The following is a 72,089-nucleotide window of genomic DNA, read 5'->3' as shown; positions in this document are numbered from 1 at the left end:
ATTATTATTTTTTATAAATTGACATAATTGAGATAAGAGTTTTCTAAATTTGTGTTTCTAAATTCTTTTCACATGAAGCCCAACATGTAATGCTAATTTGTGGTTAGTCAGAGAAATACTCCTCTATCGCCATTGATCTGGTTTGAAATCATTTTAATGCTGAGCTAATGACTTCTGTATCATCATTACCGGTTTTTATGATACTAATAAGTGTGATTCTACAGGAGATTATTTGTTTGACCGTATTAATCAAATTGAGATACATACATCGTTTCAATGAGCTGCTATTGATTCTTTATGCTTATCATCTGTGTTTGAGAGTTATCTTCGTGACCTTAGCATTGTTAATATAGGGAAATAAACGTATGTATTCTTATTACTAAACTGGTGTAATTATTGACTGAAGCTTTTTAATATTGAATATTGTTGAATTGTTATTGGATTATTGGTACTCACAATTCCCATTGGTGACATCCCCTCAAACCTGTGTCACTTCGATCCATCTTCCTTTAGCGCAGGATCCTTTATATGATATTAATACAATTTGGATCTCGTTACCCGCTCGCACTACTGTATTTCAATTCACAGAAGGCTATCCTGAGATTAAAAGATGTTTGATTTGGACAACTTGGCTATGTGTGTTTGATATTTGTGAGGGCAGTGTCAGTCTGCAAAGTAATGGGTTGCAATGTGATCCCGTTGCCGCTACCATCCCCAGGCTGTCATAGTGGTGGCTCCTGCTCCTCGTTCTCAGAATCAATGTCATTTATGTTGAGATGTAGCCCACGCCTTATGCAATGTTATGTAGGATGGCACATGTAGCCACGAGTTTTCATGCAATCTCAGGGGCATACTGGAGTGCACCTCCACTTTTGTGAAGGCATCAAAAACGTGATTTTAACATGCCAAAGGTCCTTCCAATGACAGCTCTGGTGTGCTGATGTGCTATGTTGTAGGGCCTCTCATTCTGATTTGCGGGGATAGGTATGGGGTGAGTATCCATGACCTCAACACATATGCACTGTCGTCTATGTAACAAAAATGTGATTGTGAGCATGGCATTACCTGGTTTTGCGCTGACACATATCTGTGATTGAGGTTTGCAACTACACATTACCTAGTAAATATCCATCATCAAACTCCCCATGTTCTACGCGTTGGTGTATTCCACTATGCCTGAACATATATGCGTCATGTGTGCTCACTGGATATTTTGCTACTATATCTGTGATGACATTGTGGACATCGATTACTACCTGGATGTTCAGTGAATGAGTACTTTTTTCTATTGAGGAACACATACTCAAGATGTGCAGGAGGACAGATGGGTATGTGTCCAATCCACACACCCTAATATGTGGGGGAAGTTTGCAATTCTGTAAAAGTTCAGTTTGGTGTTGTGTATTTACTCCACATTCCTGGGAAGGTAACTGTATTTGGGCATGTGTGCAAGGATGGCATCTTAGAACCGTCTGACGAAACGTGACAGGGCACTTTGGGACACCCCACCACCGGCAGAAATCACCCCCTGGTAGCTACCAGAGGCCAAGAGGTGCCAATAGCACAGCACTTGCACATGTGTGGGGGGATGAATCAGCTGTGCAGGGTATGGCTTTCAGACTGAGATTTTAGCAGTTCTATCAGCTCAAGGATCACTCTGCTGCTCAGCCTATATTTTTCATATATTTCTTCTTCTGTCTGTAGAAACATGGTCTGCCTGGTTCTGTATATACTCTCCTGTCTCTACCTCCTCCTCATCTGCTGAGCAGCCTGGACTCGCCTCCTCATTGCAATCACATAGAGTGCAGCCATTGTGGAAAACCCAGATGCCTTCTGGGTCTTCTTTTACACTTTCAATTTGATTACCACCTGTTTAAAATCAGTGTTAATCCTGATGTGCAAAATGGCCTATTTGGAAGTAGTCGCAAATTGCGACTTCCTTGAACATTAGGTTTGCGAGTCACAAATTGCGATTTCTCATTTGAGACTCACAAATCCAGTCACTAATATTTGCGATTCGGCAATTGGTCGCATCGCTATTTGGGATTCAGAAATGGCGTTAGTGCATACCATTTTGCCATTTGCACAGATGCAATCAATATGCGATTCGCTAAACATACGTGCATGTGGCCCTCAATCATGTGTAGAAATAATGGGTGAGAATCAAAGTTGTGCAAAGTATGACATAAAAAGGGTCAGGAGACTATATGAAAGGTCATTGCAGCATTGATAAAGATTATCCCCTTGCAGTGGTCAATATATAAAAATAGCTGTGTCACCTTTGTAAGGGCAGTTTTATCTTGCAACAATAACTATATTAGTTTCTTTACACAAAGGAAGAAGACAATAATCTTCATTCGGAGAATTAAACAGAGACAGAGAAGATCTGGGTGGTGTGAAGTGCTTTTGTGATAGAAGGAATGTCAATGATCCCCCCCACCACCCAGCATTCTGGATATTTCATTATAAAGCGTTTTGAAAAAACCTCCTATAAAGTGCAACTTTAGCTTTGCCCTCGCATATCTTCACACGGATGTTTGGTCTTACTGTTTGGAGCCATGATCAAGCCTTTTCCTGAGTGCTTACTTTTGCAGCTCCTGATCTGGGATTGTAGCCTTCCTCTTGGCTAACATCGGAGAGTGCTGTTAAACATGGCTGTTCAGGGAGTATGGGCCACTGAGCTCTATGGAGTACGAAGCCACGTGATATTTGAGGGGAGAGGAGCTGCTGTGCCCCCCAGCATGCTCAACAGCAACCTACTGCAGCGGTAGTGACTGCTCTGCTCTCCAAGAACCCCACCCGCCAACATCCTCCAGGGTTGTCTTGCTCCAAGGAGTGGGCCTTGGAACATTTCCAGGGTAACTCTTCGACCCGGGATTCATCTTCCTAGCCACAAAAAGTACAAGAGAAATGCAACAAAGGAAAAATTAAAGGCAAACAGCCAGATGCAGCCCCAGGATTCTCTGCCCTCCACTGATATGGCAACCCAGCAGGATAAAGCTGTAGATACTTTGGCCCGTATTTATACTTTTTGACGCTAAACTGCGCTAACGCAGTTTAGTGTCAAAAAGTTTTGCGCCGGCTAACGCCATTCTGAAGCGCCATGCGGGCGCCGTATTTATTGAATGGCGTTAGCCGGCGCAAGCAGACCGGCGCTGCCTGGTGTGCGTGGAAAAAAACCACGTACACCAGGCAGCGCCGGCGTTGGGAAAAATGGCGCTAGGGCGTCTTAAAAATGGTGCAAGTCAGGTTGACGCAAAAAATCGCCTCCACCCGATTTGCGCCATTTTTAACGACGCCCAGACGCCATTTACATGACTCCTGTCTTAGTAAAGACAGGAGTCATGCCCCCTTGCCCAATGGCCATGCCCAGGGGACTTATGTCCCCTGGGCATGGTCATTGGGCATTGAGGCATGTAGGGTGGCACAAATCAGGCCCCCCTATGCCCAAAAAAAATATTTAAAAAAAAAACATTATACTTACCTGAACTTACCTGAATGTCCCTGGGGTGGGTCCCTCCATCCTTGGGTGTCCTCCTGGGGTGGGCAAGGGTGGCAGGGGGGGTCCCTGGGGGCATGGGAGGGCAGCTGTGGGCTCATTTTGAGCCCACAGGTCCCTTAACGCCTGCCCTGACCCAGGCGCTAAAATCCGGCGCAAATGCGGGGTTTTTTGCCCTGCCCACTCCCGGGCGTCATTTTTGCCCAGGGGTATAAATACGACGCATTTGCGGCGCAGTCATTTTTTTAGACGGGAACGCCTACCTTGCATCTCATTAACGCAAGGAAGGCGTTCACGCAAAAAAATGACGCTCTTTCCTCATACTTTGGCGCTAGACGCGTCTAACGCCAAAGTATAAATATGGCGTTAGTTTAGCGCCGAATTTGCGTCGAAAAAAACGACGCTAATTCGGCGCAAACGGAGTATAAATATGCCCCTCTATGTTTGCAGGTAACCACACAATTCCAAGCATCTATACCTGCAAACAATCGTATGGCTGAAAAGGTGTTATCCGAGATCGTGGGCATGAATGCAAACACTTTACCTGCTCTATGGAGGGCTTTACTTAGTGGGGTGATGCTGATGTTACAAGGGGATACTGGCTCAGACTCTGTTCATGGCTTAAACATCACAGTTGATAATGACGCTATCCAAGGAGATGAGAAAGGATATTTAAGGCTTCGGGTTTTGCAAAAACCTTGTTTTAAAGGACCCCCTCTGCCTACCCACCCAGCTCTCCCCCCACAGAGATTACACTTACCCTCAGGAGACAGACAATACTCTGAAACTATTTTTGATACTCAGGTGTTTCAAAACTGGATTTACTGCACTTAGGGTCTATTACAGATGTGAACTTTGATGATGAAGGGTTACCCATACTGAGAAGGCTACTAACATTGAATCTGCTATTCCTAACAATATATAGCAAATGCATTCCTTAACTTGGATGACCTCAGATGCAAACTCAGAGCACCGACAACATCCATATTTGAACTGTTCAGCTCTTATCAGGAGGAGTATAGAAAAGGCCATGCAGCTCATTACAAAACCCAAGCAGCAGTATGTAAAGTTTCTGAGCAAGTGACTGGGCTTGGTATTTGAACCCAAAAAGGGAAAGATTGTAGTGGCAGACTGAAATATATCACTCATCATAAGCAACAATAACTAAACAGAAAACAATCTGGAGATTTAGCAAGATTTAAGTTGTTGAAAAACGTGTGCGGCGCAATAATCTTCACATACCCGTGGAAAAGAGGGGCACAGAAAGGGAATATCCCAATCAATTAATTGCCCATCTATTTCAGAAAGTTTTCCCCCAGATGGGCATCTGGTATGTAGACTGCAAAGTGCAACAGACACATCATTTCCTTTTTTCATAAACCAAAAACGAATACAGCGCAACCCACACAAACACACTTTATTAATTTACAATGGAAAGTATATTTTTCATCAGTTCATCTACCAGGCTGAACAACCCACTAAGCCGATCAATGAGGGTGAACGTATATTATTTGTTAGATCAGACTTCTGCTATGACACTGTTGAGTACTGCTGGAGACTGCTGAAGCTGATGCCTGCTTTTCAAGCAACTGGGGCACGGGTGTTTCTAAAAGAGCCTGCAAAACCAAAATCATATGTAATTCATGTACCTATATTGGTAACTCAGACACAAGGGTCCAACTACTTTAGATAAACAGACATGGGGAGAAAAACAAGTGTTTTTTTGTTTGTTTTTTGTTGAGATCCAAACACCAAAATACACTATTCATATACAGTAAATTAATATCTATAAAACAAATTAATTGCACAATATCACTGCATATTAATAAAAACATAAAAATGACGCAATATCCTATTTCATCACCTCCTAGCATCGCTTAACAATGGAGACATGGGCGTTTCGTAGTTCAAATAATAATATCTATCAGAGCCTAAGCCCACCAGCCCTATGAGCTATTTCATTGTCCTCTGGTGTCTTTATAAACTTTCCACACATTTTAGAGAATCTTTTAATCTCTCCACATCTCAGCGCATACAACCGCTCTTGCTCCCTTACTTGTTTCATTTTAGCTATCCGTTCGTCTAGAGTAGGGGCATAAGAAATATGCCAGTTTTGTAGTAGGAGGGATCGAGCTACTGCCGTAGCAATGTATAATATATTTATAAATCTGGTAGCAAGCTTCCCCCCGGTTCATAGACCAAAACTAATAGCCAGGTACTGAGAGCTATTTTTATCTGTAAAACTATTTCTAGGTACCTAAATACCTTGCCCCAGAGTTCTTGAATAAGAACACAGCCGCCTATACCATGTGTCCAATTTGCTGTAACCCCCTTGTGACATCCAAAGCCGTAACTGGGCCATTTAGAATTAACCTGGGAATTGTGGAGTGCGGTAATGTAGCCATTTACTAAAATAGAGCATTCTGCGCCAGTTGGTTCCTCTCAAAACATGATATGGGCCCTTTAATTCCATGAGAAGCCTTTTCCATTCTCTCGCTCGTTTATTGCCCGCGGGATCTACCAGATCTTTAACTATATTTTGGCAATCCCAAAACTGACCGCTATCAAGGCCAGAAAGGATCTTCAATATTGCTCTATAGGATCCTGTAAGAAAAAAATCCCCTTGCACCGCTGCCCCTATTTCCGATGAGCTTTTCCATTTATCACCAGTTTGAAAATCCCCAACTTTATGAAATCCGGCCCTTTCCCACTTACTAATTACATTCCGATCAAGCTGAGTGCTGGATTCCGCTATCAATTCAGGTAAGAGGGTACAGATATTAATATAAGATAAGACATAGCTCTGATACATATCTGATCTCTTTCTTAAAAACCACCTCACCATTTTATAACGCACTTTCTTTGGGGATTTCACTAGTCTTGCGGCATCAGTATCCCTTGTTTCTTAAAAATCAATTCACGGAAGTCCTGCTGAAATAAGCCGCCTTGTTGCAGTGTTACATTAAATCTAGCCATGTATTGTGCAAAGAATGCAAAAAAATAATCTTTGATATTGGGAAGTGCCAGGCTTCTCTTCTCCAAATCCACCTACAAAGTGCGTAGGCCCATATTTATACTTCTTTAGCACTGCGTTTGCCTCATTTTTTTATGCAAAAGCGGCGCACACTTGCAAAATACAATTGTATTTTGTACATTTGTGCAGTTTTTACGTCAAAAAGCGGTGCAAATGCGGCACTAAAAAAGTATATATATTGCGATTCAAGCAGTTTTATTGCACCAAATAAAAGATATAAAGAAGGATTCACATTTTCTAGAAAATGGGGAGGCAGAAAGAAAAATTTGAATAGTGGCAGAATTGACATTTTAATAAGGGCAACCCTCCCTAAAATAGTTAGAGGGAGTGATCCCCATCATGCTAAGTTTTGGAAAGCGAAGGAGCAAAATTAAGCTCATATAGATCTTCAATTTTTGAAGAGAATGTAACACCTAAGTACCTTTTAGGCTGAGAGCTCAGACAGGGAATCAATTCCGGAAGTAATCTACCCGAGCTCCAGCCACAAAGAATCTTTTTTTTTTTTCCTATTGACCTTATATCCCCTATTTGCTCAAACAGGGAGACTATGTCAAAAGCTTTTTCATGAGAGCTTCTATTATTATCAAGAAACAAAATGATGTAATCTGCATATAATTTATTCTTCCCCATCTGCTTAATGGGAGGACAGATCTCTAGATTCTGTCTAGGTGCAACAAAAACAGGGCTACATGTAGATCCGGGCTACAGCGCAGAACATCTCCTCCGACAGTGTGCCATTCTTCTCGCGCCATCAGCGATCAGCCGCAGAGCATGACCGGAGCTCCTACATGGCCGGGACCTGGAAAATCAAATGTTGACTGATTTTTTTAACATATTCAGGACAATTGAGATTGATGCTCCACTTTTCTATTTTGTTTTCATGTATGGGGGTGACCTTTCCCCTTTATCCACTCTTAGGGCTAATAAGGAAGCTAATCTCACGTATGAGAAAGCCCCTGTAGACATGAGTAGAGAGGGGACATGAGATGGGTTGGACAATGAGAGTGGGTTTGCATTAATAACAATTGAAAGATGATGCATAGCAGCAAGAACCTGAAGTCACATTGCTTAAAGTTCAATGCTCGGATGTTTATGAATTTTGACCTGGAATGAAAATGGGTTATGATCGACAATTAAAATAGACAATATCCTAGAAGGGCTGCTGCATATTTCCCCCAGGATATTTGCTTTCTGGAAACACATCTGATAAAATTTGATTGGGGCAAACTGTGACAATTAGGATTCAATATTCTTGGTGCTAATAAACAAGAAGTTCCAAATCGGGGGGTTGCTTTGCTGGTTAAAGATCGAACTTGGCAGGTTCCTCAGTACTAATCTGAAATTCAGGCTAGATAGATAATTGTTAGACTTTTTAAGTATGCCTGCTCCTTTACAAAATGTAGCATATATGCCCTTGAAAACTATGATCCCATAACATTTCAGCAATTACTGCTTGAACTCCTTACCTGGGACGGTTCTTTGGTCATTTGTGGTCGATTCAAGCAGACAACTGCATTACAAGACCTGACGACTCTTTTTACTCCTGTGCACTCTTCAACAAATTATCTCTTTTGGGCTTTTTACTGTGCCACTGCTATCCGAAAAAATCTGGCTTTACATTTTATTCATCAGAATATAAAACATATCCAAGAATGTTTTCCAGATTGCAAAAAACCCAAGCTTCAATTCAGTTATATGTTCTAATGGAGTCCGATCATATCCCTCTGCTTTTTAGTATAGCTGGTTGCCTCTTCAGTGTATCGAAAATGGCTTGTAGATGAGCATTTGCCAGAAACATTCTGTTAAATATGAATTATTGAGCTATAGGTCTAGATCTATCACAGCATATTGGTCTTATAACCTTGATTCAGCTACTCTCAAAATGGTGTGAGGGTGCCTAAAGGCAGTTATTTAAGGATCAACTCTCATGTTTTAAATTAATAGAGAGAAAAAAATTTAAACAAGAGCATTTAAGATGACCACTAATTACTCTTGGAGTAGAACATGCATAGTTAATACAAAAAAAATTCCCAGCTTCAAGTCAGAAGAATATATATAGTAGCTTATCACTGTCAAGATGCTTCTTAAGAAAAAGATTTGGTGCAAAGCTACTCATGTTCCAAAACCGTCTCAAATGTTTTGAGAATAATGAAACATGGGAAGAATTTTAGACCTCAAACTTAAAGACCACTGCAACAACAAGTATATCAAAGCAGTTATAGATTCACAAGGGCAACTCTGGATTATCCTACTATTACATCATTTTATAGACTATTACACTACCTATCAAGACAATACTTTATCTACCTTAGATCAGATATCATCTTACATACGCATTATTAGTAACCCCTGTGTAACAAAGGGTCCTACAAACATTATTGGAAGCACCCATCACTAAAAAAGAATTAGAAAAAGCTAATTCTATCCTACCCACTGCCACAGCTTCAGGTTCATATTGTTTTCCTTCAGATTTCTATAAAGTTTTTAATATCTTATCACCCTTTCCATTCTTGATGTTTAACTCTTTCAGTAGAGATAGCTGTTGATGTAAATGCCATTATAGTCACAGGGTCAGTAATAGTAATAGCACAGAAATGGAAACGTTGAGCTGGGAGATTACATTGTGTGCTCTGCTGCTTCATCTTTGTTGTTAATGGTTGTTTCTCCTATCAGTAGGTGTGGCAAGTTACGACAACTAGTCATAGATTAGTGCCCAAGTCAGGTAACAGTCTGTGCAGTCCTGTCACAAATCTGTGCATATGATCAACTTTTGAGTGCTAGTTACTGAGCATCAAAACGTGAAACTTGCACTGCTCCACAACCCTTTTGCATCATGAAAGTTGAGCCACTCCTAATGCATGAAAAGATGACGTATTCGGAGCAAACCCCACTTGGGTTTTGGCGCAATACCAGATTAAGGGTATTGGGCTGACCTGGTCTTGTTGTCATCTAAGAGACCAAATCCAGGGGGTCATCTTTATGCCATAATGCAAAGTTTGGCGTGGGACAAAGCAAGCCTTTTTAGCGACACCAACAACATTATCATCCGTTGACACACTTTAAATCTGGCTTTGCACAGTTTTCTCCACAGTTTCTCTGTAGTTTTTCATATTGTGTTCTGTAGCATGAAGGGTATTGAATCTAGGCCGAGGTTTCTGCTGGGGATGCAGAGGGGCGTAGCTTCGGAGGGGGGTTGTTTGGGGTGTTACACCACCCTAATGTATTTTCTAGTAAATAGTTGGGTACAGGTGCTTTCAGTAGTGAGTGGTGAGGTGTCTGTCGGATTTCACCACAAATTGTTCCTTACACACAGACAAAAACATGCATACTCTCACCCTTCCTCTATTTTGAAAGTCTTCAAAAATATTGGCTAGTTTATCTTATAATGTTAATGCGCATTAGCAAGTAGGCTTTTAGTGAGTTAGCTTTATGAGTATTCCATCAGTTACCATTGTTTAGTAAGTGCACACACTTTATGCTATTTTGGAACCTACTAGTTCTAAGTGAATAGGTAACAGCAGTTGAGAAGTAGATGTCGTGGAGTAACAACATGTCTTGGGCTGCTTAATAAAGTGCCTAACAACCTACCTTTGGAGTCGTGAACTGATTTGCTACAAAATTGGTGACGAATGGTCGCAGCCCTGTGGAAACTTGATGGAGATTGGCCTTGCGTTGTGATGGTGTGGCTACCAGGATTATGTTGCCACGGATAGGGAAGTGAGCTGCAGAAATGTACCTGAGTTGAGGTGTAATCCATCTTGACTGTGGCTTATTGTGGAGCCGCAGTCAAAATGTAAGGTTGGAGGACGCCGTGAATTAGCAACTGCAAGGATTGTTTGGTGAGATCATCTTCATCTAGTATGCATTTCAGGGGCTTTGAAAATGTTGTCCAATGATGTACTAGCCCTTGTGCGAGAGTGAGGCTTGGATGTGCGTGTCTATGCAGTGTTCTGCCACATCAGTAGCAGCGTGCGTCAGCGTTCCTCAGCGTTGTTGTGCTGTGCTATAATTTAGGTGTTCCACAGTGCATCTAGAGAGGTTCTTGACAGCAATTGTTACAAATTTGCCTCCAGGCTAGGAGGTTTGTGGTGCGCATTCTTTCCAGGGATAAATCATGAATTCCTTGATTGTCATTAGCTGCTGATATACAGGGGCATTGCCAAATGTGTACTGTTTTGCCGGTGAAGCTATTTAGCACCTAAACAGGAGAATTCAGGACCTGTTTTGTTGCCTAGGCCATTGTCTTTGATGTGGCTGTGGGCAGGGACAATATATGGTTCTGGTGTGTCCACTCATGGGAAACAACTGGTACGTGGTTAGTTTATAAAACCATAAAGACAGCATATGTACTGAAACAGTAGCATTCATATTTTTAATGTATATACAGTTGCATTATCATATTAGTACATAGTACACACTCAATAGCTGTGCAATTTCTATACACTGGACCCAGTAAGCATATTATCTTAACAGTTTGCATTGCATTTGTTATGTGTGCTTTAAATTCCTTGAACTTAACAGCCCACCGCCTTTCCTACCAGCTAAGGGGGAGCCCTCTACGCCATGGAAAGAATGGAAGGGATATTTTTACTATTATACTGATACATTTGACAACGAGGAGTTCTCCCTGGAAAATAAAAATAAAGTTTTACTCTATTTTCTGGATCCAGAAGGGCTGCTTAAACCTCACAACCAGATAGAGATTAAACTGTGAGAAAGTGGAAATGTATTCATGCACACATTGAAGGGCCTGGACTCACATTTTAATCCCATTGAATGTGTGGCAGAAGATAGATATCAATTCTTCCAGAGGAAGCAAGGTAAAACCAAGAGTGAAGATGACTATGGCCCTCATTACAACATTGGCAGTAAATGCTGCTTACCGCTGTGCAGAAGACCGCCAACACACTGCCGCGGCCGCGGAATTCCTACACAGGTATTACGACCCACTGTCGGAATCCGCCAAAATCTAGACACCCACACAAGTCTGCCACACCAAAGGTCAGTGATAAACTGGCGATAACGAAACCTCCACCGTCACGCAACAGGAATACGCCCACACTATCACTACCCACGAATCCACGCGGCAGTCTTTCAACTGCGGTATTCCATTGGCGGTACACACCGCCGCCCTTAAAATACACACACATCTACAAAACACAACCACATTGGACAATTCCAAATACACACACCTGATACACCTACACACACCACTCCCACACACCCAATACAATATAAAACACACACCCACATTACCCACAAACCCTTACTACCAAATATTCTGATGAAGGCCACAGAGACAGCACAGCAAAGACAACAACAGCATACAGAGGCACACAATACCATCACACATACACATCCACGCACAAAACACCACACACCCCTAAACATCACCCCACACATCACAACACACACCACCTCACACATCACCCACACCACCCAAAGGCACCGCAAAGACACTCCAGGTTTTCTGAGGAGGAGCTCAGGGTCATGGTGGAGGAAATCATCTGGGTAGAGCCACAGCTATTCGGATCACAGGTGCAGCACACCACCATAGCTAGGAAGATGGAGCTATGGCGCAGAATCGTGGACAGGGTCAACGCAGTGGGACAGCACCCAAGAACACGGGATGACATCAGGAAGAGGTTGAATGACCTACGGGGGAAGGTGCGTTCCGTGGTCTCAAGACACCATATCGCGGTTCAGAGAACTGGTGGCGGACCCCCACCTCCTCTCCCACAACTAACAACATGGGAGGAGCAGGTCTTGGCTATACTGCATCCTGAGGGCCTCGCAGGAGTAGCAGGAGGAATGGACTCTGGTAAGTCAAATCTTAACTATTACATCCCCCACCCTACCTGTATGCTATCACATACACCCACCCTCGCCCTCACCCCCATCACTCCAACTCCTCACAGATATCCCACTATCACAAACCACACATCCCAACACCAGGCCCTGCATGCAACAACAAAGCATGGACACCCATCACCAATGCATGGCTACTACACATACCCACACTGACCCCTAAACAATCGGTTTCCCTCACACTGGCACAGGCCACCACAGAGCCTCCCCCCTCAGGAAACACCAGCACAGCACCCACTCAGCGGGCCCATACCTCTGTCCCCAGGACACGTCAAACAGCAGTGTGTCCACCACTACAAGGAACTCAGGCAAACCCACCACCCCAAGAACAGCAGGGACCTGGGGGCAGTGGTAGTGGGCACACGGTTCAGGGGACAGAGGCTCAGGAACACAGGGGAACTGGGAGGGCTGCTGTGCGACGGGGAGGACAGGCCCAGGGAACCCACTCTCCACGAGGCCCTCTCCTCCATCATGGGAGCCTACCATCATTCCCAGGAGACGATGGCAACGGTACTGGTCAAGTTTCAGGAGACCCAGCGGCTGCAGGAGGGACAGTATTTGGGGTTCAGGGTGGAACTCAAATCCATCAATACCACCCTGGGCACCATTGTAGGGGTGCTGAAGGAACTCGTGAACACCAGGAGGGACACTGTGGCACAACAAGGGGCCCCTGACACTAGCCTGGACGATGAACACCTCCGCCGGCGCAGGTGGACAGGAGGCACCGCCACAGGACCACGACACCAGCACCCCACCCCCTGCAGATGGAGAACCACCCAGCAAGTGGTCCCTGAGATCCAGGACAAAGACAGAGAACAATGCCAAGACCCCCGCCAAGAAATGAGACCACCCTGATTGTCATCCTTCTGTCCCACTTTGTCACCCTGTCCATCCTTAAACTGCCCCAGCTCCACTCCCTATGCCCCTTTGGACAATGCACCTGTGAGACTAATAGACTGGACTCTGCCATGGGCATTCCTCCACCATCACCCCTGACCATTTTACAACACCCTCCACTATTTAGCACTTAAATAAACACTCTTAAATCACAAAACAATCTGGAGTTAATCTGTGCTTTCACCAATGTGTATTTGCAATAACTGAGGGAAATAGCAATGTCAATTGTATTGTCAACATACCTATGTCAAACAGCTCTAGTCCATGAGGAAACTTAGCAGAGGTAACACAGTGGGACCCACATCTGTGAAATCGAAAGGGAAACTGGCAAATCAGGGTCCATACACTGGGTGAAAGTGACAGACAGATAAGAGGTAGAACAAGTGTATCAGATGTAGGAGGCTGTGATGTCTTCTTACCTGTGTCTCACTGGAAGTATTGATGGATCACAGTGTTTCTGTTGTCTATGTCCTCTTCTTCTGCCTCCTCTTCTTCACTGTCCACAGGCTCCACAGCTGCCACAACACCTCCTTCAGGACCGTCTTCCTGCAGAAAAGGCACCTGTTGTCGCAAAGCCAAGTTGTGCAGCATACAGCAGGCCACGATGATCTGGCACACCTTCTTTGGTGAGTAGTAGAGGGAACCACCTGTCATATGGAGGCACCTGAACCTGGCCTTCAGGAGGCCGAACGTCATCTCTATAACCCTCCTAGTTCGCCCATGTGCCTCATTTTAGCATTCCTCTGCCCTTGTCCTGGGATTCCTCACTGGGGTCAGTAGCCATGACAGGTTGGGGTAGCCAGAGTCACCTGCAAATGTCGAGGGACAACTGTTAGACACACACTAACCCTTAGAGACAACCCCAGACAACTATTCACACTGTATAGGGTCCATGTCCTCACCTAATAACCACACACGGTGCCTCTGGAGTTGCCCCATCACATAAGGGATGCTGCTATTCCTCAGAATGTAAGCGTCATGCAATAAGCCAGGAAACTTGGCGTTCACATGGGAGATGTACTGGTCGGCCAAACACACCATCTGCACATTCATTGAATGGTAACTCTTCCGGTTTCTGTACACCTATTCACTCCTGCGGGGGGGACCAAGGCCACATGTGTCCCATCAATGGCACCTATGATGTTGGGGATATGTCCCAGGGCATAGAAGTCACCTTTCACTGTAGGCAAATCCTCCTCCTGAGGGAAAACGATGTAGCTGCGCATGTGTTTCAGGAGGGCAGACAACACTCTGGACAACACGTTAGAGAACATTGCCTGGGACATGCCTGATGCAATGGCCACTGTTGTTTGAAAGGACTCACTTGCCAGGAAATGGAGTACTGACAGGACCTGCACTAGAGGGGGGATTCCTGTGGGATGGCAGATAGCTGACATCAGGTCTGGCTCCAACTGGGCACACAGTTCCTGGATTGTGGCACGATCAAGTCTGTAGGTCACAATTACATGTCGCTCTTCCATTGTTGACAGGTCCACCAGCGGTCTGTACACCTGAGGATGCCGCCATCTCCTCACCTGCCCCAGCGGACGTGCTCCATGGATGAGAACAGCGAGCAGAGGGTCAGCCAACACTGAGGTACGAAAACACAACTTTATTGCACACATTTGTCAATCCACTATGTGCCTTTCTTAGTGTGTATGCAAGGCCTCGATATGTGTGACGCATTTAAAAATGCCATGTGGCCCCCTGAAATGGCAGCTGTCTGACCTGTAAGGTGGGACAATGGGATATGAGGTAACTGCGCTGGCGTTGTACACCGTCGCGGTAGGCGGTCGAAGACCGCGGCGCAATCCTGCATTGGTTAACATTGGACCCTATGGGTCCCAGGAGCCAATGACGATGTACGCCGGCGGTGACGGTACGCACCGCCGCGGACGTGACCGCCATTTTCTCTCTGTTCACTCACTTGATACCTGATCTTCGACAGGCGAGGACCTACACTGCAAGTGCTGCTGTGACCTCAGTCTGGAAGCGACAATGGCTACAGTATCTGGGGAAAGTGCCCCTGCCTTCACATCGGAGGAGTTGGACAAACTAGTGGATGGGGTCCTCCCCCAATACACACTACTCTACGGTCCTCCAGACAAACAGGTGAGTACACTGTGAGCATGCTGTATGGGCAATGCCTGTTTGGAGTGGTGTGGATGGGAGATAAGGGGGTTGGGGGGGGAATGAGGCGTGCATGAAACAACGGTGGGTGTATGTGCGTCAGGGCAAGGGTGGGAACGTGGGCCAATGACTGGCGGTCCAGACAGTTATATTTTCTCCTTTTCCCCTGTACTATTCCTGTAGGTCAGCGCCCACCAGAAGAAGGATATTTGGCGTGCCATCGCCAAGGAAATCCGGACCCTGGGGGTCCACCACAGACGGAGCACCCACCGCCGTAAAAGATGGGAGGACATTCGCCACTGGAGCAAGAAGACGGCGGAGGCCCAGCTGGGGATGGCCTCCCAACATGGGAGGGGTGCCCGTCGCACATCAGGGGGGTCCCTGATGTTCCGGATCCTGGCAGTGGCGTATCCGGATTTGGATGGGCGCTTGAGGGCATCACAGCAGCCACAAGGGGGTGAGTACACTCTCGTTCAGCTGATTTCGCCCGCATGGGAGGTGGCTGGGTGATGGAGGTGGGCAGTGGGTTACCCTAGGCCAGGGCGACTTTTGCAGGCAAGGTCCCTTCGTGAGGCAGGCTATGTGGCACCCCACCCCACCAGTGTTAAGAGCCATTTACCCTTTGTCAGGCTCCTGTGACTTCCATGTGTGCAGCAATCGGGCATAGGCCTTGTACCCCATGTCCCTGTGATTAATTAGGGAACTCTAAGCGCATGGTGTAGTGCAGAGGGCCGCTGTGTCTGTAGTGTCCGCCGACGGTAGTGGTATTGCATGTACTGAACTTTCTACTTTCTTTCCCCCCCTTTTTGTGGTCTCCCTGTTCTTGTGTGCATTAGCATCATCAGGGGGAGGAGCTGTGCCACGGAGCAGGAGGGAGCTGCATCCCACATGGCCCTGGAGGGTGAGACTACGGACTCCGAATTCACCAGTGGGACGGAGGGCGAGGGGAGCTCCACGGCGGGGACAGGAGCTGAGGACAGCGACAGCGACTCCTCCTCTGATGGGAGCTCCCTTGCGGTGGCGGGCCCCTCTTTGCCCACCGCATCTACAGGTACAGCCGCCACCCCCCCCTACTAGCACCGCCCTCCCAGCAGCCCCTCAGCGTGTGTCCAGTGGCCGCTCACCCAGGAGGGTGGGCATCTCCTTTGCCCCAGGCACCTCAGCCCCTGCCCCTGTCAGCCCTGCTGCCCTCAGTGAGGAGGCCATTGACTTCCTCAGATCCCTCACTGTTGGGCAGTCTACCATTCTGAATGCCATCCAGGGTGTAGAGAGGCATTTGCAACAGACAAATGCATACCTGGAGGGCATTCATTCTGGTCAGGCAGCCCAACAGCGAGCTTTTCAGACTCTGGCCTCAGCACTGATGGCAGCCATTGTCCCTGTGTCCAGCCTCCCCACTCCAACTTCCTACACCCAGACCCAATCCCCAGTACCTCAACCTATCCCAAGCACACCATCAGTCCAGCATGCACACACCTCAACACACAAGGGTAGCTCTGGCAAACATAAGCACCACACATCCCACAGGCACTCACACAAGCATCATACCCATGCAGACATACCAACAGCCACTGCCTCCACTGTGTCCCCCTCCTCCACGTCTCCCTCCTCTCTCCCTGTCACGTCTCCACTCCCACCTGCATGCACTACATCTTCAGCCACTATGTCTATCACCAGCACGCCCATCACCACACACCGCTCACGTGCACTCACCACCCCCACTACCATTCACACATCTCCTGTGTCCTCTCCCAGTGTGTCTGTGAGCCCACCTCCCAAACTACACAAACGCAGTCACACACCCACCCAACAGCCATCCACCTCACAACAGCCTCCAGCCCCTGCACCTTCACCCAAAGTCAGCAAACGAACACCTCCTCCAACCACTACCTCTTCCTCCACTATCAAACCCCCTCCATCTACCCGTCCCAGTGTTTCTAAAAATCTTTTCCTGTCAAACCTTGACCTCTTCCCTACACCTCCCCCACCCCTTTCGTCCCCTAGGGCCCACCTTTCCAGGTCCCACCCAGCACCTCAGCCACCACATCACCGGGAACAGTGGTGCCAGCAGTAACCGGCTTCTGGTGTGCGCCAAGCAGCAGGGCAGCCAGTGTGCCAAGGAGCCAGCCCAAGGACATTCCCCCACCTCAAAAACTAAAGAAGTTGGCCACAGCCCGGAGGGAGAAGGCCAAAACACCTGCCACCAAGGGCTATCCCAGGACTACAGTTGTGAGTGGCAAGACAGCTGTGCCACCATCCAAGGTGGGGAAGGGCCAGAGGAAGAAAGGGAAGTCGCCGCCAACCTGCATGGCGGACAAGACCGCCACCGCCACATGCACCGCTGCCACAGTCACAGCCGCCAGCAGCACGCTCACTGAGCCACCCACCAGTACCGCTGCCCAATGAGCGCCACAAGCACAGCCACTACTGAGGCCACCGCCAGCACTGCCAGCGGCCATGTCACATCCTGTGCCAGTGGCACCACCGCAGACATGGCTTCCATCCCCAGTGGTAATTCGTACGTGGCTGGTGGTAAGTTCCAGGGGCGTGGACAGCTTCCATGTTGGCCCACCGTCAGTGGAGTATCACATCAACTACCTCAGTCCTTGGCAGGATGAAGCACTCTGGGCACAAAACCCCCTCCAGAACCAGTGGAGAAAGGCATCCACTACCTCAGTCCTTGGCAGGATGAAGCACTCTGGGCACAAAGCCCCCTCCAGAACCAGTGGAGACTGTTATCCACTTGAAAGACTGTGGCTTTGCACTCCCCAGGATAAAGCAGTGGGCAACCCACCCACTGGAGAGACTTGAGAGACTGTGGCTTTGCACTCCCCAGGATGCAGCAGTGGGCAAACCACCCACTGGAGAGACTTGAGAGACTGTGGTTTTGCACTCCCCAGGATAAAGCAGTGGGCAACCCACCCACTGGAGAGACTTGAGAGACTGTGGCTTTGCACTCCCCAGGATAAATCAGTGGGCAAACCACCCACTGGAGAGACTTGAGAGACTGTGGCTTTGCACTCCCCAGGATAAAGCAGTGGGCAACCCACCCACTGGCGAGACTTGAGAGACTGTGGCTTTGCACTCCCCAGGATAAAGCAGTGGGCAAACAACCCATTGGAGAGACTTGAGAGACTCTGGCTTTGCACTCCCCAGGATGCAGCAGTGGGCAACCCACCCACTGGAGAGACTTGAGAGACTGTGGCTTTGCACTCCCCAGGATAAAGCAGTGGGCAACCCACCCACTGGAGAGACTTGAGAGACTGTGGCTTTGCACTCCCCAGGATAAAGCAGTGGGCAACCCACCCACTGGAGAGACTTGAGAGACTGTGGCTTTGCACTCCCCAGGATAAATCAGTGGGCAAACCACCCACTGGAGAGACTTGATAGACTGTGGCTTTGCACTCCCCAGGATAAAGCAATGGGTAACCCACCCACTGGAGAAACTTGAGAGACTGTGGCTTTGTTTCCCCAGGATAAAGCAGTGGGCAAACCACCCATTGGAGAGACTTGAGAGACTGTGGCTTTGCACTCCTCAGGATACATCAATGGGCATGGAGCCCCCTCGTGGAGCTGGTCTTGTGCACTCATCCGGCTGAGGTGCCCCCCCCTCCACTTCCCCCTGAGGTGCCTGTTTTATTTCGAAATGATGCCCCTGCAGTGTTCTCTCCGTTTAGATCGGGTATTGAGTGTGGGCCTCGCCCATGCATTTTGGGCCCAGTGGTCCACGGACTATGTAGGTGCAGTACATGGACTTGAAATCTTGGTGTACATATTTGTTAATAGTGTATATATATATTTGACTAATGGATTTTTCCTGATTACAATCGTTCAAATCATTTCCTTTTGTCCTTGCGTTCTTCCTGGGGGGTAGGGGGGTGTAAATGTAATGTTGCTGCATGTATTTGTGTGTATGTTGTTGTGTGTGAGGGTGGGGGTGTTGCGTGTGTGTGTGTCACTCTCTTTTCCCTACCCCCTCCCCTGTGTCGTAGGTGCAGTACTCACCGTGGGGGTCGCTGCCATCGGTCGTGCTCCTGGTAGAGGAGCAGGAAGAGAATGGCAAGTAGAATTTGGAGTTCAGGCTCCATGGCGTCCTGGTTCCTCGTGGGGTGTGTAGAGGTGAGCGTTTTCCATTTCAAGTCCTGTTTCCGCCGTGTTTTTGTTCGTGTTGAATCCGCCCCAGAAAAGGTGGCGGATTGGCCTCTCATAATGGTGTGGGCGGTACATTGTCTTCCACCTGTCTGTTGTCGGTGACCTATATGCCGCTTGTTTGTACCGCCGTGGCGGTCGGAGTGTTAAAGTGGCTGTCTATGTTGGCGGTTTCCGCCATGGTCCTGATTCCATTTTTTTTTCTGCCGGCCTGTTGGCAGTCTTACAGCCGCTTTACCACCAACCGCCAGGGTTGTACTGAGGGCCTATGTGTCTGCCTTGCGTGCTTTGGCGTTAACATGTTTGTTTGGGGCCCTTCAAGAAGAACTTGTTTGGGATCGAATTATAATGCATACGAGTAACTCAAATATTCAGAAAAAATTGATGTAGTTGCATTGGTAAGGAAAACTGGAAGATTTGCTAAAGCAGTTATGGCTGAAGCACAAGAAGTTAAAGTTGTGAATACAATTTCAGTATCTAAAAATAAGAAAGGTGAAGAATATAATGAAGGGTCACAGAAACCTAATGATGGAAAACAAAAGGGTGTTACTGAGAATAAATCTGTAAACTCAAGCTCAGGTTCCAGGAAATGTTTCTGATGTGGAAGTGCAGACCATTTGGCAATTTATTTAAAAAAAGTACTACTTCAAATAAAAGTGCTCATCATGTGGAACAGTTGGACATTATCCAAGAGTATGCAGGAATAAAACTGCTGCTACTAAAATGAATGTTAAATGCATAAGAGATGATAGTGAAGATAATTCTGAGGATTCTGATAAGACAAATGTAAACCATGCGTTTTGTATTGAATATGAAATTTTTTATGAGAATCAGATAAAACAAACTCATGTGTGAAGTAAGTATGGGTGGGGTGATTGTTGATGAGATTGCAGATTCGGGGTCACCTTTTACCATTGTGAGTGAAGAAATTTGGAAAGATCAATTCAGGAGAAAATTGGGGACACATCTTAACAAGTCACATATAATAGCTAAAAGTTATCCTGGTGACAGAATTAAATTTTTAGGTTACCAGGAGATAGAACTTCTATTTAAGGAAAGAAAAGCAAATTGTATGTATGTAAAAAAGGACCTTCAGTTTTACCTTGGGCAGATCAGGGTGAATTGGGAATTATTTTAAACCCCAATAGTTTTGAGCCTGTCTTGACAGTAAGTGCTAACTTGAATGTAAACACTGAATGATTAGATTCCTTTTCTGAGATATTTTCAGGTAAGGTAGGATTGCTGAATGATTTTTTACACAAAATAGAGTTTAAATTGTCTGCTGTTCCATGTGTTCACAAGGTTAGACACATACTTATTTCTATAAGAGAAGAAGTGCATTAGGAACTGAAAAAGTTGATTGATGATGGTATAATTGAGCAGGAGGAATCAGCGGAATGGGTATTTCCATTAGTGGTGGTAATGCTACCAAATGGAAAAGTTAGGTTTTGTGTGGACCTTAGAGAACTTAATGAGAATCTATTAGTTGGTCAGTATCCTCTACCTAGGATAAATGAGACGTTTGCACCAACCAAAGATGTATGTTGGTTTTTTACATTAGATCTCAAGTTAACCTACCATCAAGTTCCATTGCACCAAGATAGTGAAAAGTGACTGCTTTTATTACACATTTGGTTGTTTTCAGTTTACCAGAGTGTCATTTGGTTTGGCATCTGCTGTAGCTTTATTCCACAGAATTATTAGTAACATTTTTAACGGAGTCGCTGGAGTGATGTTTTTCCAGGATGGCATCCTGACTATGGGCAAAGACAGAGCTGAACATGACAACAGGCGAAGAAAGCACTAGAAATGTTCAAAGAAAAGCACTTGACAATTGAGTTTAGTAAAATAAAATTTGCACAGGAAGAAGTTGTATATTTAGGAAACGGCATTAGTAAAAGTGGTCTTAACCCAAACAAGAGTTAGTATAAGCAATTAAAAAAGCTTCAAGTCCAATAGGAAAGGATGATGTTAGTTTTCTTTTTTTTAGGCCTTATTGAATTTTACTCTAAATTTGTAAAAATATTTGCAGAGAAAATATATCCCATACGGCAATCACTCAAAAACAAAGTCAGATTTGTGCGGTCAGAGGATTGTAAAGAAGATTTAGCAATTCAGAAAAACAATATTTGCAGTGCAATGTTTTTTAAAGGTTTTGACCCAAAATGTAAAATCATTATGACCACAGATGCGAGTAATAAAGGTTTAAAGGTGGTGTTTTTGCAGTGTGATGATGAATACAATGAATTTGTAGTTGCATTTGCTTCATGTTCTTTGTTGTCAGCTGAGGAAAGATATTTAGTAACTGAACGGGAGACATTGGCTTGTGTGTGGGCCTTAAGCCATTTTCATCTATATGTGTGGGGATTTTATGTTTTGTTAAGATCAGACAAGATATTGACAACTTCTCAGATGCAAAATGCATCATCAAGATAGAGCAGAATGTTAGTAAAATTGTTGAACTTTACGTATGATGTATAGTACTGGTCAGGCGTTAACAACAGGGTAGCAGATTTTCTCAGTAGAATGCCCCTACCTATGCAAAAAGAGAATGATTTAATTGGTGAAGAAGGTTGTGTTGCTGGATTATGTGATAGTGGAATGGAAGAGAATTGGAATAAAGATTACATTTTAAAAAGAATTGCAGTATATCTCAATAAAGGATGGCCTAGCAAAGGAAATTGGAAAAAGGAAAAAAGAGTGTTTTGGTAGGTGAGAAACGAACTGGGAATTGAAGATAAGATGACATTCAGATGTGGGAGAGTCTATGCTGCCTGAGTGGTTAAAAGTAGTGTTCAATTGTCTTTGAGTAATAATTTAAATTGGTAAAATGAAATTGTTAAATTAATATGGCCATATACGATCGCTCCCACCTGTGTAACTGGAAGGAGCCCATTTGCTTTGATGAGGGGTTGGGAACCAATTAGCAAGGACTTAGGTTTGATTGAAGCAGCCAAATATGTGGAGTGGTCACCAGAGCAAGTGAGAATGAAATTTGCCAAGGCACAACAAGCTAATAAGACATGATATGGCAAAAAGAATGATACTAAGGAATGCACTGAATTGTGGAGATGGGGGTTACAGTGAGGAAAGAAAGAAAGAAAGGTTCAGAAAGGGGAAAATAGGTTTTCTCAACCCATTCAAATTTGTGAATTGTTTCGCAATTCAGTCAAACTGAGTGATGGGAAAGTGTGGCATATGGGCAGAATGGTAAAGTGTAGAAATTATAGACAAGCTGAAAGTGAGAGTGTCAAAAAATATGACTGGATAGATAAGGATGATAATCTAAGTTCTAACAGTAGTCAGAGAGTGCAGGAAGGTGTACAAACAAAATAATTTTATGATGTGCCTGATAAATATGGCACGACAAATCTAAATCACAATGCAAACAGTAGCAATCGGATCAAAACTGGAAGATTTGGAAGAATTATTACCAAACCAAATCAATATGAAGATTGTGGTAATGTCTTTTTGGTATTTTTTTTCCAGAAATATATTGTATTTATTTAAATCTCTTATGACTCATTATAGTATATGATTGTTTGTATTATTAAATTTTAGTTATATGTTGTAATATAAGAGTTTTGTAATTTTTTTGAATGGGTGATGGATTGATAATCTTAATGCACATTAGCAAGTAGGTTTTAGTGAGTTAGCTTTATGCTGTATTTAATAATCCGTCAGTTACCATTGGTTAGTAAGTGCACAGGCATTCTATATTGGAACATACTGGATCTAAGAGGACAGTTAACAGCAGTTGAGAAGTAGCTGCTGTGGAGTAACAAGGTGTCTAGGACTGCCTAATAAAGTGCCTAAGAACCTACCCTTGGAGTCGTGTGGTGATTTGCCACACTTTACAAAATATTTTGGCCCATATTTATACTTTTTTAGCGCCGCATTTGTGCCACTTTTTGATGCAAAAGCGGCGCAAACTTACAAAATACAATTGTATTTTGTAAGTTTGCGCCATTTTTGCATCAAAAAGCAGTATAAGTATAAATATGGGCCTTTGTTTCTCTCACTTAGTATCCCTATCAATCCGCATTCGTCTCCCTTTCCACTGCTGCTTTAGCCCCTCTCAAGCGCCCTGCTTGTCTAATGTATTTTAACATTATACACGTATGGGAAGCTGTTTGTGTCAAAATTACAGATTCCCATATTGGACACCTCCTGAAATGCATAGCGTGCTGCAAAATGAATATGACACACACCAGAATGAATGTACTATGTGTTAAAATAATTATGATACCTGGCAGAGTGAATCTGAATTTAACCAAAACAAACATGAAATGTGGCATAATGAATATGCTACTTAGTGATTAATATGAATAAAACACGCACCAAATTGAATAAGAAATATGCTGAAATATATATAAATCATACTGAAATTAATATGGCCGTCACTGTAAACAATAAAGCAATCACTGAAACGAATACAATATTCACCAAAAAGAATGGGGCATTTCTTGAAATGATTGACTTATGCCAAGAGAAATATGACATACATTGAAATTAATATGGCAGATTGAAAATAATATAAAGTATTGAAATGAATATATTATATTCTGAAAAGAAAACAATGCACATTGAAACTAATATAATATAATGTACATTGAAATGAACATTAAACATGATGCAATGAATTTGAATTGTGTTGAAATGAATATTACTGAGATGGCAAGAATATGAGACACACAGAAATGAATAGGAGATGATTGAAAATGAATATGGCTTGTGTTGAAATTAATGCAATCCCATTGAATTGAAGTTGACATACCTTCAAATGAGTACGACCACAGCTGAAATTCACATGAGATTTGTTAAAATGAATATGGCACGCCTTGAAATTAATATGACACATATTCAAATGAATATGATACATATTCAAATTAATATGATATATGTTAAAATTGATAAGTTGCATCTTAAAATTAATATGACAAGTGTTAATATGAATGTGACATCCATTGAAATAAACTTAACATTGATTGAAAAGAATATAAGAGATGTTAAAATGAATACGACATGAGTTGAAATGAATATGACCTTCATTGAAATGAATTAGACATGTTTTAAAATGAATACGAGTAACGTTAAAATGATCATGACATTTACCACAATGAATATGGCTTGCATTGAAAGTGATATGATATACATTGACATATATATATATATGTTGCAATGAATATGATTCATGTTAAAATTAAGATGTGTTAATATGAATGAAGCATTTATTGAAAGAAATATGACACATGCTAAGATGAATATGACATGCATTGAAACAAAAATGAGCTCCACCGAAATGAGTTCAACATGTCTTAAACTGAATATGACCTATGCTGAAATTAAAATGAAACTTGTCAAAATGAATATGTTCTGCTTTGAAATTGATGTGATACACAGCAAAATAAATACTGCATATATTGAAATTAATATGACCTATGTTGAAATGGATATGACCTGTGTTAAAATTATTATGACAGGTGTTAAGGTGAATATGACATCCATTGAAATGAATGACATTCATAGAAAGGAATATGACACATGTTAAGATGAATATGAGGCACTTTGAAATTAATATGACACCTGGTGAAATTAATATGGCCCACATCAAAAGTAATATGACATTCTGTAACATGAATATCACACTTTTTCAAATGAAAATGAAACTGTGAGATAAATGTAACATGCTTTGAAATGAATTAGGCAAATATTGAAATGAACACAAGCCATGTTTAAATGAATATGACTGCGGTTTAATTGAATATGGCTTGCTCTGAACTTATGTTGATTTGCTTTAAAATTAATATTACCTATTGAAATTAATGTTACGTATTCTCAAAGGGCCCCATTACGAGTTTGGTGGTTTGCGCACCACCATGGCGGTGGTGTGACCGCCATCTGCTTGGCAGTCAGACTACAGTATTACGATGCTGGCAGTACCATAGGGAAAGACTGCCACAGTCCCGCCAGCACCATCAGGCAGCGCAGACCACCGCGATGGTGAGGCAGGCCAAAAAGGCCAATGGAGCCAGAGTTTCAGATGGAAAGTTATGATGTTGCCTACCGCCAGCGTGACCGTGGCAGTCCAACCACCACATCCCAGCAGGTGGAAACGGAAAACATAAAGGAAGCAACTCACCTGCAGGCAATGTTACATGACTTGTGCCGTCATGGAGCCCATCACACACACGTCCTGCCACAGGTGCTGCTCATCGATGGACCCACACAGCACCCACATTGCAACACAATGGAAGATGAATGGGATGCAAATATAGGTTGTGAAACAAATATTGAAAGCTTACAATGCAAACAATACCTGCATAATAGTGATGGCGACATCAGGAGCATTCATGGACACATTTCACTTTGCACATGCCCCTAAAACAGCATTTGCATAGGAACTGACTCTTCATGTATCTCAGGGACAAACAATATTTGAGCCAAGTGATATGCGTAGCTGCCAAATGTGTAAGTGCAAGTCAAGAAAGCACATACAACGGCAACAGCATGGTGTAGCTGTAAGGTACACACATCAAAGTGGACACATGGTCAGTCAAATCCAAAGGAAGCTACCACAATTTAACACCCTCCATGTGTGGACAAACAAAACTCTATCTCCCGCACATGAGACGAAAGTACAAACTATATCAGGGGACAAATCTACACCATACATGTTGACATTGGCCAACACAAGATGAAATACTTACCCTAGCAAGAATTACACAATGCAATGACATCCCAATTGGATCAACACCCACATATCCATACAGTGAACATCTACCCTTGTCTTGGGTGACCAACACTTCCCACAAAGTCAGATATTGAAAAACAACAGCAAATGTGGTGGATGTATCTGTGGGCGTTGTGGTGGTGTCTGGGGTATGGTCACCGAGGTGTGTGGGGCTGTGGGTTGTGAGCTGTTGTAGGAGGCTGGCCTGGCTTGTAGTGGGTACCTTAGGTACTTACACCTTAAACCAGGTCCAGTTATCCCTTATTAGTGAAATGTAGTAGTGTTCTAGCAGCTTAGGCTCATCGAGGTAGCTGTAGCAGAGCAGCTTAGGCTGAACTAGGAGACATGCAAAGCTCCTGCAATACCACTTATAGTTACACAGTACTTATACACAATAAAAGACAATACTCAGTGTTACCGAAAAATCCAGGTACTTTATTTTAGTGACACAAGGCCAAAATTATCTTAGAGGCAATACTCCTTCTGGAGGTAAGTATTATACACAATATGTACACTAGACACCAAAATCAGGTAAGTAAATAGTCATAGGATAGTGCAAACAATAGAAAATACCATAGAATGCAATAGGAAGAAATAGGCCTTGGGGCAACACAAACCATATACTAAGAAAGTGGAATGTGAATCACAAATTCCCCCCCTAGGCAAGTGTAGTGTGTATAGGGGTGCTGGGAGTGTAAGAAAACCACAAAGGTTGGTAACATACCCTACACCAGAGCCCAGGAAAGTAGGAGTAAAGTACTGCAAGTTTCCTCAGGACACACTAAAAGTCGTGAATAGAGTTATTGCAAGAACAAAGCAAGCATGCAAGCAACAAATGGTGGATTCCTGGACCTGAAGACCTGTAAAGAGAGGAGACCAAGTCCAGAAGTCGCAGAAGATTCCAGGAAGGACAGGAGCCCCTGCCAACCTAGAAGATGGTGCAAAAGAGGATTCTCCGGTTGGAAGAAGTCTGCAGAAGAGCACCAAAGAAGATGGCTGTGGGTTCCTGCGTGATGCAAAGTATGTCCCACGTGAAGATGTTGGATGCAGGCGAGTTGTATCGTTGGATTAGTCCAACAAGCCTTGGTTCAAGCAATGTTGCGGATTGTGTCAAAATGGTGCTGCCTGGACCCAGGAGGGACCTGGGGGCCTCAACTCAGACTGGGGAGGCAGAGGGGGCTCCCAACACTGGAGGGAACCCACAGATGACCAGGCAGCACCCACAGAGGTCCCAGGACACGGGGACAAAGAAGGTGCAAATTCTGGTTGCTGCAGCACTACAAAAGAAGGTCCCACGCTGCCGGAGAACCACTCAGCGACTTGAGCGTTGCAGGATAGAGTGCTGGGGACCTGGGCCAGGCTGTGCATGAAGGATTTTTGCAAATAGTGCACAGAGGCCTCAGGAGGTGAAGATGACGTGATGCACAGGGGTACTGTCGCAAACGGGGAAGGCAAGCTCTTACCTCCTCCAAATTTGGACAGCTGGACCTTAGGACAGTCTGTGTCGACGGGGTCTACCACCTGTGTTCTAAGGAGCACGCTCGTCATCGGGAGAGGAGTCCCAGAGAACCAGTCGTAGTCTTAGAAGGTGCCTGCTGGAGCAGGGAAGTGACTCTGTCACTCCACTGGAGATTTCTTCGGTCCTTCTGGTGCAGGGTGAAGACAGGGAGTCCCAAGAGTGTGCACACCATGGAAACTGTTGCAGTTGTTGGCTGGAGCTGAAGTTGCAGAGTCGCAGTAGCCTTTCTGGATACTTTGTTGCAGTTACAGAGGTTCCTGGAGCAGTCTGTGGTTGATCTGAGGTCAGAGGATGAAGCAGGAGTTGGAGAGGATTCCTGGTGGAAACTTGCAAGCCAAATCTGAAGAGGAACCCACAGGAGATACCCTAAATAGCCCTGAGAGGGGGATTGGCTACCTACCCAGGTATGCACCTATCAGGAGGGGTCTCTGACGTCACCTGTTGGCACTGGCTACTCAGAGATCTCCAGAGTGTCCCCAAACCTTGGAAAACAAGATGGCTAACGCCAGGGACGCAATGCAGGAGCTCTGGGCACCACCCCTGGAGTGGTGATGGACAGGGGAGTCGTCACTCTCCTTCCCTTTGTCCAGTTTTGCACCAGAGCGGGGACAGGGGGTCCCTGAACCGGTGTAGACTGGCTTATGCAAGGAGGGCACCATCTGTGCCCTGTAAAACATTTCCAGAGGCTCTGGGAAGCTACCCCTCCCAAGCCTGTAACACCTATTTCCAAAGAGAGAGGGCGTAACACCCTCCTCCCAAAGGAAATGCTTTGTTCTGCCTTCCTGGGACTGGGCTTCTCAGACCCCAGGAGGGCAGAACCCTTTCTGTGAGGTGGCAGCAGGTGTAGCTGCAGTGCAAGCCTCAGAGAGCTGGTTTGGCAGTACTGGGGGTCCATGGTGGAGCCCACAGGATGCATGGGATTGGCGACCCCCATACCATATTTGGAATGGGGGGACAATTCCATGATCCTAGACACCTTACACAGCCATATTTGGAGTTACCATTGTGAAGCTACATATAGGTATTGACCTATATGTAATGCATGCGTGCACTCACGAAGTCTGGGAATTTGGCCCTGGACCGCATGGGGGCACCTTTACTAGTGCAAGGGTGCCGTCACACTAAGTAACTTTGCACCTAGCCTTCTGTAAATGAAGGTTAGACATATAGGTGATTTATAAGTTACTTACGTGCAGTGAAAATGGCTGTGAAATTGTGTGTGCACTATTTCACTCAGGCTGCAGTGGCAGTCCTGTGAAAGGGTTTGTCTGAGCTCCTTCTGGGTGGCAGAAGAAATGCTGCTGCCCATAAGTATCTCCTGGAACCCCAATGCCCTGGGTACCTAGGTACCATATACTTGGGACTTATAAGTGGGGGGTCCAGTGTGCCAATTGGAATTGGCGTATGAAGTCACTAAACTATAGTGACTAATTTGGAAGCAGAGAGAGCATAAGCACTGAAGTTCTGGTTAGTAGAACTTCAGTGATACAGTTAAGCACTACTGACAACACACACAGTAGGCCACAAACTATGAGCACTGGGGTCCTGGCTAGCAGGATCACAGGGAGACAGTAATAATACACTGACATGCACTCACAAACAAGCCAAAAGTGGGGGTAACCATGCTAGAAAGAGGCTACTTTCTCACAGGTGTTGTCTGGGTGTATGGTGGGTGTGATGGATGTGTCACTGGGTGTTGTGGTGGTGTCTGTGGGAATGGTGGATGTGGTGTGTGGGTCGGTGGGAGTGTCTGTTGAAATGGTGGCTGATGTGGTGTCTGTGGGTGAATGTTGAGTGCCTGCATGCTGGTGTGCCTGGCAGAGTTTGTGTTGCTGTGTGCTGCTTGTGTGTGTTGAGGTTGGTGCATGCGGATGTGTCTGTGTGCCTAGGACAAGTAGGGGAATAGGGAATTTGGATAGGGAAGAGAGAGGTGGTGGGAGGGAGTATTGGGGATGGATTGCTGTCATCATTGAGGAGGCCAGAGCCTGAAAAGATCTCTGTAGGCCAGAAACCATCGAAATCATGAACACCATCCACTCTGGCTCTCGATATGACCCCTGCACTCACCACATCCTCAACAAAGCAAGCTACATCATCGCACCCCAACTACGGAAGATCATCAACAGCTCCTTCGGGTCTGCCACCTTCCCGGAGAGCTGGAAACACGCCGAGATCAACGCCCTCCTCAAAAAAATCCAAGGCGGACCGAACGGACCTCAAGAACTTCCAGCCTAACTCCCTGCTCCCCTTCCTGGCAAAATTCATGGAGAAGGCTGTCAACAGACAACTAACCCACTTCCTCAAGGAAAACTGCACCCTGGACCCTTCCCAATCCAGATTCCGCAGCAACCACAGTGCCAAAATCGCCCTCATCGCCGCCACCGACGACATCAGAACCATACTGGATAATGGTGAAACCGCGGCCCTCATCCTCCTGGACCTTTCGGCCGCGTTCGACACCGTCTGCCACAACACCCTACGCTCACGCCTCAGCAATGCAGGAATCCGTGACAGAGCCCTGGACTGGATTACATCCTTTCTCACCGGCAGAACCCAGACAGTCCGCCTCCCCCATTCCGCTCGGAGGCCACCAAAATTATCTCTGGGGTGAACCCCAGGGTTCGTCCCTCAGCCCGACCCTCTTCAACGTCTACATGGCCCTGCTTGCTAACATCACCCGATCCCACAACCTCAACATCATCTCATACGCCGACGACACCCAACTGATCCTATCCCTCACCAAGGACTCCGCCAAGACCAACCTCCACGAAGGAATGAAGGCCATCGCCGAATGGATGAAGAGCAGCTGCCTCAAACTCAATTCTGACAAGACGGAAGTCCTCATCTTCGGCTCCACCCCCTCCGCATGGGATGACTCCTGGTGGCCTGCCACTCTTGGAGCCGCTCCGACTCCCACCGACCACGCACACAACCTAGGATTCATCTTGGACTCCCCATTCCCAGCAAGTCAACGCCATCTCCTCCTCCTGCTTTAACACCCTCCGCATGCTCCGAAAAATCTACAAATGAATAACCACCAAAACCAGAAGAACAGCCACCCAAGCCCTCGTAAGCAGCAAACTGGACTATGGCAATGCCCTCTATGCAGGAACCACTGCAAACTCCAGAAGAGGCTGCAAAGCATCCAGAATGCCTCTGCACGCCTCATCTTGGACATCCCCCACCACTGCCACATCACAGACCACCTGAGAAACCTGCACTGGCTCCCAGTCAACAAAAGAATCACCTTCAAACTCCTCACCCACGCTCACAAAGCACTGCACAACACAGGACCAGAATACCTCAACAGAGGACTCTCCTTCTACACCCCGACCGGGCATCTCCGCTCCGCCGACCTCGCCCTTGCAACCGTCCCACACGTCCACAGAACTACAACCTGTGGTAGATCATTCTTGCACCTCACCACCAAAACTTGGAACACTCTTCCCACCCACCTGCGCCAGACCAAAGACCTCTTTACCTTCAGGAAACTTCTCAAGACCTGGCTGTTTGAGCAGTAGGAACACCCCCTGTTTCTCCCCCCCCACTCAGCGCCTTGAGACCCTCACGGATGAGTAATGCGCTTTAGAAATTCTTGATTGATTGATTGATTGATTGACATGGCAAGCATTTGTCTGAAGTTGGCTTATCAACCCCTGGATGGCATTCACAATGGCAGTCTGCCCCACAGAAGGCTATTGACCTCCTGACACTCCTCTTACTCAGGAGGTCAATAGCCTTCTCACTCAGGGCAGCAGGAGTAACAGGGGCTGGCACTGAGGTACCTAGAGCAAAGGAGACGTCCACCCTATTAGGTGAGTGAGTGGGCATGGCCAACTGGGTGGGGAGCAAAGAAGAAGGATGGTGCTAGTACTGGGGGTGGCGGACAAGGATGGTACAGGAACAGTTCCTGATGGGTCCCCCACCACTAGGGAGTGCCACTGGAGGAAGAATCTAAAGATGACGAGGTTGATCCTGGGTCCTCGGTGGCACTCCCCTCACCTTCCGAGCCACTGGGTCCCTCTGTGTTGGTGGTGTCATGACTGGAGGTACTGTGGCCAGATGCTTCCCCACTTGGTTTCGCCCTGTCTCCTTCACTTGCCTGGGATGATGCTCTAAATACAAAGGGGAAAAGGGTCTCCACATGTTCCTGATCACACCTGAACAAAAGCTGTGATTTACAAACAGTACCATGATGTCAAGTAGGCCCCAGGAACAAACTACTTCAAGGTGGCTCCTACATGAATCATACATATGCATGTATGTCATATGAACTGTCAACAGTTGCCCACAGGACAATCAAGTCTCAGATCTTCAGTTGCATGGGTGAAGTTGTGTAATCATAATAACCATTGAACAAGTAGAACACCATATCACCTTCAATGCTTTGCCTCATGGAGCATACCTATTACCTGTTGTCATACAATAGTAGGCCAATGCCAAGTTCATTCCAACAGATCCTATGCAAGGTCATGCAGACATCTATTTGTCACATACGCAATAACACAAACTTAAGAAATGATGCTCCAAGTCCTGCCATGTTGCTGACAGCAGTACAGTATCCTGAAGACGGTGACATGGAAATACTCACGTCACACTGGAAATATGTCAACAATGCACACTTCACCATGTGTAAATGGTCCTAATTGAGTCATGGAGGTAGTACTAATGTTGCTCAGATATACTACATATTTGACATGGAAATGTACACTGTAGTCAAAATGTGCAAATTGACAGGGAGATATGTTGCTAAAATACATACCACAATGAAACAGCTAGCCCCAGGAAAATCACCGCTACTATATGGCACCCCTTACAATGACAAACTCTGCTTGCATCAGTAGAAGCCATTAGTTCTTTGTATATAGGAGAGGCCCAGGGATTTACAAGCACTTATAGAAGGCCCTGGACATGTTGCCCAATGGAAAGCTACATCACTGTCTCCATTTTGGTCCTGCAAACCCAGATGTCCGTGGATGAATGGTTCTACCCAACCACATGTGATTCCAACAAAACTGCAAGTCACTCCATGATGTGTGCCAACAGTCAGGCAACAAATCTTTCATATTTCACATGTGCAGTGCACTTTGCCACTTGATGCCACATCAGTGGCATGGAAACAAACATTGTGTGTAAAAACTCTGGTCCTACATGTCATATCTCTCATTGCTACTGAAGTCGTACATGCCAAATGACGTGCAATGACGGGTGAGAGTATATGTGAGCGAACAGTCAATGGTAACACACTCCTGTCTGTGGCACCACATGAGGGAATACAGAAATCTTCCTGTGGACACAGGTAGGCGAAGCATGAAACAGCAGTGTACACATTTGGTTAAAAGAGAATGGGACACATGCTAACATGTCAGCACAAGGAATTTTGGCAACAGTGATGGGCCATAAATCATGTCAATGGACATTCCCCACTTACCAAGGGAAAGTTTTGATCCGTAGCTGCATCCACAGAACAATGTATGCTCTGTCACATGTGTGATGCCACCTTCACATGTCAGACAGTAGTGAGGACCCAGCACTCATCACACACTGAAAACAAGTGGCCTCTTGGGAGCAGATGTCAATTTACTCACTTGACCAGACACATGGCTGAGGACAGTGATCCATCACTTCTTTTTCTTTGGACTGTAACACTGAGGAGTAGTGGTCTGTTGCGTAGAATTTAGACTCACTACAACAACAAACCTTCCTTGATTGATCACTGTACAAAGCAATGTGTTGTCCCTGGAGAGCAATTGTTTTGTGGATTGTACTCAGTTGTGTCCTAGGTCCCTGGGCTACTAGGCAAGGCACATCAATATGCACCAAATTACATACCTACACAAACAGTTACTCATCTTGTGTGTCACACATGGTCCATCCCCAGTCATCAGGAGGAGATGTCAGAACCTTACACATTAACTTGGCTGTGTGACAGGCAGTAATATGTCCTGTACTCATTGCGGCTGTTGTGCTCCCTGCAAATGCCCATCAAGGTCCGGGTATTCTACTGCCAGAATGCGGGCACCTAGGGGGGGTCATGCTTTGAGGTGTGTCCGCCCACGTTGGGAGGACAGCCCTAACTGAATCTCTGAGATCTTCTGGCCCAGCACCTCAGGCCCTTCCATTTCTTGCAACAGTGGCCACTTTACCGGCTATGGACTCCCAGGGTCTGCACCTCCTGGGTGATGGCTCTCCAAACTCCTTCTTTTGATGGGTGTTTACCTATATGGATGCAAGAGACAAATCAAGCGATTACAAACACAAGTTTTTGCTCAAATGGTTGTGTCACACACGTCAGAAACACCAAGCATAAAAGGGGCAATTTGTCAACACACCACAAGTGTGAAGCACATGCCAATAAGTACAGGGACATGAGTACACACTTTTGGATTCATCTGCAGACTAACACATTACCCTGCTCAAGGCCTACAATGACTAAGCAAGCCTAATGACATCAGGTATTCCAGCAACATATACTGTGATGTGAGCCAAAATGAAACACCACACAGCAATGTGGTTTCTGAAGGGTAAACTTGTTAGGTCTGACTGGACAAACACATTTACACTCTGCAACACTGACTCAATGCATACAGTTCCTACAGGCAGCTATCAGAGTACACACAGACTTCACCCTTAAACTTGAGTGACAATGAAAGGGCTGGCATGGTGGGCATGGAAACTATCTTCCCTGTGCATGTGTGGACATGTGGCCTATCAAATGCAGACTCATGTCACTTCAGAGTAGGTTTCGGTGGTATGTACCTGTACCACAAAACACTCCTTTAAACATATGCTTCTAACCTACAAAGAGAACAACTCAGCGAGTTGAGCGTCACAGGATGGAGTGCTGGGAACCTGGGCCATGCTGTGCACGAAGGAATTTTGCAAATAGTGCACAGAGGCTTCAGGAGGTGAAGAAGACGCTGTACACAGGGGTACCGTCACTCTCAGGGAAGGCAAGTTCCTACCTCCTCCAAATTGTGTCAGCAGGACCTCGGGACAGCCTATGTCGATGGGATCCACCCTCTGTGTCCTTAGGAGCACGCTTGTCGCTGTGAGAGGAGTCCAAGGGTAACGGTCGTCATCTTAGAAGGTGCCTGCGTGAGCAGGGAAGTGACTCCGTCACCCCACGGGAGATTTCTTCGGTCCTTCTGGTGCAGGATGAAGACAGGGAGTCCCCAGAGTGTGCACACCGTGGGAACTGTTGCAGTTGCTGGCTGGAGCTGAAGTTGCAGAAGAAAAGTATCCCTTGTGGATACTTTGTTCCTTTTACAGCGGTTCCTGGAGCAGGCTGCAGTTGGTCCAAGGTCAGAGGATGAAGTAGTAGTTGCAGAGGATTCCTGAAGGAAACTTGCAAGCAGAATCTGAAGAGAACCCACAGGAGAGACACACCTTATCAGGTAAGGACCTCTCAGGAGGGGTCTCTGATGTCACCTGCTGGCACTGGCTACTCTGAGCCCTCCAGAGTGCCCCCACACCTTGCAAAGCAAGATGGCTGAAGTCTGGGACACACTGGAGGAGCTTTGGGCACCACCTCTGGGGTGGTGAAGGACAGGGGAGTGGTCACTTCTCTTTCCTTTGTCCAGTTTCGCACCAGAGAAGGGGACAAGGGGTCCCTGAACCGGTGTAGACTGGTTTATGCAAGGAGGGCACCATCTGTGCCCTTCAAAGCATTTCCAGAGGCTGAGGGAGGCTACCCCTCCCCAGCCTGTTACATCTATTTCCAAAGGGAGAGGGTGTTACACCCTGCTCTCAGAGGAAATTATTTGTTCTGCCTTCCTGAGCTGCTCAGACCCCAGGAGGGCAGAACCCTGTCTGTGAGGTGGCAGCAGCTGTAGCTGTAGTGCAAGCCTCAGAGAGCTGGTTTGGCAGTACTTGGGGTCCATGCTTGAGCCCCCAGGATGCATGGAATTGGCTCCCCAATACCAAATTTGGAATGGGGGGACAATTCCATGATCCATGGATATGTAGAACCATAAATTTGGAGTTTACTGGCGATGTGGCACAACGTGCCAGTTGCATGTCTACACATGCAAAGATTTTGAGATCCCTCACGAAAATGTATGGCTGCTCTATTTTTGACATATTTACATATGACCAGGACTGGAATTACAGGCACGTAGAAATCAAATGTATGTTTTGTTATTGGCTTTATTGTGTTCGGCGAGACTACATGTATTTCCTCTGCGCAGGATAGCAAGCACCCGGGATGCCCCAGTCGCCTCGGAAACAAGACGTGAGGAGTTGGTCACTTGTTCAGATCTCTGCAGCCGTTCACGTTTTGGAGATCGGTAAAGTATCCTTGCAACATGCGCAAAACTTGAATTTGGCATGCTCGGGAAAGCACTATAAATCATTCTTATTTGGGGGTCGTGTCCGAGTTTTCTTGACAAGTTGATCTGCTGGAGACTACGGGCTGTGAAGAAGGTATGATAAATATCCCCTTTGAGGAAGGGGATCCCCGGGATTCGTGAGTGAATTAAGTAGTAGTTTGGGTAGGCCTAGTGTTGACGGTTTTAACTGGCAGTATTTCTTCACATAAGATATGCAGACATGGACATATTCTAATTGACGGCCCAGCAGACGAGGACCCTGCCCTTGCAACTGTCGAGTCATTGAATCTTTTATTTTGTAAGGGGGATTTTGAAAACGTCCTGTTTTTTTGTTTTGAGGAGGCTGTGCTTCGTGTTTTGTTATCAGTCCATGCCTGCCCTACCTTAGCCAACTACCCCAGCGATGACTCACGCTTCGTCATGGCATTGGCATCACGAGGAGTCACTGCGTGCCCCAAGGGATGACTTCAGGCACTTCCACATTTTCGCTCTTCGCTGACTGTATTTGGTGTTCATACTCGTGAGGTGCACAATGGAAACCACATTTTTAAGTCCGCATAAGCAGCTGCAGTGCACATTTGCAAAAGTGCTCCGAGAACAAAGGGCTCCTTTTCAGGTTGTGACTTTTATAGAAATGGCGGGAGCATTTTAGGACCGGCGCCAAAATGTTGACTCATACAGAGTCAGAGTGTGACTATCAGATTATGACTCAGTGCATCCGGAAACCTCCACTCCCTAAATGTGGTTGAATGGAATAGTAATAGAATGAATGCTTGTGTGTGTGTTGAAAGAGTGAAAGGGTGGAGAAGGGTTTTGTTTGTTATGCATACTCTCGCAAACTAGATCACATTTTCACTTGTACCTACATCTGGTCAAACGTTTTGTTCTGCAGAGTTTATAGACACAATTCAATATTGGGCAAGTTTGAGAAAAAAACATGTGCCTTTCTTAACAACGTAAAAGTAAGCAAAACTTGAATTTCTTCAAGTTAGTGTTTTTCCTTTAAAGTCTTTCGATGGTTTTTGCACGTAACAAATAAACCCATATGTCATGCACCTCAAGTCTGAGCAGGGGTATTTTCTTCTTTCGGATATGAAGGCCGGTGCATTGCCCTTTTAATTCGCCCACATTGTTATCTGCCGCACCCTTCTATTTCGTTTAATGTGACACACACATGACTCTGTAATTACACCTTACTCCTGGCATGCAGTGCCATCCAATCATTCTGCTTCCCCCACTATTCCTTTCAAAAAATGTTTTAAAAGGTCTAGCTTGACAGCGCAACTGTTATCGGACCTCATGTGTGATCACTAGAAGATTTTTACAGCGCTTAATTTGTGAAAGAATATGTACATAGGGATCATATTTGTGTTCAGAAGCCCGTGGGCTGTACTATAGAAATCGGGATGCCAAATACCAAGGTTTGATTCCATCTCATGTCTGTATAAACCGCCACCAGACACGTCCTGCTCTCTATAGAAGTCATGCAGTTCTTTTTCATCTATGCATTATCCCACGATCGCTGTTTTACCATTTTTCTCCTTCATTCAGGAAAACTCAATGCTGGTCCCTGAAAATGAGTGCCCGTTGGCCCCACCTGCAAACACTGGCTCAAATTAACCACTGAAGAAGCATTACTGATGAAGGGTCAGTCGTTGGCTCTACCTACGTGTTCATTCTTTTCACTTCTGCTTTATATTGGGCACAAGTTGTTTGCATTCAGTGAATAACAATGCTCTGCCCCGGCCCTTTTCAACTCCTGAGAGGGATTGCCCAAGTTCTCAAACCCTCAGCCTGGCCACACCGGACTGAGCAAACTAGGCAGCTGGCAACGAGGAAGGTCGCACCACCATCGGCCACTCAGCAAGAGCCACTGTCACAGTGAGAAAGGGACCCACGTCTTGGTGTACCCTGGCCACTTAGGAAAACTTTAGCTACTGGATTCAAACTAGCCTGGCTGATGAGGGGTGATAGCCCAAAACTGGTCCTAGGATGCTTGTTTCCAGTCTAGGGAGGTCCTGGCTTGGCAGTTCGGGCTGGACTGTTCCATGGGGAGCAGGGTCAAGACTGATTTGCATATGGCTGAGTCCAAACTGGGGTGACGTGGCGAGCAATATAACAATGGATTAAAGCCAGATCTGTGAACAGGGGGTGAGTGCTTGAAAAGTTTCAACACCCCATCCATAATTTTATTTTGGTTTTGCTTTGTGTGCCCAAAGTGGCAGGGGGTATGCCCAGACGTGGGTCCCTTGCTCACAGCGCCACTGGATTCAGACTACCCCGGCTGATGAGTGTTGATACCCCAAAACCGGTTTCAGGATACTTGTTCCCGATCCAGGGAAGACCTGGCTTAGCAGTTCGGGCTGGACTGTTCTCATGGGGAGCAGGGTCAAGATTAATTTGCATATGGCTGGGTCCAAACTAGTGTGATGTGGCGAGCAAAATAATGATGGATTAAGCCCTGATTCTGTGACTGGGGGTAAGTGTGAAAAGTTTCAACACTCCGTCCATCATTGTATTTTGGTTTTGCTATGAGCGCCCTAAGTGTCAAGGGCATGCCCAGACGTAGGTCCCTTGCTCGCTGCACCACTTGATTCAAACTAGCCTGGCTGATGAAGGATGATATCCCAAAACTGGTCCCAGGATGCTTGTTTCCGGTCCAGGGAGGACTTGGCTTGGCAGTTCGGGCTGGACTGTTTCCATGGGGAGCAGGGTCGAGACTGATTTGCATGTGACTGGGTCCAGACTCGGGTGATATGGTGACCAAAATAAAATTGTATTAAACACAGATCTGTGACTGGGGGTGAGTGTTTGAAAAGTTCCAGAACTCTGTCCATCATTTTGTTTTGGTAACCTGTATGTGTCAGCGAAGAGTAGACATACTCTGATCCATTCAGTGTAGCAGGCTTGCAGGACCGGCCATTTGTGAGCATCACAGACTTTGTGTTGTTCATTTATGTGCAGCTAAATGCACTTATCCTTCTAAGAAGTTGAACGCTGACTACTTAGTGTGTCCTGGCTGGGAGAGGTTTCCTGTGTTGAGTCAAATTAAGCCATAGGCTTCACTCCGGGTGGTGCCTTTCTGTCAAATCATTCAATTTTCAGCTTTGCAGCTACACTCCCTTGGAGCCCAAAGACCTTGGTTTCCTAGAAGCTATTTAGTGGATCATGGGAATAGCGCTGTATGATCATTAGCCCGGATCATTTATGGTCGGAACTACAACAGTATCTGATCATCTTCAAGCCTCTGACTTTCGTTTTTGATTAATGAAAATGTTCTTGCCTGCTATGGGAAGGCAGGCTCATTGGACAGGACTGGAAAGTAGCCTCAGACATGGGCCCTTGGAAGCCAGGGCGGGCTGGCCCATGCCCTGGCAGCACTAATGGAGAATGACCAAACAACAAAATGGCCAGGCTCGAAGGGCGGAGCACTTTGAAATGTGGTGGACAATAGATGGGAACAGAGTCCTGGGGGTTTCTACCCCTGGGCCAACAGAAGCTCTAATCCAGGGCCTGGCCAGAGCTTCGCTGCCCTGCCAAGCAGGGAAGGCCTCCACAGGCCTGAGAGACACCATTCCTGGCACTTTGCGACACCGCAGCCCAGAGGAGAAAGCCCAGGGCTGGCAGAGTCCACCACTGTGCCTGCTGAAGCTTTGGCCCTGGGTCCTGTATGAGCTTTTGAACCCAGAGAAGCCTGGGAGGCTTCCAGGGGTCTGTAGGACCCAATCCGGAGCACTTTATGACACAGCAGGCCAAGGAAGGGAGCCCACGGCCAGGGGCTTCCACCTCGAAGGAGCTCTGACCTGGGGCCCGGTCTGAGCTTCTAAAACTAGACCAGGAGACAGGTCCTCCCAGTGTTTGCAGAACCCCTTTTCAGGCTTGCTTTGGCACATTGGGCAAGAGAAAGGAGGCCTGGTGCTTTCAACCCAAAAGCCAGCAGGAGCTCTGAGCAGGGGCCCAGTTAGAACGTCTCCACCCGTCCAGCAGGTGAGGTCTCCCTGGGCCTGCAGGGCCCCGTCCGGGGCACTTTATGACACAGCAGGCCAAAGAAGGGAGCCTATGGCCTGGGGCTCCCACCTTGCAGGAACTCTAACCCGTGGCCTGATCTGAGCTTCTAAACTCAGACAAGGAGACAGGGCCTCTCCGTGCCTGCAGGACCCCTTTCCAGGCACACTTCGACACATTGCACAAGAGAAAGGAGGCCAGGACCTGTCAACCCAAAAGCCAGCAGGAGCTCTGACCAGGGGCCCAGTTAGAGCATTTCCACCTGCCCAAGCAGTTGAGTCCTGCTGGAACCCTGTTTGTCACAGCAGGCAAGACTTCGAAGCTGATTGTCCCACAATATAGTCCATGGGGAGGACCACAGTTCACACTTGGATGTCAGCAAGAGTGATATGTGCATCTAAAGGTTAATCCTGGGCTCCCAGCCCTACTCTTTATGAATCCCTTATCAGCCCCATCTCCTCCCTGAGATGTGTCCAGGCCCATTCCTTGTGATCTATCACTGAATCAAAAAGCAACCTTTTGAAGTGTAAAGGGAGAGACCCTTGCTCCCTTCCTTCATTGTGTGTCCCACCCAGCTCACAGGAATGCAGCAATACACTTATCTGTCTGGGGGATTCCTCACCTCCTCATGTCTTCACCAGGCAGGCTTGGGCTTCCTAAAATTTAACCCAGGGTCCTCCATGTAATGTACCTATTTTAGGCACACTTGCACTCCGTGACATATCACAGCACAAATACTCACCAGTGCTGTTAACTCCATGCATTGTGCCACTAAAGACACACATACAAACATTCAGTACACACAGTCTGTGTGTACTGTTCAGTATTATCACTTTTCTCTATTGTGCCAGGAATTGTCTTTTGCAAACATACACACTGCCAGCACACAACCTCACCATTAGCGTGCTACACAATACTTCACCTTTCATGTATTGTGCTTCATGCAAGCACACATACACCCAGCACATACTTCCATTGTGCACGCACTGCACAGCACTTCATCTCTCATGTAATGTATTCGTCACAGGCATACATACACCTAGTATATGCACTAACCAGACATATACTACACAGTACAGTGCTATCTTTATAATGTACCCTTCCCCGGGACATAAATATCCATTGCAGAGTCACTAATCTTGTGCTGGACAGCACTCCACATCTACCTGATGTAGGCCAAGTGTGAGTTATGCACACTACAGCAGAACATTTTTAAAAAGGTAAGTGAGCCTTTAGGCCTCACTCAAGTGACAGGGGGTAAAAAGGAACTGTTCACTACATGGTAGGCTGCAACCACTGGGCTTGTGCTGCTTAGCTCATGGTGAAGGCAGTAGCCTTCCACCAATATGAAAGTAGCACTTTGGGCACCCCTCCTGGTCCAACAAGACAAAACTAATCAGCATTAGGGATCTAGACAACAGTGGAGTTGGGCACTCAGGGCAGGGGTACACATCCCTAACCATGCAGAGGACTTTTCTGTCCCAACACTTCATATTCTGTGGGAAAATAATTCAGTTTCCTCACTCCCTAAATGCCATTTATATTTTGTATTATTTCTACATCTCCTATCCCAGAAAAGTCATTATTTTACTTTTTGTGATGTTAATTATCAAAAAATGGCTATCTGCATACTTTTGCAGACAATATAGCCATTTTTGGAAGCCTTTGGGATTGAGGTCCAATAACACAATGCTGTCAGCATATAATGATAAACTATGTTTCCATTCCCTATCTTCAGGGTATTCCCTATAATATCATTCAGCACACCTGGCAAATCAAAAATATAAAGTGGCTAATAAGCACCCTTAGTTTAAATGATACCTCCTTAAAATTTTGGGGTGTAACGCACGGTCACCCCCAAGGAGAACATGATATTCATGTCTCTGAGCTTTTGCGACAGGGCAGACCTAGCCACCTGGTCAAACACAGTTGAAAATTCTATCTAAGCCGCATAGACTGTCATAGCCAGTGTCAAAACATATTCTTTCAAAACCATTTGCAATGCTGCAATATTATCCACTGGTGAAATATTCAGTTTAAATCTGGCTTGCTCAATTTGACAACAATATTCTCATTTGTCCAGCTTTGAAGATTATATAATATGCTTTTGGCAAATATTTTCCCAATAGTCAAGAAGTGTTATCTGCTTATGATTACTAGCCTAACAGGTGGAACCTTTTTTATGTAACAGAAGAATAATACTTCCCCCTCCATGAAGTTGGTACATCTCCAGAAAGGTACACGTGTCTAAATAAAGGTGCTGGGTAGTTTGACCACAGGTCTTCTTCCAGGTTTATAATTGTAATAGGTCATTGATCTGGTCCCCTAGCTTCTGAGGCTCTTTCTTGTTGAAAAATATGATCGATCTGTATTTTACTTGGGCTTCAAGCGATTACTATCTCCTTAGAATGGGATCAGGTATAAGAAAACACACTTCATTCAATGAACTAGGTGCGTAAAGAAACAAAATGAAGTTGTACCACTACTCACTTGTAATAGTAGACATTTTAGGTTTTAAGCCACTCCTGCTAGTCTCTATTATAATCCTCCAGAAACTTCTAAAGTCTTTATGGTCTGAGGCATCACAAAGTTCTATCCTGACCTTTTCAGCTTTGGAAATTCTGGCCCTTCTTCGTTTTAGAAGATTCATTTTTTTCCTTTGTTAATTGGAAAATATCAGAATTTGTGATTTATTAATCTGCTTATTCCGACTGAAATCTTTATAAGAATCTTCAGAAATTCTTCTTTTTACCAGATGATGATAGAATCTTCTTAACCATGAACTTCATCATGTCCTGTTTAAATTTATCAGACGCAATTAGTCCCTGATCTGTTTTATTTTTTAGGACACTTTAAAGCTTCCTTTTGATTTGATTTATTGGATGCATGCTAGTGTACCCTACCATTGGATGCACTGAAGTGTGCATTCTCTCCTTTGGTATTCCAGGACGGAATACCATCGGGATTAACATCAATTCTGGACAATACGTTTTTATGATCAACTATGTCACCTATGTTCATATAAAATAGAGAACAAAAGACAGGATAAGACATGATAATATAATCAATTACTTTCCTACCCTTTCTGCAACTGTGAGTGCTATATGCTGAAATATCTTTATCCAGACTTCCATTTACAATGATATCCCCATTCTCCCTGTGTTAGAAATGGGGTCTTTGGTTGGGAGTCAGGTTACCTCCTGTCGAAGCAAGGACCCTCACTCTAGTCAGGGTAAAAGAGAATCACCCTCAGCTAACCCCTGCCTACCCCCTTGGTAGCTTGGCACGAGCACTAGGCTTAACTTCAGAGTGCTAGGTGTAAAGTATTTGTACCAAGACACACAGGGGCATATTTATACTCTGTTTGCGCCGAATGTGCGTAAAAAATTTTGACGCACATTCGGCGCAAACACTGCCCCATATTTATACTTTGACGTCCGACCCCGCGGGCGTCAAAGTTCCACCATGTGCGTCATTTTTTAGAAGGGTGAACCAGCCTTGCGTTAATTATATGCAAGGTAGGCGTTCCCTTCCAAAAAATTACTTTAAGGCCTGTGCCCCATATTTATACTGTGACGTCATTTTGACGCCCAGGAGGGGGCAGGCCTTAAAAAACGGCGCCCAGCCTGATGGGCGCCGTTTTTTAACGCCTGGGTCAGGGCAGGCGTTAAGGGACCTGTGGGCTCAGAAGGAGCCCAGAGGTGCCCTCCCATGCCCTCAGGGACACCCCCTGCCACCCTTGCCCACCCCAGGAGGACACCAAAGGATGGAGGGACCCACCCCAGGGACATTCAGGTAAGTTTAGGTAAGTATAATTTTTTTTTTTTTTAATATTTTTTTTTGGCATAGGGGGGCCTGATTTGTGCCACCCTACATGCCTCAATGCCCAATGCCCATCCCAGGGAAGTTAAGGTAAGTTCAGGTAAGTATATTTTTTCGATTTTCTTTTGTGGCATAGGGGGGCCTGATTTGTGCCCCCCTACATGCCACTATGCCCAATGACCATGCCCAGGGGACATAAGTCCCCTGGGCATGGCCATTGAGCAAGGGGGCATGACTCCTGTCTTTGCTAAGACAGGAGTCATTTCAATGGGGATTGGGCGTAAAAAAAAATGGCGCAAATCGGGTTGAGGCCAAAATTTAGCCTCAGACCTGACTTGCCCCATTTTTTGACGCCCAAGCACCATTTTCCCCTACGCCGGCGCTGCGGGTGTGAGTCATTTTTTTGGACGCACACCAGTCCGCAGCGCCGGCTAACGTCATCCAATAAATAAGGCGCCCGCATGGCGCTTTGGAATGGCGTTAGCCGGCGGTAAAAGTTTTGACGCACAACTGCGTTGGCGCAGTTGTGCATCAAAAAGTATAAATATGGGCCACAGTAACTCAATGAAAACACTACAAAATGACACAACACAGGTTTAGAAAAATAGAGAATATTGATCTAAACAAAATAAGACCAAAACGACAAAAATCCACAATACACAAGTCAAGTTATCAATTAAAAAGCAAAAAGAGTCTTCATGTGGTTTTAAACACACACTAACACTGTTAGCGTGAAAATAGGCCTGTGATGCGTCGATTTCACTTATGAGCGAGACCTTGGGTCGTTTCTCCTTTTGTCGGGTAAGGGCACGTCATTTCTTCTCTACGCGGGAAAGCGATGCGTCGATCTGGTCAGCACTATCGGGTCCGGGCAGGCCTTGCATTGTTTTTACACGCCCAGCATTGTTTGCGTCAGAAATCCAGCCGCACGATGCTCCGAAAACCACACAGCGTGGGTTGCGATCTCACCAGCCTCCGTCAGTGATGCTGCGCATCGTTTCTCCAGCTCCGTGCGTCGATTCTTCAGTCGCGTTACAGGCGAGCATCGTTTTTCAGCCGCGAAGCCTGTGGCACATCAATTTCCCAGTTGCAGATCGGAGTCGCGTTGAACTTGATGGGCACCACAGGGCAGAGTAGGAGTCTCTCCAGAGAGGAGTGTTTGCTGTCCCTGAGACTTCAAACAACAGGAGGCAAGCTCTAAATCAAGACCTTGGAGATCTTCACAAGATGGAAGGCACACAAAGTCCAGTCTTTGCGCTCTTACTCAGGCAGAAGCAGCAACTGCTGGATAGCTCCACAAAGCACAGTCACAGGCAGGGCAGCACTTCTTCCTCAGCTCTTCAGCTTTTCTCGAGGCAGAGGTTCCTCTTGGTTTCCAGAAGTGTTTCTAAAGTCTGTGGTTGTGGGTCTCCTTCTTATATCCATTCTTTATATCCATTTTCTCATTTGAAGTAGGCCTTCTTCAAAGCAACATCTCTTGATTGTGAAATCCTGCCATGCCCAGGCCAGGCCCCAGACACTCACCAAGGGGTTGGAGATTGCATTATGTGAGGGCAGGCACAACCCTTTCAGGTGTGAGTGACCACTCCTCCACTCCCTCCTAGTATAGATGGCTCATCAGGAAATGCAGACTACACCCCAGCTACCTTTGTGTCAATGTCTAGTGTAAGGTGCAATCAGTCTAACTGTCAAACTGACCCAGATAAGGAATCCACAAAGAGGCAGAGTCACAGAAATGGTATAAGCAAGAAAATGCTCACTTTCTAAATGTGATATTTTCAAACACACAATCTTAAAATCAACTTTACTGAAATATGTATTTTTAAATTGTGAGCTCAGAGACCCCAAACTCCACATGTCCATCCGCTCCCAAAGGGAATCTACACTTTAAGCATATTTAATGGTATCCCCCATGTTAACCTATGAGAGGGACAGGCCTTGCAACAGTGAAAAACTAATTTAGCAATATTTCACTGTTGGGACATATAAAACACATTTCTATATGTCCTACCTTAATCATACTCTGCACCCTGCCCTTGGGCCTACCTAGGGCCTAACTTAGGGGTGCCTTACATGTAAAAAAAAGGAAGGTTTAAGCCTGTCAAGTAGGTACACTAGCCCAGTCGAATTTACAGTTTAAAACTGTACATACAGACACTGCAATGGCAGGTCTGGGACATGATTACAGAGCTACTTATGTGGGTGGCACAACCAGTGCTGCAGGCCCACTAGTGGCATTAGGTTTGTAGGCCCTGGGCACCTCTAATGCACTGTACTATGGACTTACTAGTAAATCAAATATGCCAATCATGGATAAACCAATTAACCATACAATTTACACAGAGAGTAGATGCACTTTAGCACTGGTTAGCAGTGGTAAAGTGCTCAGAGTTCAAAAGCCAACAGCAACAGGTCAGAGAAAATAGGAGGCAGGAGGCAAAAAGATTGGGGATGACCCTGCATAAACTTAAAAGTCTAACACCCTGCAAGATTCTAATAGGAGCATTGGTTTGCTCTGTATGACGACGGAAAAGTCGGAAGGGGTATATTTAGAGCTTCTTCCCTTCCTCCTTGACAACATTATTATAGCATGATTGGAGACCTTAGCATTAAAGTTACCTACAATGTTTTCTATTTCGGCAACTTGATATATCAAATAAAACAATGACTTAGTGGGAGGATCATTTTCAACCCTGGTGGAATATAAATATTAGTAAAAAGGCATTTATGTCTGAGCTCACATGACTGTTACTATATAACAGGCTTCTCCAATGAGTAGCTCTTGACCTACTGATAGCTCTCCAGCTCACTTTAAGTAGCTCTACCTACAAAATGAAAAACATTTGCTTGATTGAATTAATATATGTATATTAAAATTGAAAAGCCTGTGTTAAAAACAAAAATGTGTGTATTTTCAGAACTTGTAGGTGGAAGCTTGCAGAAAAAATAGTTGAATTTCCAAAATATATTTAAAGCACATATTTGAAGGGATAATTTGTGTGGAACTGAGGAGATATATTACTACTATTACCATGATACCAGGTACATTGCAGCTATCACCTTTATGTATTACCCATGATTTTCAAAGCTTTTTTTACATTACTAAGGGCAGCACCACCTGATGTACTGTGGTGATCACTGTTGGTAATCTTGCACAGAATGGCCAGTAATGTGATCTTGCCTAATGTAGTCATGATTGCAGCACTAGTGTATCCATTCAACATAAGTAGCTCTTATTATAGAAAACTTTAAATACCTCTGTTATAGAACATTGTATATTGTGCTAAGTTTCTGGTATGTGAGAAAGTTTTATGAAACCAAGATATATATGTTTCAGAAAATGAAGTGATTCTGAATAATTGACATATCCCCCCCATAATTATTGATGTATTGGAAACAGAGCATGAAATTTTGCTCGGAGTACTACAAAATAAGGTCATTGATGTTTTCTGAGAAGTTTGGGACTGAGTTATAGGAATCATGAGGTCCTTATTTGTGTTTGTACATTCATGGATAGACAAGCATATGGGGCAGTGCCCAGCAATGTATAGCCCATTATAAGTGACTCGGTAGATCCCTTTACTGGCAAAACTCCCCCAATGCAAAACTCCCCTTCTCTAAGATACGTATTTCCATTTCTGTGGTGGTTTCTGCTCTTGACATATTACTTTCCCTTGTAGCTTTGAGAAAATCGGCAGAATAGGTGATAAACCCTTCAAAATCCCTATGTCATTCAATTTGTTTCTTTTGGGATTAGATCTTGTTTTTGGCTAATCCTGGCTGAAATTAGCTTCCACAAATTTAGTTTTTTTGCTGTCATCCCGTTGGGCAGCCAAAAATCATATACACATATGCAAGTATAATTATTCTTCACTTGAAGTGTGCTTCCAGAGTTTACAATTTTCATCTCTCACTACAGTGATATTTGAAATTATGTTTTAATGTTCGTATCTGGGTTTTAGTCAAGTAACATATAGCTGCACCGGGCTGGCCAGGACCCAATGCAAAACTTCTCCCCCCTGATTGGGTGAGACTGAGACCACACTTATCCACTGATTCAACCTGCAAAAATACCATGCCATTCCCCCCACCCAGGACCCAGCTATGAGGTGGGGTGAAAGACAGGGGTCTTAAGAATACTGAGCTTGGTAGTGGCCCAGTTGATTCCCCGGAGAACAGCTTGTGAGCAGCACCCGCCTGCCAATGGCACCCGCAAACCCCAAACCACTTCTGCCTTCTCCTTACTGTGTATTTCATGCATCCCGTAGCAGCATTAGAAAGTGGGGAACCTATATGGTTTGATTTGTTTCTTAGGGGATTAGGTCTTGTGTTTTGGCTATACACATATTCACATATAAATTCTTTATTTAAATAAAATATTTCCAAAGTAAGTCCAAACCTTACAGCAAAATATCAGATATAATTAATGCATTTGTAACTCTGGCGCCTTTACGGAGAGTTTGTGTTTGGTGTCTGAGCGCCACAGTAACATTATGCAAAACTTGATCAGGCTAGGCACAACAGTCAGTTTGGTGGGCCTGATCTAGTGGTCCCAGGAGTTCTGTGCATGGGGTGGTCAACATTGCCTCTTCCATCAGACTTAGAGCAATGTTGGGGGGACCCCCATCCTATAGTGGTGTCCGGGTGGTCTCTCTCACTACCTAAAAGAAGGTCTCAAGGACTTTGTATGGTGTAGGTTGTAGTAAGTAGAAAGTGTTGGGAAAAAGATCATTTTGTAGAGTGCCATCCTACCATCAAGGATAGCTGCAGCTTCTTCCATCTTGTTTCTTCTATTTTATATGGAATAAGAAAAGTATTGGAATCCTGAACTAGACCATTTGTGTGGACAGCCCCAACTCTCATGGAGGGCGTCAACCCATAGGTGAATAAACCACGGACTTGTGCTAATTGATGTTGGTTCCAGAGTACCTTTCAAATATATTAAGTATGTGTACTGACAAATCCAGTGTTTTGATGGGACATCTGATTAGGTCAACACCTCCACCCACACCTATCTTATTGGTGCTCATGCCACAACATAATCGTGTGACTACCCAACTGGATATTAATGAGGCCTTTTGTGACTTCTATGGCAATCTCTATAGTGCCCCCCTACCTCCACCTGACAGAGCAGCTCTTCGCTCATTCCTGGAGAATTTGTCATTGCTTGGGGTATCAGCCTCAGACAGGAAGGCTTTGGGTGCTTCATTCACTCCAGGTGAAATACGGTGAGCCATTGACGATCTCGCTCATAACAAAACACCAGGATATGATGGCCAATTTATCAAATTATATGCCATATTTGCAACATATCTGGTGCCACAATTATCCTGGCTTATTAGGGCATCATTGGAAGCAGGAGTCTTGTCCCCTACCACAAGCCAGGTGCTGGCCACTTCTCTCCAAAAAACCAAGCCGACCCCCAGAAGATATGACATCTTACAGGCCTTTATCCCTGCTCAATAAAGAGTATAAGATTCTAAGCATGGTGCTGGCATGCCATCTGCTTCCTCTACTCCCTCATTTGATACATACAGATCAGTGTGGTTTTGTTCCACGCCTTAACAACTCACACAACATACACCGATTCTATTATATCCTAGATGGTGGCCGTTGTCAGTACCCGACAGCCGGATGCCTATCACTGGACCTACAACAGGCCTTCAACACATTGGGATGGGATTTCATGTTTGGTGCTCTAGTACGTTTCAACATCCACCCTACATACATACGTTGGGCTAAACTGCTGTACACTTACCCCATTGCAAGAGCTAACATGGGGCCACATATCTCCTCCCCATATTCAGTGTTCAGCAGCACCAGACACTGGCACAGTGAATTAGACAATCTGCATAGGAGTCTGGAATCCCTCGAGCTTCAGTGCTGCATGCCATTTCGTTCTAGGCTCATTACATGGTACTGTATGTCCGAGATGTCCACGCAGACCTATCACTGATCCCCTGACTGTTCTCATTTGGAGGCTTGTCGGGCCTCCCTCTGGCTCAATGACAGTAAATCCCACGCTTCCCCTTCGTAAGCACCAATAACGAGACTACTCTGCCTTTTGGGTCTGCTAGGATACAGCTAGTACTGTAAACGTTCTGGTATTTAGGCATACAGATATACCAGGGGTCAAAAGATTTGTTGGATAGGATCTTTTTAAGAAAGAATGCCAGTAGTGAATGAATGTGTGAGGTGCTGGGAAAACTGCTAAAGTTGGCTAAAGGTGCCCAAGAAAACGATCTATAATACCACCTAGCATTCTTTCTTAAAAAGATCTCTAGCAAAGAGCCATGTAGTAGGGCCAATCAGGCATTGCAGTGCCGGCCGGACAAGGAGCATGGTCTGATGATGAAGCATGTCACCCAATGGTGAGTGAGGGCTATTGTTCCTGTAAGACTAATGCATGTGGTGACTGAAAAGACCCCCTACCCTAATGGGTGGAATGGAGTCTGTTCTTTTGCAACAGTGCATCATATTTCAGTTATAGGTTCATGTAGGGAGATTGAAGCACTGGACCACATAATTCTCCCAAGTTTTATATCCCTAAGATTGTTTTTTTTATATAGTTTATGAGCAGAAATGCTCCATATTTACAAAGATATGGAGCATCTCTGTTCTCTCCCTGCTCTGGTGCACTGTGTGCTGCCTAGCACCAACACAGGCACCCTCGCATCGTAGTACAAGGGTGCCTGTGTTACGGGCAGGATTCCTAAATGCATATGTGTCTTTCCATGTACGCTGCAGAATGCAGCATACCTGGAAGGAGGAACTAACGAAGAGAAATAAAGATATTTCTCCTTGGCACGCCACTGTCTAGTAGGTGCACCTTTTTGGCGCAAACCCATGTTTACAGGCCTCTGTAAATCATGGTTTACATCAAAATACATGGGTAGATGAATCAGAATGCCCATGCTACACCTATGTAACATCTACCTGAGGCAAAGTAATGCAGGGCTATTTGCTGCGTTACTTTGTATTTACTAAACCACGTAACCCATGGAAAGTGGCTTTGTGTTGCTTAGTAAATGTCCAAAATGATTTTGTGTTGGGGCTGTGTCACAAAAGTGAAGCAACTATGATGCAAAATCATAGTATCCTTGGGTCCTGTTGTGCCTGCATAATTCTTTAGTATGCCCTCAAAAAACATCTGCATGACCTCAAGTACCTTCCCCCTACCCTCAACGACCCTCAGCTGACCTTAACACTATTCTACCTGGCAATAGAGATCCTTAGATAGCCTGTATATATTGGCAGCAGGCACTCACAAACCCCATAATGTCCCTGAGACTCTCAGTTGGCCTTCATACACCCCTTGCAGGCTATCAGCAATCCTCAACTCACCTTTCCTCCGTCATTTGGTTTATAAACACCCACAGCCTCCCTTCAAAGAAGTTCAGAGACTTGCAAATGACCCTTGACCACCTGCTGATCGACCTCTGAGATTATCAGCTTAGCCTCTGTGGCCCACAGCTTTCTACCTAACACTTCCAGCTTGTCCTTGAACATCCCGGACTATCTCTCAGAGACCCCTTCCATGCCCTCACACAATGCCCTCAGAGACTCTCGGCCAGGCTGCAGACATGTCCCTTCAGACATTCCCAGTAGGTCTTCGGAGACCCTTCATCAGCCATTAGATACCCTGACTCTCCCTTCACCTCGAGCTGGCTTCCAGCCGGCACCCTAGACACCTTCATTTGGCAGCTGTCCCTTAGGCTACCATCATACACCACTGGCAGGGATTTAAAAAACCCAAATCTGCTCTTAGAAACCTGTGGCTGGGCCCTGAGACACCTACAGTATTACATTCTGAGGCTCTCAGAGACACTTGGAATGCTCTCCCCTCAGCTGATCAGTAAATGCTCCCAACTGACCCTCAGAAACCTTTAGTGTGCATGCAGATAAATTCAGCATACCTTCAAGAGCCTTGTACCAGTCTTTGGTGATCCCCACCTTGGTGTACAGTGGCTAACACTCATGCAGTCAGCCCTTACGGACCCTCAGTATGCCATCAGACACCTTCAACATGTCCTCAAAGAGGCCTGGTTCACCCTAATCTGGCCTCAGAGCTCAGCTCCGAAAAAATCCACCTTCTGGTTGCTATACACCAGTTCAGCTGGCCTTCATGCACCCTCAGACATCTGTTTTTTAGGTGTGCCAAAATGTCCTGGTCTCAGCTATTTGGGGTAAAAGGTGAAGGGTGGCAGGTTGCCATCCAACCCCCACTCTCTAGCCGCCCCCCTGGTTTCATGTCTGAGTCAGATGACTTCAGCCAAAAACAAACTAACATTGTCTCTTCTTTGCCTCCCAGTTTTGTACTTGGGCAGGGGACCCCACTGTCATAATTAGTACACACCCAGCTTTCCTTGCTATTTATTCTTCTTTGTTTTAATTTCATTTTTACATACTTCCCTTGTCTTTTCTATGTATCGACCTGGCCCCATCATTGTCAGGAGTTCCTGAATCCTGGTTCTTTAAATTCATCCCTAAGAGATCAATTGATAAAGCTCATTCTTTTGGGAATTTGTCATGGAAACAGAGCTACTTATTAGCTCCCTCCCCATTCCTAATGAATTTGTAACGCCTTAAATATTGACCCAAATAAGAAGGTAAGAATGGAAACGTGGGACAAGGTTGTAGTATCCTGCTCCAGAGTGCTTGTCAAGTTTCTTATATGTTTTAATGCATGACCTTGAGACTTTGCCATACTACAACTAGAGAGGCAACTGATGAACCTATTTTGTAGCTCTTTGTCCCTTTGGCATTAGTTGCCATAAACTAGCAATAAGGGAAATAATCACCACAGTGAAGGGAACTCCAGTGACTATGACCCAGCTGTAGAGAGAAGGGCACTAGGCTACTAGTCGTTTAGGAATGTTAGACAATAAACAAACAGATGAAACCTGTAATTGGTGATTTTGTGTAAAAACAGACTAGGAAGTGTTTTGAAAAAATATATTCTCCAAAATATAAACTGCCAAACGACCTTATATAAATACCTTCAGACATACTTATGACCTCTATTTAATTCCTAAAAGATGTCAACTAATCACTGGTTCCACAGATGGATGACTTAACCATAACATCCTTCAACCACCTATTCACTTCCTGTGAAATTGTGGCTCTGCTCCACCTGCCACAAAGATTTACCATTGGTCTTAAAGTAGTCATCTAAAAGATTAACTACTACATTGGAATTTATGGTGATCTGTCATCCATGAGGATCCATAAAGGGTAGAATCATGCTGCATACCTCAGGCTCTGCCTTGAACACAGTTGTGTATGCCATCCTACTTCCTCCCTATTGATCAAGTGATCAGAATCAAAAATATATGCTTCTTTCACAAGGTACTGCTTGGCCAGATACCTCCTACCAGATGGTCCCATACTGCCCAACCAGATGCCTAAGGTTTGACACTCAAATCAGACTCTTCATCCACTCTGGAAATATAACGAAACACTAGGCTAGTTCTTTCAGAACTTGCTATCTCTACCTTTTTGCTTTGAAACTAATGTCCAGTGACTCAGAATACCAATATAAACATGCTTGTTTTGACAGACCTTTTGTCTACAGTCCATCGGACATTGCCAAATAATAGTTTTGCACCAGCACTTAAAGACTTCTGAACAATATTAATTCCACACTGAGGACCTGAGTTAGAGTTTGGTGGAGGGATTACTCAGTCACACTGATGATGGATATCCCATCCGCTGAAACATAAATAACATAGGATATAAGGGGATTTATATTTTGGCGGACGCGATATCTGTCACCGTTGTGACAGAGTAACTCATCCGCCAAACTCTAAATCAAGCCCTGTTATGTTAATACTCATTCCTTTTCCTGCAAAAGAGATTTAGTATAGTTGGAAGAATCCTGGTAGTATGAGTGGTATATGAAATCAACCACTAAAGTAAATGAAGTAAACAAAGGCAGGCTCAGCTGCCACCTTCTGTAGGACGCGGCTAATTTATATTTCTAGATCTTCTTTGTATATTTGGAGGCATTAGCTTGATAGAGAGATCAGGTGCAGGAAGAAACGTTTGCATGGAGAGATTGATGAGATTAAGGAAGTTTTTGATTTGGAAGCTGCGATTTTGAAAAATGTGTTAACAGTGTTTGGTGCCATATTTATATAGTTTACACGTGATTTATATATTAGGAGCATTTTCATAACGCACAAACAGCTATGCAAGGAGCAGAGTGCTTTATGTAGGACTAAGAGAGAATATGTATGAATTACATTGTTGAGGGGGGTCAAAAAAGAGTATATGGGAATACTGCTAGTTGGGCAGATATATTTTGAAGCAATGTTGTTTTTTTTGCTCCTTTTGGAAGAGCAGAAAATTCACATTTAGGGCCTGATTTTGATCTTGGCAGGTGCTCCACCATCCTTTGCATCACTCCAGCCTGGTTACTGGCTGCCAAATTAGGAAATCACCGCAGCCTAGCAGTGATCTCTATGTCTTCGTACGAGCTGTTGCAACAGCAACTCTTTCGAACGCACTGAAAGTTTGGTGTAATGCAGCTATCCATTAGATCAAGCTTTTTGATTTTCACTCATAAAGTGAGAAGTTTTTTTTTTTTAGCTAAAACCAAATATATATTGACCTGGAAAACCCTGAGATTTTTCACTGGGGCATGGGAGTTCATTTTGTTTTGCTCTTTGTGACAGAGAGGAAAAAAAGGATATCAGACCAACCACTCTAAATAGGGTAGGCAGTCTGATCTCCTTAGTGGGACAGCCCCATTATATTGGGCAATTGCCGTAAGCTACCTGATGGTGGAGCCGGTGGACAGGACCACCTTCAGAAAGATGGCTGGCCGTCCGACTCAAAATAGAGCAAGCTGGCAGACATTTGGCAGACAAGGTACTCCATCACATCCATCAATTAGCCCTTAGTCTAATTTAGTCTTAGAGTGCCAATCTTGTGTTTTGCTTATGTTATTTGGATTTGTTTGGAGCTTGAAGAAGGGGCACGAGTGCCTTATCAGGAACCTATTGGGAAAGCCATGTTTTCAGTTTCTTGCAGAATTTTAAAATGTTGCTTGTGGCTCCAATGTGGAGGGGGGTCGTTCCATGCTTTGCGGCTAGGTAGGAAAAGACTCGGTCCCCATCTCTGGCTTGGCGAATGGTTGGGCATGTCGGCGAGGAGAAGCTTTGCTGAGTGCAGGTCTCTGGTGGGGGTATAGAATTGGATGCAGCTGTTGAGGTATGCCGGGCCTCGCTTGTAAATTGCCTTGCATGTGTATGTGAGGAGCTTGAGAGTGTGCGTTGGTAAATGAGTAGCCAGTGGAGATCCTTAAGGCTTACGGACATGTGCATGAGGGATGGAACTTTGAGAGTGAGTCTAGCTTTTCCATTCTTTATGACTTGGACCCTCTTGGTGAGTTAAGCAGCAGTGCTGATGTACCAGGGTCTTGATCTATTCCTGTCAGGTAGTGATAAGGACTTACATAATGTATCTTCGGTTGCCCAGTGGGAGCATTCTGAAGACCTTCTTTAGGTGCTTAAAGGTAAAAGCAGGCAGATGCGACTGAGATGACTTGGATGATTATCAAGATTTGATTGTTGATTAGGATCCAAAGGATGTTGGCATAATTGGATGGGCTTGGTTGTTAGGCCTAGTTCTCTGGGCTACCAGGCGGAGGACCAGAGAGGGGAGTTCTTACCAAATAAGTCCACCTCTATTTTGTTGTTGTTGAGTATTTGGCAGTTGGTTTTCATCCAGGACATGTAACTGATGACGTTCGCTTTGGTGCTAGAGGTGTCCTCTGAGAGAGAGAGGATGAGCTAGGTGTTGTCAGTGTAAGAGATGACTGAGCCTCTGTGCACTGATGATGTTGGTGAGAAGGGTCATGTAGATGTTGAAAAGCGTCAGGCTAAGAGATGAGCCCTTATGGTATGCCGCAGATCAGGTTGGAGGCAGTGGATGAGTATGGGGGCTGAGCGGACTGTCTGGGTGCATCCAGAGATGAAGGAGCAGATCCATCGGAGTGCTGGTCCCAGATTCTTGTCTAATGGAGGCATTGGATGAGAATGGGGTGGTAGATGGTGAAAAATGTAGCCAAGATGATTAGTGGCTCCGTGTCTTCCTTGTCCGTGATAAGGTGGATGTTGGTAGCAGCAATGAGGGTGGTCTTGGTGCTGTCATTGGGTATGAATCCCGATTGGGAGGGGCCCAGGAGTTAGTTGGTGTCATGTGGTTGACCAGTTAGTTGATGAGCTTTTCCAGTACTTTGGCTGGGTACTGTAAGAGGGAGATGAGTCATTATTTGGCCAGTGTTTTCAGGTCTACCATAGGATTCTTTAGAAGCCCTAGGATGGGAATTATTTTTCAGTATTCCAAGAAAATGTTGATGGTGGTGAGGGAGTCATTGAGGATGGAAGTGAGGACTGAGCAGATGGGATCTAGTCCTTTGATAAAGATGTATTGAGGTCAAGGATCAGACAGGGCAATCGAGTGGATAATGCCTGTGGTGTTAGCTATTTCCAGTGAGATGATGGACAGCCAGCAGGTCAAGGTAGAATCCAGGGTGTTCTTGTCTACAAAGTAATTGTAAATGGTCCAGATTTTACTGGAGAATTAGTGGATAGTGGAGTGCAGAGTCCCTGTGATGGTCTGGTGGTTGTGAAGCTGGCAGCAGGGGATGTGAATATCATCACTATAGAGAATTTTTCTTTGCAGGTGTTGAAATGGTTTTCAGTCCATTCTGTGAGGGCTGAGCGCTTGGTGGCTTTGAGTAACGTGGTAAATCTGGAGGGTTGATCTGTAGGTGTCTCTTATACAGCTGATTTGCAACAATTAGAGACTTTGAAGAGTGGAAAAATGAGTGAAAAAGAGAGCAAGAGAGAGAAGGTGTGAAGAGAGCATGAGTGCTAAAGAAAGAGAGGGAATGGAAAACAGGCAAAAACAGTTCTAAGAGGCCATAGATTGAAACCCAGAAGGATAATAGAGTGCTAAAGAGTGAGAAAGAGTGAAAAGCAGGCAAAACAGGGCAAAGAGAGTGGAAAGAAGGGTAGAAGTGAAAACGGGGGAGTGAAAAGAGAAAGGTAGCAAGGCCAAAGCTCGCAAATAACAGATGTCAGAGGCAGATTGAGCTTGGTGATTTAGTCAGCTGCAGCCAAGCAGGGTACAAAAGGGCCAGGCATGGTCAGAGGATCGGGCACTTCCACACTGGTAGTTTGCATGGAGGAATCGGCTGACAAGTCCTGGGTAGCAATTGTGCCTAAAAAGTCCAAACCAATATGTTAAGTAGTTCTGTATACTTCTTTCTGTAGAGGTTAAAAATGGATGATGCATGATAGTACAAGTGATAAAATGTGTAGAGCCTGGGGTGTTCTTAGCCATTCACCTTCCCTTTTCCACGAAGGGTAAGCCCAATTTTCATACTGCAGCCCATGCACAACTCAGTTAGAAAGCGGCCCTGAAGAAACTGGTACATGCATCAGAGAGACAATACACTCACTTGAAAGAGAAACACTGCAGTGATGCGCCACCCAGCAACACCCCAGTCAGTGTAGAGCACGCAACAAAAACTTTTCTTCTCTTAGCATCATGCTCTGCGATACCACAGACCCAGCCAAGTTAGCGCCTTTCTTTGTTCACAGACACACACACACACTTTCTCTCCCTCTCCAGGCCAAATCGATTTTAGAAACAGCATATAGTGCAAGACCTCAGAAAACAAACTAGGTGGCCATACGTGAGCCAAGCAGAGCTTGTTGTAGACAATCAAGCTGACATTTTGTAAGCAGGCAATCCCATTTCACTTTGGCCCTCATTATGACATTGGCGATAAATCCCACTTACCGCCATGCTGACTGCCGCCAACATACCACCGCCACGGCGGATATCCGCTAACCACCAAACACACGAATCCGTCACTATTCAGCCACACACACACAAATCCGCCAGCCCAAAGGTCAGTGATAAACTGGTGGTAGCAAAACCCACACCGTTACACCAACAGAACAACGCCCATAACATTACGACCCACGAATCACCACGGCGGACATTCAATGGTGGTAAACCATTGGCGATACATACCGCCGTGCTCAAAACACACACACTAACAAAACAGCACCACATTGGACAATTCAAACTACACACACCTGACACCTATACACACACCACACCCACACATCCACACCACTATAAAACACACACCCACATTACCCACAACCCTTTACGAATACCAATAATTGCCACCAGAGAGAGACAGCAAAAGCACACACACAACCAGAGCCACATAGCACCATCACCTATACACTACCCACGCACCTTACATCACACACCCCAACACATCAACCTACACATCCTCACCCACACCACTCACACTACAACCAGGGCACCACAACTACACCCCAGATTCTCTGAGGCGGAGCTAAGGGTCATGGTGGAGGAAACTATCTGGGTAGAGCCACAGCTATTTGGATCACAGGTGCAGCAGATATCTATTGCTAGGAAGATGGAGCTATGGTGGAGAATTTTGGACGGGGTCAACGATGTGGGACAGCGTTCCATTGCAGCAAGACACCAGCTCGAAGTACAGAGGACTGGTGGTGGACCTCCACCTCCTCCCCCACAACTAACAACATGGGAGGAGCAAGTCTTGGCAATACTGCATCCTGAGGGCCTGGCAGGAGGAGGACTGGACTCTGGAAAGTCAACTCTCTACTACTATCACCCTCCTGCCTGCATGCCATCACATACCCCCACCTTTACCCTCACTCCCATCCCTCCACCACTTCCCACACACCCCACCATCACAACCCACTCATCCCATGCCAAGCCCTGCATGCATCACCAATTCATGGACACCACTCACAGACCTGCATGGGCACCAATCACTAAAGCATACACACAATCAGCTAGCCCACCAAATAACAACTCACCCATGGCAAAGCTGCCAGGGTAATAACAACCATAGAGGGCAACCCGCCCATTCACAATATGTCACACACAGAAACAATAATACTGCATTTACATCCCCACAGGTATCCCATCCAGTTTCACCGGAGAAGAGGTACCAGCAGCATCCAGAACCCCACAGAAGAGGCCCACAGTGATGACAGCAGCTCAGGACAGTTGGTTACCCAGGCACAGTCTCATACCACCACAGAGCCTCCCCCCTCAGGAAACACCACCACAGCATCCACCCAGCGGGCCCATACCTCTGTCCCCAGGACACGTCAATCAGCAGTGTGTCCACCACTACAGGGACCCCAGGGCACCCCACAAACCAAGGACAATCAGGGACCTGGGGGTCAGTGGCAGTGGGTACACGGTTCAGGGGACAGAGGCACAGGACACCAGGGAAGCTGGGAGGACTGCTGTGCGCCGGGAAATGACGGGCCCAGGGAACCGACTGTCCAGGAGGCACTCACTGCGATCCTGGGAACATACCAACATTCCCAGGATACGGTGGGCCAGATCCTGGACAAGATGCAGGAGAACATGCGGCTGCAGGAGGGACAGTACCTGGGGATCAGGAAGGACTTGAAGTCCATTAACACCACCCTGGTCTCCATTGCAGGGGTGCTGGCAGACATGGCCAACAGTATGAGGGAGGCAGTGGCACACCAGCGGGCCCATGACACTAGCCAGACTACTGAACAGCCCGCCACCTCTGCTGCCGCTAGTGGACATGAGGCCCCACCACAGGACCAACAGGCCATCAGCACCCCTCCCCCTGCAGAAGGAGAACCACCCCGCAAACATTCCCTGTGAACCAGGCAGAAGCCAGAGACTATTGCCAGGACCCCCGCCAGGAAATAAGACTCTCCTGATTGTTACCCTTGTGTCCCACTCTGTCACCCTGTCCACCTTGAACTGCCATTGCTCCCCTTCCTATGCCCCTTGAACTGCCATTGCTCCCCTTCCTATGCCCCCTTGGACAATGCATATGTGCTACAAATAGACTGGACTCTAACCTGGTCTTTCCTCCATCATCACCCCAGCCCATTGCACTTCCCCCTTTTTGTCAGAGCAGTGCAATAAACACACATTGAAATATGTATGGAGTATGTCAAATGATTTAAGTGTGTATTCGTTTAACTTGCTTTAACTTGCTTTAAACATTGCAATTCAACTGTACAGTAATGTATACATTGTAAAGACCTATAGTTGGCTGCAGTGAACACACCAGGAGCAATAGTGGGGCAAAAAAGAGATGCCAATGCGTACAGTAGGTGGGCATAGAAGTAGGAATTCACAGCCTGCCAGTGACAATGTCACACATCAAACTGTCAATGAAATGTGAAATTTCACTATGTTACCTGTGTTTCATTGGAAGCATTGAGGAATGACTGCACTTCTGTTGTTCTCATCCTCATCCTCTGCCTCCTCATCTTCACTGTCCACAGCTGTCACACAGCCATCTCCAGCCTCCTCCTACTGCAGAAAAGGCACATGGCATCTCAAGGCAAGGTTGTGCAACATGCAGCATGCCACGACTATCTGGCAGACCTTCTTGGGTGAGTAGCACAGGGATCTGTTAGATGGAGGCACTGAAACCTGGCCTTCAGGAGGCCGAAGGTACGTTCAATAATCCTTCTTGTTTGCCCATGTGCCTCATTGTAACGTTCCTCAGCCCTTGTCCTGGGATTCCTCACAGGGGTCAGTAGCCATGATGGGTAACCTGAGTCACCTGCAAATATCGAGGGACCACTGTTAGCCACACACTAACCCTTATGTCCCACACCATACCCATACACCAACATCCACTGTGTGGGAACCAGGGCTCACCTATTAGCCACACCCCATGCCTGTGGAGTTGGGCCATCACATTTGGGAAGCTGCTATTCCTCAGGATAAAAGCATCATGCACCGAGCCTGGGTACTTAGCATTGACATGGGAGATGTATTGGTCCGCCAAACACACCATCTGCTCATTCATTGAGTGATAACTTTTTTTGATTTCTGAAGACCTGTTCATTACGCTGGGGGTGGGGAAGACAAATGCAATACTTGTCCTATCAGTCGGACCAATGATGTTGGGGATATATCCCATTGCATAGAAGTCAGCTTTCACTGTGGCCAAATCCTCCACCTGGGGGAAAACAATGTAGCTGCACATGTGTTTAATCAGGGCACCCAACACTCAGGTCAGCACTATAGAGAACATTGGCTGTGACATTCCTGCTGCCAAGCCCACTGTCACTTGGAAAGATCCTGTTGCCAGAAAATGGAGCACTTGTAGCACTTGCACAAGAGGGGGGATTCCAGTGGGGTGACGGGTAGCAGATATCAGGTCAGGCTCCAATTGGGCACACAGCTCTGTGATTGTGGCCCTGTCAAGTCTGTAGGTGAGGATAATGTGCCTGTCCTCCATTGTTGCCATGTCCACAAAGGGTCTGTACAGGGGGAGGGATGTCTCCATCTCCTATTCATCCGCAATGGTTGCAATCTATGGTGCAAAAGAGTGTGCAGATGGTCATTATCTGTACATTATCACCACTACAGTACAATGCATATTGTGATTGCTACAATATTTTGGTGGCATATGTCCAGAATGTGAAATTATGAATTGTGACGCAGTTAGGACCAATGGCCTGCCGCCCTCCCTGAAATAGCGTCCATCTGTCCTGTATGGAGGGACCGGCGGAAATTAGATAATTCCGCTGATGTTGTGCGCCGTTGTGGAAGGCGGTTTTAACCGCCGTGCAACTCCTCATTGGTTATCATTGGGCCCTATGGGGTACAGTGGCCAATGGTGATGTACACCGGCAGTTAGGGTATGCACCGCCATGGACATCACCGCCATTTTCTTTCCGTTCACTCACTTGCTACCTGACCTTCAACAGGAGAAGACCTACACTGCATGTTCTGCTGTGACCTGTGTCTGGATCCTACCATGGCTTGTGTGACTGGGGAAAGGGCCCCTGCCTTCACCTCGGCAGAGTTGGAGAGACTCCTGGATGGGGACCTACCCCAGTAATGACTTCTATATGGGCCTCCAGACCAACAGGTGAGTACACTGTGAGTATGATGCATGGGGCATGAACGCCTGGTGGGGTGGTATCCGGGTGGGGGATTTGGGCCTGTGGGTGCCCCTAGGCCAGGCCTGACATTGCAGAGTAGGTCCCATGTTGGGCAGGGTTCTAATGTGAAATTCCTCCAACCTAGCTAGTAGGCATCCACTATTGGGCAGGGGTGTGTGGGTCCCAGATATGCTGCAGTTGGCAGTATCTGCCCCTGCCCATGGCCTGGTGACTAGCATTGTAACTGGTAGTGCATTGCCTAGTGCGTAGGGCTGTTCCCTTTGAGTGAGTGTGTTGTTTACGCCAATGGTAGTGTTGGTGCCGCCATTGACCAAGTGTATCCTTTGTCTCCCCCCCTTTTTGTTTTGTCATCCTTTCCTTCTGTGCATTAGCATCATCTGGCGGAGGAACAGAGGCACTGGCGACGGAGGGAGCTGCATACCACTGGACCCAGGAGGCAGAGTCCACCGATGCTGAGGGCACTAGTGGGACAGAGGGCAAGGGGAGCACCACGGCGGAGACAGGAGGGGACAGTTCAGACACAGATACCTCCTCCAATGGAAGCTCCTTGGTGGTGGCAGACACCTCTGTGACCACCCCAGCTAACGTACAGCCGCCACCCCGTACCAGCACCTCCTTCCCAGCAGCCCCTCAGCGAGTTACCCGTGCCCGCTCACCCAGGAGGGTGGGCATCTCCTACGCCCCAGGGACCTCAGGCCCTGCCCCAGTTAGCCCTGCTGCCCTGAGTGCGGAGGCTATTGACCTCCTGCTATCCAACTCTGTTGGGCAGTCAACCATTGTGAATGCCATCCAGGGGCTGGCAGCCCAAATGCAACAGTCCAATGCATTTCTGGAGGTTATTCACAATGGCTTAGCGGCCCAACAGAGATCAATCCAGGCTGTGGCCTCCTCTCTGATGGCAGCTGTTGTCCCTGTTTCCACCCTCCCCCTCCAACTTCCTCTTCCCAGTCCCATTCCCCTCTACCCCAACCTATCCCAAGCACACAGGCAGACGAGCATGCACACAGGACAACACATGAGTGGACATGCAAACACAAACACCACACTTAATTCCACAGGCACTCACACAAACACTATCCAGATGCAGACATAACAACATCCACTGCCTCCACTGTGTCCCCCTCCTCCTCGTCCTCCACCTCCCTCCCAGTTCCGTCTACACTCACACCTGCATGCACTACATTCTCATCCACTACTCCCATCACCACCACACCTATCAGAACACACACCTCACTGGCAGACACCATCCACCACGCAAGCACTCAGACACCCAACAGCCATCCACCTCACAACAGCATCCAGCCCATGCATCTGTACCCAAACACAGCAGACACCTCCTACAACCACTCCCTCTTCCTCCACTCCCAGACCTTCTCCCGCTTCCCACCCCAATGTCCCTAAGAAGCTTTTCCTCTCCACCGTTGACTTCTTCCCTCCCCCTCCTCCCTAGTCCTTCACGTCAGGCTGGGGTGGTCAGAACCCAGGCAAGCACCTCAGCCACCCAGTCCACGGGCACAGTAGTGTCCCCAGAAATTCCAGATGAGAAAGGATCCCGGCCACCAGCCAGCCAGACGGAAAGGGTGCCTACCCCAAGTGCTTCAAGAAAAGGCAAGGGACCAGCCCCATCTGCAGAAAGGAAGTGCAAAGAGCCAGCTCCAGCTGCAGGAAGAAAGGGCAAGGAGCCACTCCCAGCTGCAGCAGGGAAGGGAAAGGAGCCACCTCAAGCTGCAGCAAAGAAGGGCAGGGAGCCACCCCCAGCTGCTGCCAAAAGGAGCAAGGAGCCATCCCCAGCTGGTGGCAGGAATGGCAAGGGGCCGGCACCAGCAGGCAGTAAGGACAAGGGGTCTGGTGCTGGGACTCAGTCGGAGCCCCCACCACCAACCATAGTGGTGCAGCTGTCAGAGGCTGCGGGGGATGTGCTGGGGCTTCCCCCCACCATGACCACCACCAGCTCTGCCAGCAGCACTGCCACCAGCACCACCACCAGCTCTGCCAGCAGCACAACCACCAACACCACCACCAGCACCAGTGGGCAGCCGTCCGAGGCGGCAGGGGAGGGGCTGGAGCCTCCCCCCACCACTACCAGCAGCAGCAGCACCACTGACACCACTGAACAGCCGTCACCGCCGGCGGACATTCTGTAAACCTGCCGCCATGGGCTGTTGTGCGGCCTGCCCCTTGCAAATCCTGTGGGTATGCACCCAGCTGTGAGACTGTGACCTTGCACTCCCCAAGATCTGCATCACAGAGCAAGATGCCCCATCCAGAACCAGTGGAGAAGCCATCCACTCACCCCATCCTCCCCAGGATGAAGCTCACTGGGCACAATGCCCCCTCCAGAACCAGTGGAGAAGCCAATCACTCACCTCATCCTCCCCAGGATGAAGGTCACAGGGCAGGATGCCCCCTCCAGAACCAGTGGAGAAGCCATCCACTCACCCCATCCACCCCAGTATGAAGCTCACAGGGCACGATGCCCCCTCCAGAACCCATCCACTCACCCCATCCTCCCCAGGATGAAGCTCACTGGGCACAATGCCCCCTCCAGAACCTGTGGAGAAGCCGTCCACTCACCCCATCCTCCCCAGGATGAAGCACAGGGCGTGTTGCCCCCTCCAGTGCCAGTGGGAAAGTCATCCACTTGAGAGATTGTGGCCTTGCACTCCCAAGGACAAAACACAGGGCATGTTGCCCCCTTCAGTGCCAGTGAGCAAGTCACCCACTTGAGAGACTGTGGCCTTGCACCCCCCAGGACAAAGCACAGGGCATGATGCCCCCTCCAGTGCCAGTGGGCAAGTCACCCACTTGAGAGACTATGGTCTTGCCCTCCCCAGGACAAAGCACAGGGCATGTTGCCCCCTCCAGGACCAGTGGCGTTGTTCCATCTGCCGGCTGAGGTGCCCCCTCCATTCCCCGTCCCCCTGCCTATTTTCGACCTGATGCCCCTGCAGTGTTCTCACTGTGTTGTTGCAGGAGTGAAGTGTGGCCTTGGACTTTGTAATGTGGCCTTGTGGCCCACGGACATTGAGGACTGGGCAGTGTCCCTTCATTTGTAAATATGTATATACTTTTTGATTTGGATGCACGTATTTCTACTATATTTATCTTATTACACTCACTTTTCTCTATTGGAGTGGTTCTTGCATTATTCCTGAGGGGTACGGGGTAAATATGTTTAGTTACTGCATCTGCTTGTGTTTATGGTGTTAGAGGTAGGGGTGTGTGTTGTGCGTGTGTGTGTCACTCTCTTTTTCCTCACCCCCTCCCCTGTGTGCTAGGTGGCTGTACTCACCGTACTCGTCTTCACCGTCGTTGGCGTTCATAGTGGAGCAGGACGTAAATCAACATTGGAAATATGTGCAGCTCGGGCTCCATGGCGTTGTGGTTCTTCCCGGAGTCTCCACATGTGAGTCCCTTGACTTCTGAGATCTGTTTCTGCCAGGCTTTTGATGTTGTTGGTACCGCCCCAGAAAAGGTGGTGGTTTCCTGTGTCTTAATAGAGTGGGTGGAACATTGGCTTCCGCCTGGTGGTAGGCGTTTACCGCCATTGTGCCTGTCAATTCCGCCCTGGCGGTCGGTGTGTTAAAATGGCTGTCTGTCTGAGCTGTTTCCACCATGGTCAAAACTTTGCAGAATTTACCACCAGCCTGTTGGTGGTATTACCGCCACTTTATCACCAACTGCTAGGGTTCTAATGAGGGCCTAGATTAGCACCCCTTTTTTTAAGTGACATGATGGAACAAATTGCGACACACACCACAAAGCATTACAGATTGCGTGAGCAGTGGCATTTTGGAAGCAGGCACTCCCACAAAAATACATAGAGTAGGCCATTTTAAATTGACCGACCAAACAAACAAAGTCCCCACAAAATCCAGATAGTTGTGAAATCGAATCAAAGTGTGAAGTCTCAAGCAAAGTGAAGAGAAACAAAAAAAGAAAGAAACATGTCCAAAATAGACCAACTAGAGTAAGAAAGCATTCCAAGGTCCATCAAAGTAAAGCATGTCTATTGACAGCAAGAATATAAAAACCTTGGCTGCGTGCCTCCAAGCTCCTGCACCATATGGAGTAATGTCTAACAGCAGTTTTGGAATAAAATGGGGAGAATGGCTATATGACCTAGATATTACTCATAGAAACAATAGGAGATGAAGTATGAAGCACAAATGCCACTCACGATGAAGAATCTTGCAGGCCGGGACATTCCTAAGAAAATCAATGACCTACAGGGAACAAGGGATAAGGGTCGCCAACCCCAACTCTACAATTTTGTGACCATAACGAATATGGGTGCTGATATGATATGGTATGGTATATTCATCTATTCTACATAGAGCCACGTTTTCCAAGCAAATCAATCCATTCATGATAAAGAGATGCAAATTACCATTGAATTTCAAGACATTCAATTGTCATACGTCTATCCCAGTATAACAATTAACATAACACAGCACTTTGTATAATCACAATTGTATGAACTATACAAAAGCAATTGTATTTATTTAATGCATTTTTATACAATAGTTGCAAAGTTGACAGAGTCATATGACAGTTGAATGTCTTGAAATGTAATGGTAAATTGCATCTCTTTACCATAAATAAAGGGTGTCCCTAATGTAAAAACAACGAACTACAACAGCATGCAATAAGCACTAAACACCATGAGGCATATTTACTAACATTTCACGCAACATAGCACAGGAACAGAAGCTGCTGTATGTGTAAGAGAGAGAGCACATAACAGTGCCCTATTTTCAAACCTATGGCAGAGTTCTGCTCTCCCCTAGTGCTTACGCACTTGTAACTGCCTAGCTTCAATGCAGACACCCTTGTGTCATGACTCAACGGTGTTTGGTTGTGGTCAGGATATGTTTGTGCAGAAAGGAGTAGCTTTCTGCACAAAAACTATCCTTTAAGGATATTTCTTCTTTGCATATGTCCTGCAAAATGCAGCACATATTCAAAGAGGAAACAGCAAGGCGAAAGAACGATGTTCTCCTTGTTATCCCAGCCTTGGGCAGGCCACCATTTTGGAGCAAACCCATGTTTACCAGTCTTTGTAGTTGTGAAGAATACTTCTACCTGCACATTTCCCACCTATAGAACAATCCTAGGCATCAGACTGGATCTGGGAAACTTCTAAACTCTCAAGTCAACAGTTGAGGGCACCGGACTCGGTGGACGCCAGAAATGATGTCAGGCAGCATCCACGAGGGCATAAAGCGCCCGCCCTAGTGCACCAACGTTAGTTCCCTTTTTTTCCACTCCTTCAACGTGGATCCAGAACTTCGCTCTGTTTTTTTTAATAAACACATTTTATTGGTTTTAATAACAGTGTATCAAAAACGTTATAAACATAACCATTGCATCCCAATCCAGTCCCCGCCTACCCAGCCGCTCCCACCAGCAGCCGATCACACTTGTAAAGCAACATTTAAAGATTCAGTTCCCAATATGGAAGAAAATCTGTAATATCCCCACCATTTGCCCCAAATTTTATTGAATTTCCGAGGACAACCCCGGGCAATATAAATCAGTTCCTCCCGTTTGGCGCACCAGCCCATTTCCGATTTCTACAGTTTCAGACTAGGTGGTCTAGGCGGTTACCAGGAGTGAGCAATGTCTCTTTTGGCAATCAGGGTCACCAACCCCAACAGCGTCCTGCCTCCCTGCGCACCCCCAAACTCATCCATTACACCTAACAGGGCCATCTTCAGAGCAGTGCAGCTGTTCTATTCAGAACTGCCGAGAGGGCGTTTCCTATGCCGGTCCAGTACTGTGCGATCTCAGGACATTGCCAGACCATGTGGGAAATGTCTGAGCATGGAAGTGGAAACGAGCACACCTGGGTCAGAGATAATACTTGCGCGCCCTAGTCGTTAGTGGTGTCAAGTAACTTAGGTGCAGTTAATGTAATTGGATTCTCGTGAGCCTGGCAGATATAGGTAGTTGCCTAGTGGCCATGCAGGCTCCTCCAGCTCACCCACCCATCTCTCTTATCTCTGTTTTAGCTAGTCCAGGGTCTCCAGGCTTTACATACAAGGGCGTGGTATGTCTGAGAAATACCCCTTCAACCTAGTCCCCTCCATCAACAGTAGCTCCTCCAAGGGGCTGAAGTCTGGCACCCCCTGTAAGCAGGCACTGTAATGACCCAGGGCATGGCGCAGCAGTATTTGTGGAACTGAGTGCTGGAAAGGGTAAACTGAGTTTGGAGTTCAGTGAAGGAGTACATGGTAGATCCATGCCACATGTCATCCAACACTGTAATTCCAATTGAGTGTCAACGTCAGAAGCCCTCTAAATTCACCACTTGTTCTAACGAGCATCCCTTCCAAAGGGGGATTTTGCTGAGTCAGACACCTGTCCCAGTCGGTAAATCGTGTTGCTGCTCTCCACACCAAGAAGATCACCCTTGTGACCTCTGTGAGAGTGAGTGGTTGGCCATACAAGTAGTGCATTACCCCATCAAGGCTAAGGCTGGACAATTCAAGTTGGTACGCCATGTCATTCCACCCACCTGTCAGCCAATTGTTTATATCCAATAAGTGAGACACCAAATAATACAAATGGAATGCTGCTGGCCCGAGGCCACCGTCATACACTGAGCAGCAACATTTGACTTGAGTGATGCGAGAGAGGTGGCTCCTCCACAAAAAGGACTGAATCAGCACTGCCATCTCGTTAAACCATATATTTGGAATTTGGAGTGGGAATTTCTGCAGGACCTAAAGGAAGCAGGGGAGTATCATCATTTTGATAAATGCCACCCTGCCCAAGATGTTAAGAGGGTGAGTTTGCCATGCAGCTAGACTATTTTTGGTTCCTTTCAGGAGGGGAGTGAGGATGAGAGTGCACATGAGGTCTGGCAGCATCGAAATGTGAACTTCCATATATTTAAAGGTCAGGTGGCGAACGGGAGTGCTAGACTGCTAGTCTAGCGACACGTGGCCCAATTGCAGAGGAATGAATAGCAACTTCCCCTTGTTTATTCGAAGGCTGGAGGCTTCTTTGAAAAGGTGGAGGAGCTTGATGGCCCACAGGCCAGAAACCGGGGGATCATCAAGAGACAGGAGAACATTGTCTGTATATAGTGCAGTCCTATCCCTGGATGCTCCACTCCATCTCCACCCCTGCATCTGGACATCAAAGTGGATTATACGAGCCAAACGCTCAATGGCAAGAGCGGGGAACAGGGACATACCTATTGAGTACCAATTTAAATTGGGAATTCATGAGATAGTACGACATTGATCGGGACTTGGACTGTCAGTCGTGAATACAGAAGTGTCACCATATCCCAAAAGTAGGGACCAAAACCCATCTAAAGCAGCAACAACCTGAGGTAGTTACAGTCAACTGTGTTTCTGAAGTCAACAAACAACAGAGTTGCCCGTCCCCTTGACCTCTCCAACATGGGGGCCTGGGCTACATGTAGCCGTCGAATACAGTGTTGAGTTCTGTGGTCTGGCATAAAGCTGCATTGATCGCGGTGGATCGGGGAGCTGAGGACCAACTGGAGTCTAGTCTTCTAAATCTTGGCGTATATTTTAATGGCTGTGTTAATTAACAAAATGGGCTGATAGGGTACGCATCGTGTCAACGGCTGGTTTGTTTCAGGGATGACAACAGTAGTTGCAAAGTAGAGTTCTGGAGGAAAAGACCACTGTTTCACAGCCTCTGAGTAAAGCCAGAGAAGAAATGGGGTCAATGTCACGGATTTTAGAGTTGTACTTAAGAGGGAAACCATCCGGGCCTGGGGTCTTACTGGTTTTCAGATTTCAGATGGCTGCTTGGATTTCATCTTCTGTGATTGGTTCATCTATGGTCTCTTGTTGGAGTTTTGTCAGACTGGGAAGGGGTGTAACAGAGAGCAGCACTTGGGTAAGAACCGGGCTGGCCATGGTAAATTGGAATATAGATGTTTGTAGTAGACTACAAACAACATCACAATATCATCAGCAGTAGTGACCAAGGACTCCATGGTGTCCATAAGGGCAGGGACAAATCTACTGCTGAAATTTCTGTTTGCCAGCCAATAAAGAAGTACACTAGTCTTATCCCTGTATTCGTATATACGCTGGGTGGTGGCACACCAGCATTGGCAGGCCTCTTGGAAGGTTAGATGGTGTAGGGACACCCTATCTACCTTTAACTGTCGGGTCAGTGATTCAGTTATATTCAGCCCAGCTGCAGTCTCAGTCTGGAGTATGGGAGTTTCGAGTACCGTGATCTGCTGATGCCTATCTCTTTCTACATTTTTTAGGTATTTTTGGGCCATTCTTAGTATTGTGCATCTGTAGGAGGCTGGCCTGGCTTGTAGTGGGTACCAGAGTGGCCTATATACTTACACCTTGTGCCAGGTCCAGTTATCCCTTATTAGTGTAGAAGAGGTGTTTCTAGCAGCTTAGGCTGATAGAAGGTAGCTATGGCAAAGCAGCTTAGGCTGAACTAGGAGACATGTAAAGCTCCTACTATACCACTGGTGTCATATGCACAATATCATAAGAAAACACAATACACAGATATACTAAAAATAAAGGTACTTTATTTTTATGACAATATGCCAAAGTATCTCAGTGAGTACCCTCAGTATGAGGATAAGAAATATACTCAAGATATATGTACACAAACCAAAATTATGCAAGTAATAGCAAGAAAATTAATGCAAGCAGTGTAAAGTTACAATAGATTGCAATAGGAGCACTTAGGTATAGGGGCAACACAAACCATATACTCCAAAAGTGGAATGCGAACCACGAATGGACCCCAAACCTATGTGAGTCTGTAGAGGGTCGCTGGGACTGTAAGAAAACAGTGAGCGTTAGAAAAATAGCCACCCCAAGACCCTGTAAGGTAGGTGTAAAGTGCACCTACAACCCCCAGAGAGCACAGAAGTCGTGATAGGGGGATTCTGCAAGGAAAACCAACACCAGCAATGCAACAACAGTGGATTTCCGGACCTGAGTACCTGTAAGACAAGGGGACCAAGTCCAAGAGTCGCGACAGTGTCGAGAGTGGGCAGGAGCCCAGGAAATGCCAGCTGAGGGCGCAAGGAAGCTGCCACCGGATGGAAGAAGCTTAGTGTTCTGCAAGAACGAAGAGGACTAGGAACTTCCCCTTTGGAAGATGGATGTCCCACATCGTGAAGAAGCTTGCAGAGGTGTTCCCACGCAGAAAGACTGCAAACAAGCCTTGCTAGCTGCAAGGGTCGCAGTTAGGGTTTTTGGATGCTGCTGTGGCCCAGGAGGGACCAGGATGTGGCCACTTGGATGAGGAGACAGAGGAGGCACCCGCAAGTCAGGGAGTCCTCACAGAAGCAGGCAGCACCCACAGAAGTACCTGAACAGGCACTTAGAAGAAAAGTGAACCGGAGTCCACCCGAAGTCACAAAAGGGAGTTCCACGATGCCGGAGGACAACTCAGAAGGTTGTGCACTGCAAGTTAGAGTGTCAGGGACCCAGGTTGGCTGTGCACAAAGGAAATCCTGGAAGAGTGCACAGGAGCCGGAGTAGCTGCAAATCACGCGGTACCCAGCAATGCAGTCTAGCGTGGGGAGGCAAGGACTTACCTCCACCAAACTTGGACTGAAGAGTCACTGGACTGTGGGAGTCACTTGGACAGAGTTGCTGAGTTCCAGGGACCACGCTCGTCGTGCTGAGAGGAGACCCAGAGGACCGGTAATGCAGTCTTTTGTTGCCCGCGGTTGCAGGGGGAAGATTCCGTCGACCCACAGGAGATTTCTTCAGAGCTCCTGGTGCAAGAAGGAGGCAGGCTACCCCCAGAACATGCACCACCTGGAAACAGTCGAGAAAGCCGGCAGGATGAAGCGATACAAGGTTGCTAGTAGTCATCTTTGCTACTTTGTTGCAGTTTTGCAGGCATGCTGAGCAGTCAGCGGTCGATCCTTTGGCAGAAGGTGAAGAGGGAGATGCAGAGGAACTCTGGTGAGCTCTTGCATTCGTTATCTGGTGAGATCCCCAAAGCATAGACCCTAAATAGCCAGAATAGGAGATTTGGCTACCTAGGAAGGAGGATTGGCTACCAAGAGAGGTAAGAGCCTATCAGAAGGAGCCTCTGACGTCACCTGCTGGC

This window comes from Pleurodeles waltl, chromosome 2_1, assembly GCF_031143425.1.
Source record: "Pleurodeles waltl isolate 20211129_DDA chromosome 2_1, aPleWal1.hap1.20221129, whole genome shotgun sequence".
Lineage (NCBI taxonomy): Eukaryota > Metazoa > Chordata > Amphibia > Caudata > Salamandridae > Pleurodeles > Pleurodeles waltl.
This window is presented reverse-complemented; position numbering follows the sequence as displayed.